At 40.1% G+C, this 72,089-nt stretch overlaps 1 long non-coding RNA gene across 2 annotated transcripts; it reads right to left on the bottom strand.

Moving 5' to 3' along the window:
- Positions 1-21,819: 21,819 nt before the first annotated feature.
- LOC128315874 (uncharacterized) lies at positions 21,820-66,333 on the bottom strand. 2 transcript variants are annotated; one of them, XR_008298990.1, is made up of 7 exons: positions 65,829-66,333; positions 64,104-64,238; positions 56,471-56,591; positions 32,483-32,615; positions 30,589-30,773; positions 26,199-26,362; positions 21,820-25,622 (listed from the first exon to the last, which is right to left on the bottom strand). It is a non-coding gene; the product is annotated as an uncharacterized LOC128315874 (long non-coding RNA). The 2 variants fall into 2 exon arrangements; XR_008298989.1 differs by lacking the exons at positions 21,820-25,622; positions 26,199-26,362; positions 30,589-30,773; positions 32,483-32,615 and having other exon boundaries at positions 55,900-56,591.
- Between the last annotated feature and the right edge of the window lie 5,756 nt (positions 66,334-72,089).

Below are 72,089 nucleotides of genomic sequence, written 5' to 3'. Positions count from 1 at the left end.
ATTTGTAAACATGTCTAATGCTCACAGAATCTCTCAAGGTAAGTATCTAATTTTATATCTGAGGATATTAAAGCCTAGAGAGCTTGTAAAACTTACTGGAAGAGACATGGCCACATATTCATAAAGTGTGGTCATGGTATATTGGTATAAACATGCAACTGTATCTACAGGGTCCGTAATATACAACATTGGAGTGAGGGACAAGTGGGGAGATGTTAATGAAGGAAGGCACCGTTGGGAGATTTGTTGGAAACCAGCTCAGTGAACAGTTTCTATGCTGCTCATAGGAAACCAGAGTGTATCTAATAGGTACTGAGAAGACCGGGAAGTTTTTAGCAGAGGAGTCATATGATTAGACATATCCGTGGAAGGTAACTGATCAGAGAAGAACTAAGAATTCAGACAAGGCCTCATAGAAAAGTTATGGCAATAGCATGAGCATAATGTGGGCCACATAACCCCTAGAAACAAACATGGCAACTCGTTTGGTCCCAACATGGAGTGCTACCACCCTGAGTAGCAACCCCACTTCATGGCAAAGAGGGTTGGGAACCATCTTCCCATGACAGCAACATTAACCATGGCAGAGCTGGGACTGAAACCCAGGTTCAGAACCTGGTCTTGTATTGACCACACCACATTTTCAAGAACGATGATAAGTGGAGAAATGGCAGGCAAAACGATAGCCAGGTTCTAAAAGCGTTAGTGAATCAGGGCCAGTTGAAGACATGTGTAGATAAAGGAGAAAAAGGGGGAGAGTTGGGGCCCGAGTGATTGTAGCAGCATGGGGTGGGGCACCTAGGTGGCTTAGTCAGTTGAGCCTCCGACCCTTGATTTCAGCTCAGGTCATGGGCTCGTGGTTTATGAGTTTGAGCCCCATATCTGGCTCGACATTGACAGTGCAGAACCTGCTTGGGATTCTCTCTCTCCTTTTCTCTCTGTCCCGCTATCTATCTTCCTCTTTCAAAATAAATAAATGAACTTTCAAAAAAAATACGGGGAAATTGTGGTCAAAGAGATATGAAACATCAAGAATAGCGACCACAATCTGGACCCTGAAGAATTTGGAAATAAGTAAACATCATCCTGTACTTTTGGGGGCTACAGAAGGGGCAGTGTCTTACAGATCCAACTCCATTCTACACAAGTTGATTCAATTGGACTGATGCGTCCTACAGGCATCTGCTTTTTGTTGTTCTTTGTTTGTTTTTACAAGCTCTCCTTAGGAGTCTAATGCAAACCCTCTGTTGAGAACCACTGAATAAAGTCAAAAGAAGGAGAAAATGTTCTGACAAGTAGAAGATAGGTAGCCCTTTGCTGCTCACAGAGTGGGAATTCTAGCCAGATGAGTAGAAGTGTTTGGAAGAGAAGAGAAAGCAGCTATTCATGATATGAATGCCATTGTACATGTATCTTTGAGTAGCTTCCCTCTGTATCGCTTGATTTCATATTTATTCCATGAGCACTGTTGCATTATTCTTTGGTGTGAGCATCTAAAGTATTTTGGATAAGAGAGAAGTGGGATGTCAATACTAAAGAATAATAACGATAGTAAGATGTAGGTATGTGTGACTGACTGTTGGCTTGCTAATACTTAGATGCTACAATTCATTACCTGCTGCCAGGAGGGCGAGTTTTTAGCCATTCATGCAGTGGGGTGATGACTTGGGTTCAATCATCTCTAACACCATGTGAGAGCACCTCCTCTGCATTTTCTTCTCTCATATATTTATTGCCCCATATAACAACAAAACAACAACACCTGTGACTTCATTTAAATGAAGATTTTTAATCAAAACAGAGAAAGAAGAAGAAAGGAAGGAAGGAAGGAAGGAAGGAAGGAAGGAAGGAAGGAAAGGAGGAAGACAGGGAGGGAGGGAGGAAAGGAAGGAAAGGAAGGAAGGAAGGAAGGGAGGAAAGAAGGAAGAGAGGGAGGGAGGAAGGAAGGAAGGGAGGCAGGGAAGGAGGTATAGGAAGGAAGGAAAGAAGGAAGAGAGGGAGGGAGGAAGGGAGGGAGGGAAGGAGGTATAGGAAGGAAGGAAAGAAGGAAGGAAGGAAGGAAGGAAGGGACTAAGGAAGGAAGGAACGAAGGAAGGAAGAGGGAGGGAGGTCATCAGAAAAAAAGTAGCAGAAGAAGAAATCAAGCAACATTTTACACACGATGTAACATTTTACATGGAATAAGGTTGATGGCAAGCGTAAGACTAGAAGAAATGTCTGCAGGACAGGTTCATGACTAGTTATGGGGCTAATGGGAGGAAATGAGAAATGCAATCGAACGGTTCCCGGAACCATGGCACGTGTGGACACAGTCCCAGAATGTTGCAGTTTCATCTGTGGTTTGTGCCCAGCTGATGCTCCTAAAGAAGCAGGTGGGATTAACTAGAACACTTTTTTAAAAGGTTCTTAAGGAATAATTTCCCGGTTCTTTTTATTATTGTTATCGTTAAGTGTCAGTTCAAAAAGTTCATTTGGATTATATTCGAGAAATAAATTATAATGTAAGAATAAGGAAGCCATAAAATCTTGGGACCGGCCACTCCACTCCAGGTACTTGAGTTTGTCAGCCAAATACAGACTCTACATTTGGGTCCCAAACCTCAGCTGCGTAAGGACAGTACGATTTGACGTACAAGTGGCGTCTGTCTCAGTCGTACAGTAGGGCAGGCATCACCCCCACTGAAGAGGGTTCTGTTCAGAACTTTACGAGGGACACCGAGAAACTTAGGCACAGAGAAGACGACCACCATATTTTTGTTTTCCTTGGCGAGAAGACAACGCACAGGGACGTAACAATAATCTTCAACAAAGTCGCTGGTCTTTGTATGCCATCCTAGAAAGTCTTGTTAACAACGATTTTGCAAAAGGCAATTGTCAGCTGACTATTCAAGGAAAACATTCTCATAACTAGCATGTTTCAAAGACAGAATGGATCTCTCTATAGGAGGTGGTAAATTCACTTTTGCAAGAGGGTTTCATCTCAATATTAAGGAGTCACTTGTGGGACCTGTTGCCAAAGGGATTGGGGCATCAGGTGGGCAGGAAAAGTGATAATAATAGTAATAATAATAATGGATTATGCTTATCGAGTGCTTACTCTATGCCAAACACTGCTTTCTATGGATCCTCATATGTATCCCAAGGACTCTTCTGTAAGATTAATGATACCCTCCCTATCATACGGATAAGAAAAATGAAGTCCTGAAAATTACTCCTAAAAGGCACAGCCAGAATTCAGCTCCACACTTTTAACATCCACTCTCTCCTACCCCTGAAGGTAGTTGCAGTAAGAGAGCTTCAAGGTCAGTTGAGACTCTAATGATCATTGATTTTGGAAGTTACACTTCAGGAGTTTAGATTAGTGGTTTGGAGTCACACGAGGGTTCAAATTTGGATTCTTTCCTGTTATTAATGTGTAACCTTGGGTGATGTACTTAAACCCTTTGAAGCTCATTTTCTTCATCTGTGAAATATAGATTACAATTTTAATTCACAGGATTGAGAGCATTACAAAAGACGATGTATAAGTTGTTCAGCACAGTGCCTAGGATTAGTTAGAACCTTAGCAAAACTAGTGGCTGTTATGAAAATAATATGCAATAATAACTAATATGTTCTAAGACCTGAGACCTTGTCAGAATGATGTCTCGTACCACCTGTGGCGCTCCTAAGTTTTCATAACATAATATATTTTTTAAAAAGAATACAGAGTCTAGGCCAGGTTTGAATCCTTTCAGAGAATAAGCATTTGGTTTCATCCTTGAACCTTTTCTGTAGTAAGATACCAATTTAAATTCAGTTTGGGGCGGGGGAGAAGGTAAAAACAGTTTGGGGAAAGTATTTGCAATATGTATTTAAAAAGACATAGGATCTGGGGCGCCTGGGTGGCGCAGTCGGTTAAGCGTCCGACTTCAGCCAGGTCACGATCTCGCGGTCCGTGAGTTCGAGCCCCGCGTCAGGCTCTGGGCTGATGGCTCGGAGCCTGGAGCCTGTTTCAGATTCTGTGTCTCCCTCTCTCTCTGCCCCTCCCCCGTTCATGCTCTGTCTCTCTCTGTCCCCAAAAAAATAAATAAACGTTGAAAAAATAAATAAATAAAATAAAATAAATAAATAAAAAGACATAGGATCAAGAATATATGGAGACAAAGTAACGCCCCCCCCCAAAATAGGCAAAGAACAAGAACTTCACAGAAAATGGTACACATGGTGACTAAACATAGGAACACATGTTCACACAAGTTATTTTGGGCTCAACCCTGGAAAAATAATCAACACCAGTATAACGATGACAATATCCCACTCGCTGCCTCGTTTTCCCTTCACCCACGTCTCCCTCCAATCAGCACCCCACGTCTCCACTTCCTTTATAGGAAACTCACCTTTTTTCCACTTCCTAGCTTCTCTCTTTCTTTGGAATCCACTTCAATCCAGGTTTCTCTCCCTTTCTTTCTCGTTGTAAATGAAAGGAGGTGGTGTTGAAGGTCATTTTGAAATCATGGAAGAAGCCGATTCTACATAAATCAGAGCAGAAAAGTAGGGGGAAAACAGATCCTCTGTGACATTACCGAGAATTCAAACTAACCTTAAAGCTTATTCTACGTCGGGACATTTCTCTTATCATTTAACCAGCTTGAATGGGGTTTCTGTTTTCTAGAATAAACCCCTCTGGGCGAGTCTATGGTTAAAGATGGATTCCCTGAAAGGAGGGAATATGTGGGGGAGGCAACTACTAGGAGCTTCTAAGGAGAAAATTTTTAGAGAATTTGGCTCACAAAACTGCCAGTCAGTCTTCAATCCTTGTAATTCCCGCAGATTTGTATCTAAATTGCGCAGGGAAATTCACATCTGAGCCAAGTCAAGTCAGCGAAAGGTTCAACCAAGGTCTGAAAGCGTTTGTACAAGGATGAGTCATAGGCTTTGAAAAAGAAAAAAGTTGAGAAATGCTTTGAATTAAAATATATGACTTTTTGCTCTAGGATTCAGACTAAAGCAACTTTAAAGTTCAAGTTGCTTATCAGTGAATTAAAGAAGCTTTACCTCACTCTTTCTTATTTATTTATTTATTTATGTATTTATTTATTTATGTATTTATTTATTTACTTAAATTTTTATTTATTTTTTAAGTTAATTTAGTCAGTATTTAGCCTTGACTTTGGTGAGGTGTTGGAGACACGATTATGAATATTCCTCCTGGCCTTAAGTAAGATTGCCCAGTATAATGAGGAAGACATAAATGAAAGACATAACTTTTGTTTCTTTTCAGTATGGTGAAGGAATTTCTTGGGTTTGTTTTTTAAAACCGTAATTAAATTTCAACTTTCCTTAGAAGTATGCTCTTTAAAGCCCAATATTTAATGAAAAAAAAAATGGCTCCTTTCCGTTCTTTGTCAGTTTCCCTTCTTTCTGTGCTTTTTGACCTTAAAGAAACAAAGAAGGAGATGTAGGAGCAGGAGAATGGTAAAGTAAGACTTTCTCCACAGGGGGCCAAACACATCCTGGGGAACTCAAGAGTATAAGGAAATGTACAAAAACTAGGGTGTGGTGAATCTTTGAAGCAGAAGGGAACTGTGAAATTACTCCATGTCAGGTGATCTATTTCAAAGTTTTAATCATGACATTGAAAGGGATCCCCAAAAGTCTGGATTTTAAATCTTGAGGGGCTCCTGGGTGGCTCAGCCAGTTGAGCTTCGGCTCAGGCCACTTCCTCCCTTCCTTCCTTTTTCCTTCCTTCCTTCCTTCCTTCCTTCCTTCCTTCCTTCCTTTCTTCCTTTTTCCTTCCTTCCTTCCTTCCTTTTTCCTTCCTTCCTTCCTTCCTTCCTTCCTCTGTTCCCTCCTTCCTTCCTCCCTTCCTTCCTTCCTTTTTCCTTCCTTCCTTCCTTCCTTCCTCTGTTCCTTCCTTCCTTCCTCCCTTCCTTCCTTCCTTTTTCCTTCCTTCCTTCCTTCCTTCCTTCCTTTTTCCTTCCTTCTATTAAGAAGGAGAGAAAAAAGGAAGGAAGGAAGGAAAGAAGGAAAGAAGGAAGGAAGGACAGAAGGAAAAAGGAAGGAAGGAAGGGAGGAAGGAAAGAAGGAAGGAAAAAGGAAGGAAAGAAGGAAAAAGGAAGGAAGGAAGGAAGGAAAAAGGAAGGAAGGGAGGAAGGAAGGAAAGAAGGAAGGAAAAAGGAAGGAAAGAAGGAAAAAGGAAGGAAGGAAGGAAGGAAGGAAAAAGGAAGGAAGGAAGGGAGGAAGGAAGGAAGGAAAAAGGAAGGAAGGAAGGAAGGAAGGAAGGAAGGAAAAAGGAAGGAAAAAGGAAGGAAGGAAGGAAGGAAGGAAGGAAGGAAAAAGGAAGGAAGGAAGGAAGGAAGGAAGGAAGGAAGGAAGGAAGGAAAAAGGAAGGAAAAAGGAAGGAAGGAAGGAAGGAAGGAAGGAAGAAGGAAGGAAGGAAGTCATTCTAGAGGCTTCCACTTTTATTTTGATTGGGATATAGAAAGAATTGAAACATTTTACATCCCAAGGAGATAACAAGAAATCATTATCTAAACAATAATAGAAATAATTTTAAAAACTTTTCTTTAATATCATCAAAAAGCTGTGGACACAAAGAAATTTTAAAAAATTAAAAAAAAAAGGACACCAAACCCAAAACCAAATGAACAACAAAAACCCCTGAACTCCAGGAAGACAAACCCTTTCTTTTTATTACATTTTTTTAAATGTTTATTTATTTTTGACAGAGAGAGAGAGAGAGACAGAGTGTGAGCACCGGAGGGGCAGAGAGAGAGGGAGACACAGAATCTGAAACAGGCTCCAGGCTCTGAGCTGTCAGCACAGAGCCCAACACGGGGTTTGAACCCACAGACCATGAGATCATGACCTAAGCTGAAGTTGGACACTCAACCGACTGAGCCACCCAGGCTCCCCAACAAACCCTTTCTAAGTAAGTGAACAATATAGGACACATTGAAACCTGGGATCAATTGCTGAGGTTTGAGGCAGGTGGGCAGAGGAGCAAAGCTATCAGGAAGTTCAAACTTGGCTTAGAAAAGAGGAAATAAACTAGATTTGTAATGAATCTAAAGGCTGCCATTTTATATTGCAGCTGAAGGAACCCCAAATGCAAAGAGCATCCTCTCAGCCAAGTTGTTCACAAGGAAATTTAGATGACTGAGCAGAGACTGGGAGTGGAGGCAGAGAGATTTCACAGACTCACACTTGTCAGGATCTCAGTTTCCTTCCATCTCCCTGGTTTCAGCACCACACAGTCTCTCAGTCTCTGGGCCTTGGTGAAATGGTAAATATAGAGATTATTTTCTTGAATTCTTCAAAAGTCAAATATTCTTGAAAAGACTAGGTAAGGTGGTGCCTGGGTGGCTCAGTTGGTTAAGCATCTGAATCTTGATTTCACTTCAGGTCATGATCTCATGGTCCGGGGATTGAGCCCCACATCGGGCTCCATGATGGGTGTGTAGCCTGCTTGAGATTCTCTCCCTTTCCCTCTGCTCCTCCCCCACTTGCACTCATTCTTTCAGGAAGAAAGAAAGAAAAGAATTAAAGAGAAGAAAGAAAGAAGAAAAGAAGGAAAGAAAGAAAGAAAGAAAGAAAGAAAGAAAGAAAGAAGAAAAGAAAGAAAGAGAGAAAGGAAGGAAGGAAGGAAGAAATGAAAGAAAGAAGAAAAGAAAGAAAGAAAGAAAGAAAGAAAGAAAGAGAAAGAAAGGAAAGAAAAGAAAGAAAGAAGAAAAGAAAGAAAGAGAGAAAGAAAGAAAGGAAGGAAGGAAAAGAAAGAAAGAAGAAAAGAAAGAAAGAAAGAAAGAGAAAGAAAGAAAAGACAAGACTAGGTAAAGGGAAAAATTCACAACAATGTATTATGGGGTTCACAGTATGTAAAAGTATAGAGAAAGTACACAAGTTAAGATAAAGTATAAATGAAATTATGCTGTTATAAAGTTATTTCATTATGCACCGAATGATATAAAGTTAATTCAAGATTGATTGTGATGTTACGAATGCATTTGGTAATCTCTAGTGCAACCACAAAAAAAGCAATACAAAGTGATAGCAAAATGCCAATAGAAGAGATAGAAGGGAATATTGAATATTTTCATGTTAATCCAAAAAGAGGACAAGAAAGGTGCAAAAAGGAAGCAACCAAAAATGGAGAGAACAAACAAGAAACCGGAAGCAGAAGGTGACACTTGAACTCAGACATATTGATGAGCACATAAATTTCCATGGGTGAAACAAATCCCAGGTAAAACATTAGATGTTTCAGAATAGATAAAAAATAAGACCTAAGCATATGCTTTTTCTAGGAGTGCACTTTAAACATAAACTCACAGGTAAGTTGAAAGTAAAAGAATGGGTCGAAATATGCCACGGGAGCAGTAAGTAAGAGAAAGCTTGTGTAGCCTTATTATTATCAAACAGATTAGACTTGAAAATGAGTAATATTATTACCAGAAATAAATAGGGTCACTTTGTACTGAAGAAAGGATCAATTCATCCCCAAAATAAGACAATCTTTCATGTATACTCATCTCATCACAGAATTTGAAAAGAAAGATCCAAAGGGAGAGGTAGATAAATGCAGTCACAGTTGAAGATTTTTTCCTTCTTTCCTTCTCCCTCCTTCGGTTTCTCCCTTCCTCCCTTCTTTCCTTCCTTCCTTCTCTCTTCTTTCCTCTCTATCAGGAGTTAACAGAACAACTACAGAAAAAAATCATTACAAGTACAGCAGATTTGAACAACACTATCAAAAATTTGATGTAATTGACATAGATCATTATATACCAACCGTAAACACATATTCTTTTCAGTTATATAAGAGGCAGTTCAAGATACACCACATTTCAGTATATTTAAAAAGTTGAAATCTTATAAACTATTTCCTCTGACATCAGTGAAATTACATTAGAAATCAGAAACAAACAAAGAAGAAAAACAGATAAGAGAGCCTAAAACATCAAAGTTAAACAACAGACATCTAAATAACACGGGTCAAACAAAATAGCATAAGGAAAATTAGAAATTATTCTAACTGAATGATAATGAAAGTACCATATATCAAAATGTGTGGAATATAGCTAAAACTGCCCTTAGGAGAAATTTATGTATTTAGATGCTCAAAGGGGAAAAGAATAAAGGTTAAAAAGAAGTATTTAATCTAAATTTCCATTTTAATAAGCTAGAAGGAAAGAATGAAGTAAATCCCAAGAAAGGAGTAAAGAAATAAAAATATCAAAGCAGAAATCAATGACATAAAAACTAGACAAACAATTAAGAGAATCATCAAAATGATAAGTAGCTTTTAAAAATGAATGCAATTGATGAGTAGAAAAAAAAAAGAAAGAATGAAAATCACCAAAAACAAGAAAGAAAAGAGGGGCATTATTACAGATTCTATTGAAGTTAAAAGGATAATAATCAGATATTCTGAACAACTGTTTGCCAACACATTCAACAGCCTGGAAAAGCTGACAATTTATTTGAAAAAGACAGCCTTCCAAAAGGTCAACAAGAAGAAATAGAAAATTTTATAGTCCTATGTATTAGCCAACTCAGGTTGCTATAACAGAACGCCACAAACGGGGTGGCGTGAACAATAGACATTTATTTTCTCATAGTTGTGGGTGCTAGAAGTCCATGGTCAAGGTGTCAGCTAACTTGGTTTCTGGTAAGATCTTTCTCTGTGTCTTGCAGATGGTTGTCTTCCTGCTATGGCATCACAGGGTCTTTTCTTGACACTTTGGTGTCTCTTTTTTTTTTATATAAATTTTTTTAATGTTTATTTATTTTTGAGACAGAGAGAGACAGAGCATGAACAAGGGAGGGTCAGAGAGAGAGGGAGACACAGAATCCGAAGCAGGCTCCAGGCTCCGAGCTGTCAGCACAGAGCCTGACGCGGGGCTCGAACTCACGGACTGTGAGATCATGACCTGAGCCAAAGTCGGCCGCTTCACCGACTGAGCCACCCAGGCGCCCCCTTTGGTGTCTCCTAAAAGGGCACTAATACTATCAGATCAGGGACCCATCCTTTTGACCTTATTTAATCTTAAATACTTTTAAGAGTCTGCATCCCCAAACAGCCACAATGGGGGTTAGGACTTCAACATACAAATTTTAGGGAACACAAACATTTACTCTATAAAACTATATCTATTAAAATGTTAAATATAAAATTTTTAAAGTTTCTTATGCCCCCCACAAAAAAATAATACAAAGAAACAAACAAAAAGAATCTCTCCAGGCCCAGATGCCTTTAAGGGTGATGACTTTCAAACATTTAATTAGTAATTAATACCAATGTCACATAATATCTTTCATAAAATTGGAAGGAGGAAAGATATGCTGATTTGCTTTATGAGTTCAGCATAACGTTGACTCCACAACATTAAGAACTAGAATATATAGCATTATATAAAAATCTATATCCTGCCCAAACATACTTTGTTCCAAGAAGGCAAGGTTAGTTCAACATTCCAAAATTCACTTAAATTCACCACATTATTGGCATAAAGGAGAAAAATCAAGTGATTATCTCAGTAAATGCAGAAAAACATATCTGATAAAATTCATCAATCATTCATTATAAAAACTTACAGAAAATTAGGAGTATTCTCAGTCTAATTAAGGAATATCTACAAAAAATTCACTTAACCGTGATACATTCGATGTGTTCATCTAAGATTGGAATGTCAGTAAGGAAGTCCATTCTATAGCTTTTATGCCATTTTTCTTAAAAGATGAGCCAGCGTAATAAAAAGTAGAAATAGCACAAAGAATTGAAAGGAAAAGGGAAAGCTGTCATTATTCACAGAAAACAAAATTATTTCAAAGACAATCATAAAGGAATACCAAGAAAACCCTAAAACTTAGAATTAATGATAGGGAGAATATAGCATTATTGCAGGATTCTGGGTCAATATATAAAAATGAATGACATTTCTACTAAATGTTAGTACTTTACAAATAATAAAATAAAATTTAAGATGCTGCTATCTACAAAAAAATGAGAATAAACCAAAATATTTAGAAATAGATTAGACAAAAAGATGTATAAGATTTTCACACTGAAAACTAATCAATAAATTTAAAGATAAATCAATCAAGATGACCAAATAAAGAGGGCTCAGAGTTTTTAATGTGACAAATATCTCTCAACTGAAAGTATAAATTCAATGCAACATGCATCAAAGTCCCAGCAGGCTGTTTTTAATATAACTTATCAATTTGATTCTAAAATTAATATTAAAATTCAAAGCTGAGACAATTTTGAAAATAAAGCAAAATATTGGCAAATTTCCTTATTTTATTTGAAGAGTTATGAAGCTATCATAAAAATCAAGGCCACATAGGCTTGTGGAACAAAATAGAGACTGGAAAGAGAGCCACACGTCTACAATCCACCAATTTTCAACCAACGTGCTAATATAACTCAAGGTGGAAAAGGATAATAGTTAAAAATTTGTGTTTTGCAGTTTTTGAATGTTTGAGAAAACATGTTAAAACTCAGAGATCTTATTATTGGAAATTTCAGGGAAAAGTTATAATTATTGTCAAATGGGAATACATTTTGAAGGAAAGCTTTCCTCAAGATTTTTCACATATGAGCTGTCAAAATTAGATTTTTCAGGGCAAAAGTAAGATTTCAGGGCATTTCAGTTGCTCTTGAGAAGTAAAATATTCTTCCCTCACTCATTAACTTGTTTGGCTCCTGGTGAATTACCGTTTGTAGCTTTCTCAATGTGAATGTTTTATGTCAAATAACCTCACATTGATTATTTCTTTCCCCAATGTATTGATGCGATTCACTACTTTTGATTATCTTAAGAGCATATTCCTACAGCAGGATTGCTAACAATAAGTTAACTACACATAGAAGTCACAGTGAATCACGTCAGTAAGTTCTCATAGATCCAGACCAAGTGGATTCCCAACTCATCCCCTAAGGTAGGTCGCTCAAATGGCTGGAGCCACCCCAGTGCTATACCCAACACAAGGGAAAATGTGAACAAGTCAACGTCAACGAGGGGAAGAGAAATCGCAACCCATTGGGACTATGATATCTTTTGCAAATTTTACAAAACCACATGAGCCAATGCCGGGTACCTTCCTTGGCCTTTCAAAGGCTTACGCAAGTGCAAGGTCCTGAGGCTGATGCCTCCTTAGCTTGCCCATGAATCAGCCTCTGATTTTGCCTGTATCTGTTTCCATCGACATTGCCATCTATAGATGCACTAAAAAGGTATAACATATCTATATTTTCATCCATATTTATGTTCCATAAATCCTCTCCTAGCCAGCACAATGCCCTATGCCTAAAATAGTTTCTTACTTATGGTAAGCACAAGATATGAGCTTTTAGAATTAGTTGAATTGGACTGAATTTAATTGACAGAGTGTAAAAAATTTAATTGGATCAGTTCTTATTCTTTTTATGCCTTATGGCAAAATGAGAAGAATGTAAGGTTTGGAATTGCTTACTAGCTGCTGCTTCTTCTTTTTTTTTTTAGGGAAAATTATTTTTCCTCTCTTAGATTCTGTTTTCTAACCTGCAAAACGGGGGGAATAATACTCTGCCAGAAATTGCTAATTGTCTCCCGATATTCCTTCTTGCCTTCTTCTACAGGAAGACAAGTCCTGGTTTTAGCTGGGCACATGGCTGCCCAGAATAAAAGCTACAATTCCCAGACTGCCTTGCAGTTAACTTCAGATGAATAAGATGTAAATGTCATGGAACTACTTCCCTGAAACTTTCTGAAAAGAGTGCTGAGGCCGGTCTTGTTTTTCTTCTTCATCTTGACACTCCAAATGCACATGCGATGCTAGAGCTCTACCCGCCATCTTGGAACATGAGGGAGAGGACCACATCCTCAGGGGAAGAACAAAATAGTCTGAAAGGCTAGTCATTGAGGAGCTAGACATTCAGGGGTAGAGGCATACTGTCAATCCTGAGTTGCTCACCTCCACATAGTTTTGTTTCGAAGAACTATCACCCTAGCTTATTTAAATTGCTATTATTTTGAGCTCTGTTGCTTGCACTGACTTTAATACAAACAAGCGCTTTGCAGGATCTCTGAAGACTAAATATGCAAAGTGCCTAGTACAGTGCCCTGCAGACAGTTGATTTTAATATTAACAGCTGCTCAGTGTTTTCTTATCTGGATATTTTTGCCGGCCCAATGAGATGGCCCTCAAAAGTATTATTTATATTCCCGATTCTAGCTAGTAAATATCCTCATTCCTTAATTATCTAAAAATAAGACTTCTTAATGATATCTATGCATTAAAGTCTCTAGTCTGATCTATTTTATGAACTGTTAGGAGGAGAACATTCCAGGATGGGATTACTATTTTGCTACTGTGTAGACTTTTCAGAATGTGCTGGTGTATAATTTTGCCCAGCATATAATTTTCATCCTATTTTCTATTTTTTCATCTTGCTGTTGTCAGCTATAACTTAGAAAACATCTTTAAATAGATATCTGGAGGAAAAAAAGAGCCCTGCATTTTTTTTTTTTTTTAATTTACATCTCAGGCATCTGGGTACAGTTTACAAAATGACCAAATTTTATCCTTATGATGGAGGTCTCTGAAGTTGGCTTGGAGAGGGCCAATGTCAGAATCTCCATGAAATAAACGAGAACTATGGCGTTGTTCTTTTACCCCAAGATGTGAATTTAATTCGTATTATCTTTTTTAATGGAGAAGACGGCACGCACGTTCAGTCCTAATTTCTCAGATCCCCATTTTTCATGAAAGTTTTCTTCAGCTACCATGCAATGGATTCGTTCTTTCCTTTCTGGTACCTTGTGTGGCTTCTTTATCCTGCTGAGTTCTTTGGATCATGACTTGTAGCTCTTTTCCACCACACACACACACACACACACACACACACACAATGCAAATAGAGTCTAAGGCAGAAGAATGATTTTCCAGGAGCAGGGGCATGCTACAGCATGGAGTTCCTGCCTTTTGGGAGTTAGCTCCTTCTTCAATTATGGTCCTGACACCCCTCTCCTAAGGAGCCCCACGAAGTGTACTTGTTAGAGAACACACAGCATCACATCAGTTCAGGAAGGGTCCCCCCAAATTAATCTCGCCTGGTACATTAGGAAACACTTCGCTGACATTTGCTGTCCCTGTCAGCCCTAATAAAGAGATTTTTACCTGTATTTGCCTATTCAACACTTCAGTCCCTCAGCCAATTTTGGAAATTATTTCTGATTTATGGCTCTCTCACAGGCGGGTGTCACCCTGCCTGTCAATTATGCCTCAAAGCAAATGCCAAGCGAATGCTGGCTGGTAAAATTAATAAGGGAAACCTTTACTCAAAAACCTAGAAAGAAGCTTGTAAAGGGGATCATTCAACCAGGCAGTAACTCGGTGCCTGCCTGTGGTATTTATAAGCGAGACAGAGGTATATGGAGAATTCAGTCACACACAGAAGGGAGAAATGTGGTTCCTCCTCGGTCTTGGAAGCTCAGCCACTCTGGAGAACATGAAGACCATTGTGATAGAAGTTCAGTGGTTCAGTCCCTCTGATGCTTCAGGCCCTGGGTCATGCCCATGCTCTGCAAAAGGAAACTGGTTTTTCTCCAGTTGGTCGATACAAACTGTTCAGTTTCAGTGCAAATCCAAGAAATGGAAAGACACCACATCATTCTGTTCTTTTAATTATTATTTTAAAGATTACTAATATGAATAATAGATGCCCTAGTTTATATGGTTTTCAGATATTTGACATTAGAAAACTTACTGCTATTAAGTACTTTCATGACTGAGTAAAAGGAGTCCACTTAAGCACTAAGGTGACTTATTTCTGTCCACATTTACAGCAACAGGGACCACTGGCCTCATCTCTCTGTATACTCCAGTCTCCCGGTCTCTCGGATCCTCAAAGTTGTTTAGTTCCTTTACACCCAGGGCTTTTGTGCATTCTACTGTTTCCACCATTAGTAATGGTTTCTCTCCATATTTCTTCCCCTGGAGAGCTCGAACTCCTTTTCAGGCCTAGGTCTGGTGGTATTCACTCAAAGAAACTGTCTCCCCAGTCTATGTAAGTGTTCATTTTCATCTCCTACCCCATCATTTCCTTTTACTTCATGACTTGTATTAGTTAGTAATTATGCATCCATTTGTGAGACTGTTGGCTCTGTACTTGTTGCTCTCAGTAAACTTTAAGCAAGATGAAGGCAGACTCTGTGATTCTTGTTCAGTTTTGTCCAAACCTCCAGAATATAACACAGTCCTGGCTCATCAGAGACTCAGAAGATACTACTGAACTCATGGCTGATGAAAGAAGGACAACTTTTTAAATCTTGGGCTGGATCTGTATGATGCTTAGTCATTGGAGTCTGAAAGTATATACCACCATAGTCTTGTTTTGCTTTTCTGCGTAAATAATATGTCTACAAAATACATTCTAATATTACTGCCTGAAATAATCCTTGCCATCTGAATATGCTATTGTCAGTAGGTTGATTATCACATATGCCTCTAGCACGTTTTGTTCTGCTTTATAGTAAGGTTGTTAAATGATCTGTTAATGAAAACATAGTGTCCTCAAAGTTGGAGAACCACATCAGACTTACCCAAGGTTCCTCCCTGAGTGTGTTTGTATGGAGGTATTCAATATTTTCTAAAGCCCAGCATCACTTTTATTCTGCAGAGCTAAATTGTAGTGGTTTTAGTTGTTCATTTGACAAGCATCAATGAACCATGTAGTAGGTGCTAAGCATTTAGCATGACCATGGAATACCAGAGATGAAGGGCATTCTATATACCCTTGGAGAGCTCACAGTACACATGACTGCCATTAGGACACATCCCAGTATGTCACTGATTGCATTTATATTTATGTCGAAGGTATAGATATCACTGTGGAAACAGATCCCGGTACATCATAGGAATACAAAGTAAGCTCCAATCTCACAGTCCCACTGTCTCCTAAACTTGGAGATGACCCTATGGGGACAAACGTCCATGGCCAGGAATGCTTATCATCTGGGAAGCGTTGCACACATATCTATTGAATGATGGAATGAGTGATTTGAGCACATCACTGAATTACCAAACTCTACTCCAAACAACCTGAAGAATTTTAGAGGTTCATGGCCTTAGTGCTTTCTCTAAAAGAAAGAAAACATCATGTTGATGCTTATTTCCAGAATTATACTGAATTCACTTTGGTTGACTCCTGCAGAATGGTTTTTTAGCATTGTACAGTTGTTCAGTGCCAGCTTTCTAACACATCTCTTCAGTATTTTCATGGGAAGGCTCTGTCAAGTTTCCTCCCTTTAGAGAGGCAGAGGAATGCAGCGGAAGATGGTATTGTATTTGAAGCTGTGCTCCAAATCTGCTGCTGCCTAACTAGATCAAGCACCTTGCCTGCTCCGTCTTAATTTTCCCATCTTTAAAATCAGGGGTGACTATGAAAATCCAATGAGTCTTTAAAACGCATAATGTGCTGTGGCAATATAAAGTATAAAGGTCATTGTTGCTATTCATAAAGTCTAGTGATGTCGGGTATTATATCCCTCACTCTAAGCAAAGTACACAGTGCTCTCCCTGACTTTAATCCTTCCTCTCTTTCTCTCATACCCGACAGCACTTTCAATGGATTGTTTTCATCATGCCCTAGGAGTCAAGGAAGAAAAAAAAAACAAACTAAAGAAGAGAAATTCTACTAGATGGGTTAAACCAGAAAGGAGAAGGAGGGGGGGGGGGAATAATACTTTATTAATTCATTCAACACATTCTTATTTTAGTCATTGATCACCCAGTATGTACAAAGGGTTGTTGTAGATACTGAGGATACTAAGGAAAGTAAAATGGCATCTGTCTTCGTACCCATGAAGGTTATTAGTAGGTGCTACAGAATGCAAATTCTGAATTAATTTGTTTCCTCGCACACTTTGATTTCCTTCTGGTCCAGCTAATCACATTGATAGGTTAAAGATGCATCCCTTACAACTGAGAAAAGTAGTACTATTGGCCAGGCCAGGATGAAACTAAGACAATGATAGTCATGTCAACTAATGAGATGAGTTTTTAAAGGTAACCCAAAGGTCATTTTATTCCAACTCCTCATAGTAGAATTGAGGCCTTTGTACCCTAATGGTGTTTCATCCACATGTACAGTTAGGGAGCTTCTATTTATTGGTGGCTACTAGTACTCAGCACTTTGGCACTTCTTATAATGTCTTAAGGAATCTTAAAGAATATAAAATGTTGTATTTATTTTTCCCACAAACTCAAATTATTATAATTATAATCTCTCAGAGTTAATAAGTAGAATTGTAATATATATGAATATCTATGGAAGGATTCCCAAACATGTGGTTTTTATTGGTTGTGATCAAAAGAATTTTACTATTTTTTATACAGTGGATTGTTACACAGCCATAAAAAAAGAATGAAACCTTTCCATTTGCAATGACATGGATGGAGCTAGAAAGTATTATACTAAGCGAAATGTCAGTCAGAGAAAGACACAGGCCATACGATTCCACTCATATGTGGAATTTAAGAAACAAAGCAAAATAAAGGAAAATGGGGTGGGGAAGAGAGAAAAACCAAGAAACAGACTCTCAACTCTAAAGAACAAATTGATGGTTACCAGAGGGGAGGCAGGCAGGGGGATGGTGAAGTAGGTGATGGAGATTGAGAAGGGCACTTGTTGTGATGAGCACTGGGTGTTGTATGTAAGTGAGGAATCACTAAATTCTACATCTGAAACTAATATTACACCAAATGTTAACTAACTAGAATTTAAATAAAAACTTGGAAGGAAAAAAAGTCAGATTTATGATCCAGTGTGTGAGTGCTGTTATATGACCACACCCCCGCCACCCCCAATACACACACACCGGAAGACCAAGAACTCCTTTGTTGTCTTTTGCTTTAGAAAACCTCATGAGATATGCTGGTGGACAATTCTGCCACCAAATCCACAGTCCACCATTTTGTATTCCATGACTCTGAGAGATCATCCAGTTGGCACTGCTGTGGGAGGGACACAGTACTGCTTAAGTGCACAAGTTTTGGAGTCATATAACTGGGTTCAAAGTCTTATTCTACTGCTTTCTATCTCTGTGATCATTCAAGTTACTCAATATCACTAAGGTCTAACGTCTTCATCGGATGAAGGAAGCCATCATGATGCTCTTCTTACAAAAGTTAACCGAGCTGTGTAACTACGAGTCAAGGTTCTTGATTTCAAATAGCAGAAATTTACCTTTGTTAACTCAAGCAGAAAGGAATTTACTGAAAGAATATTGGTTGCTCACAGATTTCAGGGGAATGCCGATGTACTCGAGCTCAGAAAGGAATAAAAGGAGCCAAGTCATAGTTAAGTTATTGTCATGGGAGAGCTCCCTGAGGATACGACTTCTAAATTTTTTTAATTAAAGAATGTTTTCAAAGTTTATTTATTTTTGAGAGACAGAGACAGAGTGTGAGTGGGGGAGGGGCAGGGAGAGAGGGGGACACAGAATCCAAAGCAGGCTCCAGGCTCTGAGCTGTCAGCAGAGAGCCCGACACGGGGCTCGAACCCACAAGTCACGAAATCATGACGTGAGCTGAAGTCGGACGCTTAACCGACTGAGCCACCCAGATGCCCCAGAGGGTACCACTTCTAGTGCCCATCTTTAGCAAAACCCACCAGCTGTTCCCATGGACTGTGAATGCGCTTCCTTTGAATACCCCTAAGGGATTCGGCTTGCCCGTGTCTTAAGATTTCTGGCAATTCCAGACAAAAGTTTCTTTCGGGAGAAGTCATATGACCCATGCCAGATGACAGCGACCAATAGCCGTCTTCCGTGAGTCACACCCCTCGACAGTGTTGGTATTCTCGCCCTTCTATTTGAAAGATAAGGAGACTAAGCCATAGAGAGGTGTAGTAACTTAGCTATCAAATGACAGAGCTATCAAAGATTCAAAGGCATGACTAAGACCTCCAATACCTTATTTTTTTTCAAAGCCCTGTGCCCCGAAAGTTGGGCTATAGTTCCAAACTTCATGTTCCACCTGCCTTAGTGCTTACCACTCGGCGGACTAAGTATACTCATTCAACGTAAGCAAATAAGATTAGAACCATTCCCCTTCCTCCAAGAGTCACCCTCTCACACCAAGCTGATGTAGACTTTATAGTTTGCTTGCGGCAGATGCAATTTTGAAGGGAAAGGGTTTGGGGTATGGATGTACAGATATAAATAAAGGTACATGGAAGCTATCTCATTTGTACAGGTAACAACAGGAAGTTGGTGTGCACAAGAACAGAAGTGACGGGTTTAAAATAAAAGAGGCCCTTTTGTACTTAACATCCATTTCTGAACCCCTGTATCACAACCTTCTCATACGAGGTCGGTAAGGTTCTGAAGACAGGTTTCGAACGTTGCAACGGGTTTCTTTGCCTGAACATGAATGCTAATCTCTTCCCTCTCTTGCAAAGGGTACCAAGCCCCTGTTGGGCCAACAGATCTGCGTCTGGAATGCATCTCTGTCATGTCTGTACCTTCTAATTCCAGAGCGATTATGACGGACTGTAAAAATTGTGTGATTAATAAGCAAAAGTTTTCGAATGTCAGTGAGGAATAGAATGCCTTATTTTTGTATATCTCTGGAATCCCAGATTTTATTTTACTTTAGGAAGCCTTATCTTTCTACAGAATCCAAAGCTCTGGGAACACATATCCAAGAACAACTTCCCAGCTTCCTGGCACTGTGAGGCTTTCGAGATCTGCACAGTTAGATGGATGTCAGATTCTGAGGAAAAAGGAAAAGGGAGGGCTAACATCCCCAAATTATGTAAAGTTTTAGATTGAACATCTCCTTCAACTGACATATTGCATACTATCGCCAGAGCCTTAAAATATCTTGCCTTGTTGTTGAGTTTTGATACATGTTAGTCCCTTTAAACAGATCATTTCTATGTTCACCACAAAAGCTCTGGAAAGAGCATTATTTTCACTATTCGCTCGAGGGGAAACTGGAAATCAGACACACTCAGTAGTGTTGGATTGGGAGAATTTCTAATGCTTATTATGTGTCTGGGCCTGGATTTGAACCTTTTTCTCTAATGCCAAAGTCCACGTTCCTGTGTCCTGTGGACACATGCACGTATACAAACCTGAAGCTGGAATAGGGCCATTTCAAATTTAAAAGACATACTCTCTCTTGGGGCACCAGGGTGGCTCAGCAGGTTAAGCATCCGACTGTTGGTTTCGGCTCAGGTCATGATCTCACAGTTTCGTGACTCTGAGCCCCACGTCGGACTCTGTGCTGACAGTGTGGAGTCTGCTTGGGATTCTCTCTCTCCCTCTCTCTCGGTCCCTCCCCCACTTGAGCTGCCTTTGTTTCTCTCAAAATAAATAAATAAACTTAAAAAAATATATACTCTCTCTCGACAAATTGTTAGTAGGGGAGAATCAGAGGGGATGGGGAAAGGAAAAGGGAACAGATCAGCTGTTACTGGCAAATTCGTAAGAGGTTAGGGGAAGAAGAGGTATCTGGGGGGAAACAATATTCCAGTGAATTACATGTGTGAAGTGTATCACTCAGGGACAATGTTGTCTCAACATGAACGTTTTAAACCAGTTCTACATGCCCCATGTTGCTTGTCAGCAGAGATATGAAAGGGATAAATATAACCCTTGGGGTTTCACAGCGTTGCACTTTGAAGAAATCAGCAATCTTTCCCCAGTTATCAAAACCCAGCATTTCTTGTCGTGATGGCTGTAGCCTCCTTTGGAATTACTCAAGTGGAGGCAGCGCATGCTGGAATCAATTGGGGGCTTTTGAGAAATGAAAGCCTGATTTCATGTGGATCAAAAGCTGCCAACACAGAATTTCCCTTTCTCTTCCCCCTTATCCGTCGGGCTACCTTCACCGACATTCGCCTCCAGCCACGTAGCTTATTCTGCCCTTAGGTTGGCAGCCTGCTGTCAACAGACTTGTTCTCTGTGGGAGAGGATGATTTCTAAATGCTCTTGTTGTGACTTCCTCCCAATCCGACTAGATGTGACATCCGGGCTAGACGGGGTGTGGTTCCCGCCGATCAGAACTTTCAGTGTGGGACGTTTTGCTTGCCTGTCCGCCTCTCTGAAGGGAAAAGCAGTTGGTCTTCCCCTTACAGGTTCTGTTCCCCACTCACAGACCAGTCACACCCCTGGTTCCCGGGAGTTGATGGAGCCCCAGGCCGGTGGCTGGTGTTCTGTTGGCATTGATGTGAGTAGCTCCCTGACCTTTTGTCCTCCCTCCCAAATACAGGAAAGAAAGATGAGGCGTAAGCGGAACCAATAGTACTGAGAAGCAACGAAGATTCTTAGATACCTAGTCTTCATGATTTATTCCTACCTTAGAGGTGTCGTAGTCGCTTGCTCAACTGTACTTGGAAACTTTTATCCTTAATACTTGAGTACCTCCGTCCTTCTTATCTATTTGGGTCACAGGTGAAATGTGACTTTCCCTAAAGGACCGTCCTGAATCAGCCAATTCAAAGTAGCCTTTGACTCTCTGGATCCACTCACCAGCATCGCCCTGTTTTATGTTCTTCAGGGCACATATCACGGTTGAAACTCTCACGGTTTTGTTTGCTTCTTGTCTATCGCACTACAAGGCAAGTTTCCTGAGGAAAGGAACTGTATCTTTTTTTTTTTCAGTGCTGAAATATAGTCAAATTGTTAAATAAATAATCAATGCCAGGTTCTTCGAAATAGTTCTGTGATCTTTCTTATTTTTATTTCTACTTTCTTTCACACATACGCAAAAAGATGATTATTATATAATTACAGGATATAGGGTTCCGTGATTAGGGTCACAATTTTCATGACGGCTGGTGTCGTGTTATTTTAAAAGCCCGTCATAGTAAATGGTACCGTAAGGTAACCCCTCAGCATCCATTTTCCAACAAAAGTTATGGGCCAGTTCCCTTTATTGTATGGAATTAGATCACTTTTTTTTTTTCTGTTTATCAACATAGAGATTTTATTATTCTTGACTTCCCTCTAAGAGGTAAACTCTGATATAAGAGTGATCGTGTTCACTTTTGTTCCCCACTGTATCCATACCTAGCTTGGTTCCTGGAGCAAGGAATCTCTCAACATACGTCAACATGTAAAAATGAAGGATAAGGTAAGAACGCTAACGTTTTGCCTGTGTCCCATTTTCAGCTGGGTTTCCTTTTTTTTCTTTAATTTTTTTCCTTTAATGTTTACTTTTGAGAGACAGGGAGAATGGGGGAGGGGCAGACACAGAATTTGAAGCAGGCTCCAGGCTCTGAGCCGTTGGCACAGAGCCCTAAGCGGTGCTCGAACCCACCAACTGTGAGATCATGATCTGAGCTGAAGTTCCACGCTTAACCAGCTGAGCCACCCAGGCACCCCTGGGTTTCCTTTTTTTTTTTTCCCACTTTACTTATTTACTTTGAGAAAGGGAGAGCACAAATGGGGGAGGGGCAGAGGGAAAGGAGACAGAGAGAATCCCAAGCAAGTTCCACGCTGTCAGCACAGAGCCCAATCCAGGGCTCCATCTCAGGAGCCGTGAGATCATGACCTGAGCGGAAATCAAGAGCTGGAAGCTTAGCCGACTGAGCCACCTAGGGGCCCTGGGGTTTCCATTTTTGACCAGAGCCCCGGCCTCACTATTCTGGAGCCTCATTCCTTCCAACACAGGCACTGGATTTCTAGCTTTACCTTCAAAGAAGTCCCGTTGCCTTGGTGGTTCCCCAGGATCTGCCGCCCAAGCCCCATGTTTTTCTCCTTGTCTTCAGGAGCTGAGCTCCAGACCCTGGAGATGACCAGCTTCACTCATCTTCTTGGGCATCCACATGTTGACTGTTGTTGGGTTTCCCTACAGCAGACAGTTGGCATGCCTATCAGGACGAGCCTACTGCTCACTGCCATGCTCTGTTCCATCAGTTCTGTCTTTGAAAAAATGGATCCTCACTGCAGCAGGTGTGAGCAGTGATTCTTCTAAGAAAAGGCGATCTGAGGCCCCTAGCTTTTCCCAGTCATAATGCTGTTTCTTCGCTTGACGTGGGGAGAAGAACTTCTCATTGAAAAGAGTCAGCTACAAATTAAGAGACATACTTTCCTGACATTTAGAAATATGCAACACGTACGAATTGAAGTAGGCAAATAAAACAGTCTAAAATTCATAGGTGATATTATCTAAAGATTTCTTAATGAGATCCCCCCATCCGTAAACTTTTTAAAAACATTACCCACACTATGTATTTGTCTGTATATTATGTACGTAGATATTAATGTGTATCTACATGTATATGAAACCTTACCTAAATGTATACATTTTTTTTAACATTTACTTATCTTTGAGACAGAGAGACACAGCATGAGCAGGGGAGGGTCAGAGAGAGAGGGAGACACAGAATCAGAAGCAGGCTCCAGGCTCTGAGCTGTCAGCCCAGAGCCCGACGCAGGACTCGAACTCACGGACCACGAGATCATGACCTGAGCCAAAGTCGGACGCCCAACCGACTGAGCCACCCAGGCGCCCCGAAATGTATACATTTTTAAAGGAAGAGCTGAAAATCGAAAAAATAATTTTAGTCCAACAGAAGATCATCTTACATGCTCCTTGTGAAGGCTCAGAGATGCACCAGCCATCCCCCATCGTTTTTTTTTTCTGAGGGACGATCACTCAGGAAAGTTCAAGATGCATTTCTTCTCCTGCTCCTTGAAGTCACTATTCACACTTGTGTCACACTGCAGTTTCACATGCGGTCACCTCTGCAACCCATCAATGGGCAGGGTTATCAGGCATTCAGAGAACCTGACAACTTCTGTGAACACGTATTTTTAGCAGGGTAAAGGAAGGTTAAATTTTGTGGTTGTTTCCATTTGACACACAGAGGAACCCACACAAAATCTGGCTGAGAAGAGAGATAGTTTTCCTGATCTGTAAGATAGTTATCAGAAGGACTGTGGGAAATCAAGGGAGCGATCTGGACTGTGTGTGTATGTGTATATCCGTATGTATATACACATAAATATATATAAAACACGGCTGCCTGGTCATGAGTAAGCAAGCCATGTTTCACTGGCAGCACGTGTTTAATAAAACCTTTGTGCTCGTGCCAAAATCCAGCCTGCCGGTGATGTTCATGGATTGTGTCATCCAACATTATTAGCAAAATGTGTAGTTAACCCAGTGCAAGAATTTTATCACTGCCGTGTATTTGGTACTTGTATATCAGAAAGTTTTTTATGTTCAACCCCTACAAGCTTTTTGAACAGAGAACCTGGATTTTTAAGAGTATGTGTATAGTTAACTAGAATTATTATGCCTCCGTAAATTCAGGGTGGGGAAACAGCCCATAGGCTTCATTTTTAGTTCGTTGGGACAATTGATTGGTATTTCTTTCTTCCTTTTTTTTTTTTTTCCTTCCCAGAAAGGAAAAATGAAACAAAGATCTGTGGGCTTCCCAATCTATCATCCCACTTCAGAAACGTGTCATTTTTCTCCTTGACCAAAATGCCTCCCAGCTGCCCATTTCTGTCCTAAGCCCAAACAAATCCCAAATAGTTTTGTTCAGTGATAGGAAGACATCCCCAGTCTGACAGTCTGGGTTTGGTGTTCTGCTAAATGCTCAGGATGGCATGAAATAGCCAGTGGGAAATGAAAATTCCCCAGGGACAACACAAGGGAATATTCTAGAATCTGGGGTCCCAACTGCAAAGGAATAAGATACTAGATCCACAGGACGTGTGCTTTGTCAGGCTGCATGTCTTTGCAATTGCCCTCTGTGGTACAATCACTAAGGCAAGATTTCATTTCCCCCTAAACACTGAGCATATAATAATGGCTTTCAAAAGCTCACAACATGAGTCTATGATGTTGAAAGACCAGTAAATTACCATTGATAATTCAAGAGAGATGGGATGTAGCAAGTACAACTTTAAAGGATTTTGAGTTTGAACATGGCTCCGAGGAGGCTACAATTTTGACCATGGCTTTCCTTTCTCTACCGCACCACCACCGTCCTACATGGTTGCGAGACTGAACGAGTAATATTTGTGGCCATTGGTCAATCGTAACATTTTTATCCTTCTAGGCATTCAAGGATGAGGTTAAGTAAATGTGTTAGCCTTCCTTCCTCAAAGGTGTACACTTAAAATCATTCGGAAGAGCGAAAGTCTACGTGAGCAAGGTAGGCAACATTTGAACTTGATTTTGTCTAAGAAACAAACAAACAAACAAACAAACAAAAAGATCACATCATCAAGTAAGCTTGGAACCTAGCCAGAGCAACCAATTATAAACTTACCTGAAAATATATCCTTCCTTTCAAAATCACCTAATCATGTAGCAACACTGAACATCAGAGTTGCTGAAATAAATATTTTTACCTATGTATTCATAGTCCACTGTTTGTTATTTGATTTCATAAGTTATTTAAAAGAAAATGTTTTTTTTTAATTTTTTAAACTTTATTCATTTTTGAGAGACAGAGAGAGACAGAGCATGAGCAGGATAGGGGCAGAGAGAGAGGGAGATACGGAATCCGAAGCAGGCTCCAGGCTCCGAGCTGTCAGCACAGAGCCTGACGTGGGGCTCGAACTCACCAATGGCGAGATCATGACCTGAGCCGAATCAGATGCTCAACCGACTGAGCCATCCAGGCGCCCCTAAAAGAAAATGTTTTTAAAATAGTATCATCCATTTTATCTGTATCTTATAATATATTTAAAAAAATTTTTAATGTTTTATTTATTTTTAAGAGAGAGAGATAGAGCATGAGCAGGAGTGGGACAGTGAGAGGGAAACACAGAATCCAAAGCAGGCTCCAGGCTCTGACCTGTCAGCCCAGGGCTCAACACGAGAACTGAGAGATCATGACCTTGGCCAAAGCTGGATGCTGAAATGACTGAGCCATCCAGGCGCCCCCATTCTATCTGTATTTTAGATCATTCCTTAAGAGAGACACCTACAAGTGTAATTACTTGGCCAAGGGGAATGGGGAGTTTTAAGTCTCTTGATTAATAATGCTAAATTGCTTTTGACAAAAACAAAGTAATTTCAGAAGTAAGAATAATTATTTCATATAAGAGGCTGAATACAAAATATTCAAAATATTTGAATAAATGACCTTACTCTCTAGGGCTTTGGCTAATAAATAAAGGGGCAAAAGGAGGTTTAGGATGAAAGAAGGAAGGAAAGTGGAAATGTTTGGGTTTCTGAAGCATTTACGTTAATCAACTCACCTTGCAATGAATGGCTGTGTTCATAAGGCACAATGTATCTGCTTAGCAGTTAAAATAGCCAATCATGTAGCATAGTCAAATTATTTGTCTTTGTGTTACTCGATCACGCATTTTTAGTGAAAATATTTGGGGCAAATTCTCAGCTCTCAATCAGTATTTTTGGCCTTTTAATGATGAAGAATATGAGAATTTGAAGAAAGCTATTGATTCCCCTAGAAAATGCACATACACACAAAGCGTTGCATCTATTATCAGGTACCCACATATCCCCAAGATATGCTTTGTGCAGTTCCTTTAGGTAGTAGTGGCTTTTGATTAAGAAACCATAAAAATATTATCAGCCCATCCTCAAAACCCTTCAGGAGGAAACTGATGGTGACCACATTTAAACGTTGCATCTGAGTACCTTTCCATTCACAAAATCAGCAAATGCTACCACTTGGAAAAAATGGTAGCAACATTTGGTTGAGTGGGTCTACACAGTCTGGGGACACAGATTTCTTTGAGACCTTGATGAACACAATGGAACTTTCTCCTGGGGAGAATTCCTGATACACACGATGAGCCACAACCTTAAAATAGAATTGCTGAATTCCAGTGATGAGTTCAAGGACCTTCTAAATTTTCTCCTCAGAGTCCAAAGAGTCCAGGCTCGAGGCCTTGAGTTTCATTCCCGACACCACTTCAGTTGTACAGGGGAGGAAAGGCAAGTATGGAGCGGTTAAAAGATTTATCCTTACTCCTAAAAGGAGTCGCTAGCAATGTTAGAATTACAATCTATATTTTTGATGCCCCCAGCTGATGCCATTTTAGACCAATTTTACATATCAGAAAATTGAAATTCAAAGGGGGAAAATTACTTACTTTAATCACATACTGTATGATAAACCACAAGCAAGGGAGTGATTATACCTCTAGCCTCTGGAGCTTATAGATGGCGTCCTCTCTTCGCCAAGATGATAAATTTGCGTTTGGAATATACATTTGGGAATAGATCAGTTAACCGCAGATGATCAAGTTCTTTAACTTGATCAAATAATGCATTTTTACAGAAATACATTGTGATGAACCATACGAACTCCACACTTAAGAGCTAAACAGGTGTATTTGCATACGTAGACAATTCCCTGTACAGGTGTGGATGTTAGCTTCTCTGTACGTTACCCAATTTGCATTGGCAAATATGAACAGACTTGTCATTGATAGCTTTCCCTTCTGTACTTGAAAATTTGACCCTTCCAGTTCCAAAATACACAATAATCACCTTGTTTAATTTTTGAGTGTGTAATGTCTACAACCAGCAAAGTTCTCTAAGTAAATTGAACGCCTATTTTGGTTTATCCCCTAGGACCACTAATTTGGGAAAAAAAAAAAAGCGTATAAAATGGAGACGTAAAAATATCCCAATTTGGTGGCGTCTTTTACATATCCTGGTTTCCAATTTGGTGACCCTACAATGAGATGCCACAACTCGTCTGGAAATTCACCTTCTTGAAGCCAATATGTCAATAAATATGTAGACACACAGATCCACAGACCATCCCCTGCCAGCTGTTAAATCATACCATTGCTCTCAAAATCATCAGAGGCAATTTAATCAAATGGTAGTTGGCCATTGGGCAATTCTTTTCCAGGCCTTTAGAAAAATACAGGTCAGTGCTTATTAAAGGAGTATCTTCTTGTATGGTGATTGCTCTCCTAATTTCGTATTCATAATCCCTGGTTCTGTCTTTCAAGAAAAGGCTGAATCCCAGCCTACTGAATCAGTACACGGAGGGATAAATTAAAACTTGGAACTATGTTAGGGGCCTCCAGGGTTGGGACTTCAGGAAAGTCAGGGCAGGGAGCAGAGAGGCCATCCGTAACTGAGCTAGGTTCCTTTTTCTTTCCTGCTAGCTATATTTAAGGGGCCTATTTTCTTAAATACCCACTTCCTGTCACTCATGCTATGGAAACTGTGACACTTCCTCCACTCAAGATGACTTTTGCATCCATTTCAGAACTTGAAATAGAATGGAAAAGTACTTCTCAAGACTCTATCAATCGTCCTGCTGCTGGACAAAAAAAAAAAAAAAAAAAAAAAAATGAAGAAAAGGCTTAAGTACAAGGAATGACTCTTTAGTTCAGTTTAAAATCAGCTCATGTTGCTATGAATGAACTAAACTGGCCACGAGTATGTTTCAGCGATCATATGCTTCTTTCTACAGAGCTCGTCCAAGCCTACCTCGAATTGACCCTAAATAAGTGGGCAGACAGAACAACGGACTCTGATGAGGAGGAATACGACTTTGGCGATCATGTCTTGCTTGACCAGATTGTGTGATCTTCGGTGAAGCTTTTGTTGTACATAGAAAGGAGAGAAAGAAGATACTCTTTCCTTTTGCACGTAGAGGTACATGTCACCATACATCAGACGTCTAGCTCTCTAGGCTTAGACCAATAATGGAAAGGGAAAAGTCAGGGAAGCGAAACAGCCAAGGTTTGAATCCTAGCAATGTGATGATCCTGAGTAAATAGTTTTTCCTCGATGAGCATAAGTTAACTCGTTTGTAAAATGGAGCCAGTGGGGCCCCCACACGCTAGATATTCAGTCAATGATACCCATTATCCTTGAAGATTAGGAGGCCTTTTTTTTTTCTATTTTCATATAAACTTGGGATATACTACAGCCTGGCGTTTGGCAGAACTGAGATAACAGACTTAAGTCCCAAATACAAGAGAGAACCAAAGTGCTTCCAAAAGATTTGAGAGTTGCCATTACTACGTATCCCCATCCGCATCCCCTTAATACTGTAAATGAGGTCATTGCGCAGCTCCCAAGAATTGTCTTTGAAGATGTTTGGAAAAAGCACTCCTGGGAGGTCCCTCGCCACTTGATTGTGAGACGTTCTGCAATGGACACGAAAGTTCCTTTTTGGTGCAGGGACAGTCACAGGTTTTATAACATGGGTGACAGAATTAGTTTGACACAGTGCGAAGGAGATGGTGTCTAATTTCTCTGTGACAAAAGTCAAGTATTTCATTTGCTTAATCTCCGAAGAAAAAGCCACTCATTTATTTTTTGACTTAAAAAAAAAACACCTAAAATGTAAGTTTTAGAGAGAATATTTTCCAGCAGGTAGCAGAAAACAGCATAAGCTGGTTTAAGCCAGCCTTCAAGCACAATGATTTATTTGAGCTGAGCAATTTTCCACATAATCATGCTTAATATACATTTTTTGGTTGTTGAGATACTACTGCTGGATGAACATGTATACATTTCCAAATTCAAATAGAAAAACTATAAAATATGATTCAAGCCATATGTTTTCTTTCTTTCCTTTAAAAAATTACGTACATAAAATAAATTGGGGCATAGATTCATAGAGGCCTGTATACATTTTATTCAAAAATATTTTTAAAGAGCCAGGTGACGCCTGAAACAAGGCTTTTGTAACACTCCCAAGAGATCCAGGTGACCTTAGTATTCTGCTCCACCAGCCGTGAGGCTGGAAACCTTGGGCAATCCAGCTGGTTCCAGTATGATTTCAGAGCTGGCAGACCCAATTAGGGACATTTCTCCATCTGCTGGTGAGGTTGCTGGTCTAGTTATCACGGATCATAATGTACAGGGTGCATGTGAAGTGGAGAAAACCACTGGAAACCTTGCCTGCTGCCCCACCCAGTCTTGATGCATCAGTTCAGTATGGAAAACATGTTAAAATATTGAGTCTGACCCCAATTCAGAATTCTCAAACCCCCTCCTCTACAAACACATTTATGCCATCGTTACCATTATCATCATCGTCGTCGTCGTCGTCAACTTCACGGTCAACGTCATCATCCTTACCGTCTACTGCGCGCCAGGATCTTCCAGGTCTCGCCACGTCTTACACCAATTAGGTCTCCAAGCCACACTGTGAATTAAATATCCCCAGAACAGCGAAGAAGAAACTGACATCTAGAGGAAGCCTTTTGTATTGGACGGTCTTGAATAAGATGGAGACATCATTGCTCTTTTCATGCAAATTCACTTTGTTTGATGTTTCCACTCGTTTTTTAAACAGGCACGGCAAGTGCGTTCCACACACACATACCAGTCACAGCGTGGACAGGTAGTCAGAGGTCTTCCTGTATAATCCACTGATCTGGGTTAAAATCCCAGCTCTGAGGGGCACCTGCGTGGCTCAGTTGGTTCAGCATGCGACTTCAGCTCAGGTCATGGTCTCACGGTTTGTGGGTTCAAGCCCCCCGCACTGGGCTCTGTGCTGGCAACTGGGAGCTTGGAGCATGCTTCAGATTCTGTGTCTTCTTCTCTCTGCCCTTCCCTGCTCACACTCTGTCTGTCTCTCTCCCTCTCAAAAAGAAACATTAAAAAAAAAGAAAAAAAATCCCCAGCGCTGATACTTACCTACTGACTGATTGACTTTGGGCATGTGGCTGTTAACTTCTTTGAGTTTCATATTTCCCATTTAAAGATGAGAAAACTTAGACCTTCTTAATACTAAACATAACAGTGCCTCAAACAGGATAGGTCTCAGTAAAGCAGTTTGGTTGTTATTTGACTTTCTTGTGAGTGAAGATCCACAGTTCTCTCTGAGAAGAAAGAGAGACGGTCATTGACAAGAACTTTTACAAACACAACTACTTTTTATTCACTTGCTTAAAAACAATGGACAGGCCTCCAAACGGTAACTCTGAAGGAGCTGAGGGAAAAATTATCAGTCTGGTGCCATTAGGATGTCTCCATTCAAAAGAAGCCAGAAGGCACTGCTCTGACACGTCCCCTGGGTTAGAGGGTAATTCTGCTTCTCAGTAACCCACTCATTCCCCAGAGCCCATTTACAAAACCCGAGGCCCGACGGGGCTGCTGCCCCGGGAATCTTCCCATTTCTGGAAAATGGGGATGGACATCATCAAAATTCATCTCCCCAGAGGGAAGAAGCCCAGTGGTAGGTCTTTTGCCTTTTAAAGTGAAAAAAACAAAACAAAACAAAACAAAACAAAACATATTTTTACTATTGGCGAATACGTTTTTGCCAGTTTGCACTTGGGAAGGCATACATACATAAATAGGGAGTTTCCTTTTCCCTGAATAATTAGGAGAAAAACATGTAGCTTTCGGTCAGGGCACATCTGCTTCAGTTTTCCAGTTGTGTATTTAAAGGGAAAGTTGTCGGAAGGAAGCCATTCCTTTTGTGCACCCGCTCTGTGCCAGAATCCTTATTCGCTGTGATACATAGAAACGTTTCACACGATCCTCTATAAAAGCTATTATTATTTCCATATGGTAACAACAACAATTTTATTTGGCATTCATAATCATTTTATTTGCAAATAAATGTGTTTGTGTGTATTTTTAATTCAGACCTGCACTCACAAGGCATTTGATATGGCTCATCCCTGATTTCCAAGATGGGGAGACTCGAAAATGTTAAACGCCTTGCCTTATCGGATGGTACCTGCCCAGGGACACAGAAGGTTAAGTGTTACAGCCGGGACTTTTGGGGTCCAAGATCCATTCTCCTCCCCACTGTGTACCACTTCCTTATCAGTGAACGTCTAAGCTGCTCAGATTTCTGTTTCTTTAATCCAGAAAGCACGCTGGCAGAGCTAAGGAAATTCTGTTTGATCTGTTGTAAGCGTTACTCGCACATTAATACCAGGCCTCGCAAGCAGGATTTATTTTGATCGCTGGACTCACCAGGACATTTGAGGAATGGAATGTTGGGTTGAGCGTCAGTTAAGGAGACCAGAATAGAACCTGGTGCTTCAGAGCTGGATGGGGCTTTGAGGACTGACAGGTCCAGGGCATTTAACCTTGGGTGATTTCTAATGGCCACATGACTCCTTTGCAGGTAAGCAGGCTTAACACAAACGGGGGGTTGAAATGTGTGTCATTGGGCTTGCCTGCCTGCCTGCCTTTCTGCCATGGACCATAAGAAGAGTTTCTGCCCCTTCCACCCGGGCCCCAGAAGAATTATATATGGAGCAGAACACAGCCCGAGCCATAACAAGGCAGGAAGCATAGCCCAACTGGATCCACTGCCTGAAGCAGAACAGCCCAGCTGACCCCAAACCGACCCTCAGAGTAACTGCAGACACAAAAGAAATAAATGCTTTATTGCATCCTCCACGATTTTGTGGCCATTGTTCTGCAGCGGAGGAAGACCGGCAGAGCCCCTGAATATATCTTTTGATGGCAAAGTAGTAAAGCCATAAAATGGGGAACCATAGCCGAGTCTAATGTTTGTAAATCTAAGGATTTAAAGATAAATTTAAAAAAACAAAGGTTACCAGAATACCTGCTTGGTACTGTTCTGCAGAAATTAAACCTCCTTCAAAATAAGGCTTAGAAAGTACGGACGCTACGTGAAGAGGTGGACGGAGGGCTAAGAATCGCCGTCGTCCGTTATTATGATGTCGGTCATTCGAGCACTGAAAAGACAAACAAAAAAAAAAGAGCTCTCATTTGTTCATTAATCTATTCAACAAACTGCTATTAAGCGTCCCAGGCAGCAGGTAGTGGGGTTTTTCAGGATGAGCAGCCCAGGTGCCAAAGTGAGCTCTCAGCTTAAAAGAGAGACAGGTTCACACAAACAATAGGTGTACAATGCGAGAAGAGGCTAGAAGGGACATGTGAACGGTGTAGATTGTGAAGAAGGCTTTTAAATAGCAATAGCTGAAAAGGATTGTGTATTGACGGCAAATCCAGAGCTGATCTGTGCGCTTTGTATCAACTGGCCCATTTCATCTTCAAAACCCTCTGAAATGAAATAGAAATCGCTAATACTGTTTCCATTTCACAGACAAGAAAACGGAGCTCCACACAGGTTGAATCACCCGTCCTGGGTCAGGTACCACGTAATGAGAGTGTGCATTATTTGAGCTGGCGCAGGGCGACTCCAGACCCCCCAGCCTCCTGACCAGTACACCACAACTAGAGATTAGGTTATACCTGAGCCGATTCTTAAATGACACATGGAGAGGGCCGCAGTCATTAGCCAGGCTATTGGGGTACCGCCTTGTAGACAGAGCTAGCTGGCCAGACTCCACATCCACAGGGCTATGTAACCCTGGCTCGATTCGTATGGATGTCGGTATTTATAGAAACCCAGAGCTCTCTCTTCTTGGGGATCGAGCTAAATGGAACAGCAGCCCGTCTCTCCTTCTTAGTCACAGATAACTCTGACTCACACATTTTCCGTTCCTCACCTTCTCTTTACCCTAGGAACCTGCAATGGCCACGTGAATGGGCAGCCAGCATCCTTACTCGGAGCTCTGGGTGTCAACTCCAACAGCTCTTACCTCTAGTCCATCAATACTCTAGGATGACCTTAACTTTGACTTTTTCGCTATCAGAAACCGTGCTACCCGTTAAACCTTAACTATCTCATTCTCTGACCACAAACTCTGGTTCTTATAGCTTTCTAGATCTCTCCGGCTTCCATTCAATCTGCACACAATACCATGGCCCTCCGCACCTCAATTTCTTAATTTCTTCTCTTTCCCAAATTTCGTTTCTTGCTCTCCTACGTAGCCTGACTAATGAGGTGTATTTCTTCAGTAACAAGTTCATCACCTTATCTCCCCACAATACCCGCCCAACGTATCTAAGTCAGTGAATCACTGATGGACCGTTGTGTCTGACTCCAGACTTGTGACTTTTAAACCCAACTAGATTTTGGACCATTCAAGGGGAGATAAAGGTGCACTGAGTTCTCGCTCTCTTCTTGATAGCAGTTATTCCAAAGTTTTAGGTGTGCCACATGTGTGGCCTTGTTCTTGACTGTCTTGTAGCAAATGATCTCATCTGGTACTCTTTGGGGAAAATAGGAGACTTCAGGCTTGAACTCTTTAACTGCCTGTTCTTATACCTACAAAACCCATTCCTTTCATTTTCACCCCGAAGAAAGAGGAACTTCTACCTCTGTCCAAAGCTCATCTTCCATTTTCACGTTGGAGTCTATGTTTTTGGATCTTTTTTGAAAACTCATGCCATCAATGATCTTGGCCCTGTCCTTTACCCTAAACATTTTTCTTCTCTTTGTTGGGTCTTTTCTTTCCAACGTAGACATGTACTAATGTTATGGCTATACTTTAAAACATAATGTAAATAAAACCTTATTTTACCCTATGATACCTTAAAGAAATAAGTATGCATTCTCTTCCCCTTCGTACTCGGACCTCTTAGAAAAGAAGTCAACCTTTGCTCTGTTCTTCAGTCCATGACCCACTAAATCAAGCCAAGTTATCACATCACTACCCTGAAACTGCTCTGACCAAGTCACCCAAGACTTTTGAAGGCAAATACACAGAGTACTTTTCAATTCTTTTTTGACTGCTCACTGGTTCTCAAACTGCCACCCACTTCTTCTCCTAGGCTACCATGACAGGGCACCTCTTTGTTTAGCCTCCTCTTTCCTGATTCTTCTTTCTCCTTCTGCTTCTTAGATTCCTCATCATTTTTATTCTCATTAAAAAAAAATCTGTTGATTTTGCTCACCCCCTCCTCCTCCTTCCCCTTCCCCCTCCCTTTCTCCTCCCCTTCTCTACTAATGTCTACTTTCTATTCTACCAGAGTTTCAACTCCTTGGAGTCATCATGCTGATGACGTTTTTTCCCTTTCTTTTAGCATCTATAGTGTAGTAACTAAGAATGCAGACTCAGGCGTCAAATTATTGTATTTACGTTATGGCTCAACTCCTTCAGAGCCATGCAACCATGGGGAAGTCACTTCTCTATTTTACTTTTTAATCATTTTAAACAGATGTAATTTGTTTGTTTCAAAAATTAAGTGAGTTAAAATATGTAAAGCACTTAGAAATTTCTGGAACATACTACACATCAAGTAAGTTGTAGCTATTATTAAATAACTGTCCAGAAATCCAATTCTATATTCAAAAACCACTTACTGCCCCCCAGATGTCCCGTAAGTACCTCAAAATCTTATCCAAAGCTCAACTCATCACATATTTTTACCACAAAATCTCTCCCCGTGGCTACTTGGTCTGAAAGCTTTGCATCACTGTTTTCAGATAAGAAACTGGGTCTTGTTGTTTGCTGAGATTTTTCTCTCAATCTTCCTCTCCATCTTCCAATGGTTACCAAGTCCTATTATTTGTACTATTACATTTCTCTCCAGTCTGCCTTTTACCTTGCCCCCTACCACCATTGTGTAATGCAGGTTCACACCTTCGATGTGTGTGTTGTGTATGTTGGAGGAGTAGAGGTCTGGACCATTACAACTAATATCCCTTGACCGGGTCCATTCTTCTATGCATTATTCCCTTGGCACTCAAGGTATGCTTTTATTTATTTATCTTTAATTTTTTAATTTTTTAAATGTTTTATTTATTTTTGAGAGACAGAGAGAGAGAGAGAGAGAGAGAGAGAACACATGAGCAGGGGAGGGGCAGAGAGAGGGAGACAGATGATCCAAAGCAGGCTTTGGGCTGACAGCCCCAATGTGGGCTCGAACTCACGAACTGTGTGATCACGACCTGAGCTGAAGTCGGATGTTCAACCGACTGAGCCACCCAGGCATCCATCAAGATATTCTTTTGAAACAACAAACACATTCATGTTACTCCTCTGCTTGAATTCCTTCAAGAGCTCTTCATCAACATCAATGTGATGCCCATACATTCGAAGCCCCCACCTTGATATAAACACTGGTGTCCACCTTTCCAGCTTAAACTCCTACCGAGTCCCCAATGTGCTCCACAATTCAGCAAAACCCTACCACTTGCATAGCATTATTTGGGTTATTTTTCAAATCCCTTTTTTCCCCATATACAACGTAGGCTGTAAGTGGTATAATCAGAAGCTTCTAAGACTCAGCCTCAACTACAGAGCTCTAAACATGCAAGACAAAAAAATAGATTCAGATAAAAGGAAAGCCTGGATGTATTAAAACAGTCGTGAGAGTTAAATCATCTAATTACCTAAGGCTAAAATTCTTTCTGCATTCTTGTAATCTTTTTACCCAATTTCCCCCATTTAGCAGAGAACTTTTTTTTTGAAGATGAATCCTCATTCGCCTCCCCACCTCATTTTAGAGCTTGATTCACATTCATTACTGTATTTGGCAATTCCTTCCCCAAAGCTCTGCTTAAAATACATTGAGTGTGGACATTGCAATAGTTATCTTCATTTTTTTTTAAGTCACAAACAGACTGATTAAAAAAAAAAAAACAATGAACGATATTATCAGTGCAATCCTCTAATTTTCCTGTGTGTGTGTGTGTGTGTGTGTGTGTGTGTGTGAGTTTGCCTTTACTAACTTTTAAAGCTATATACATTTATCACATTTGTAATAAGAAAAAAAACAATGTCTAAAAATGAAACAATTACCAAGCAGTCGACAACTTATAATATGTAATGGAATCTACACGCACGTTCTCTGAGCATAAAACACTTGGAGTTAAGTGCTAACTGAATGTAAATGTGGAGACACCTGCTAGTTAAATGGGTACCTTAATACAGACCTCCTGGGGATTTGCTATATTCTTGCCAGATGTAACTTTCAGATTTTCCCTCCAGCCTAGATAGCACCACCATTGATGAAACACATAGAAGAATCAGCCATATGACTCTGGAGCTCTCTCAGTATCAGTGTTGATAGAATTACGTTGGAACTTCACTCTCTGTAACAAGATTTGAGGAATCTTCCCACATCTCCGTGTGCATGGTTGTTTTAAGTTTTTCATGTTTGGCTTCAAGCACGCAGGCTTTCTCCGTCTTTTCTTTTCCCAACAAGTTCCCTGGCTCTCTATTTATCTCTACAAATGCTACCGCTTTGTTTATGGTATAGGTGACAAGACACAAACCAGGGATTGGGAAGAGTAAGTGGGATGGGGGTGACTCGAAGTTGCCTTCTAGGAAATGTGCTGTAACTAACATTTGCATCGGGCATTTGGTAGCCCCCTCATCTTGTGCTATGTGTGAATTCCAGTCGGGTGATTCATCCTGACATGGGAGTTCTTTGCTGCTTCTATTCGGCAAAAATGTGAGAATGAGGGGAGAAGTTTCTCATTCCTTCTGACTTCTCTAGGCAATCTTTATTTGTTCCCATAGCCATGAAAGAGATTTTCCGATGAGAAATGTTGCAGTTATGACATAACAATTCCATGTTTCACAGCCCAACTGCTCTCCTTGTTACGCTTCCCACCCTTATTTCTCACAATTCAAAGTAAATTGTGAGATTACTAGTACAATTAAGGCTCTGGAAAGAGGGAAACTGTGTATTATGGCCTTGATAACCCTTTATGGAGAGCAAGTCACAACTCTGCCGCAAATTCCAATTTTAGAGTGGGGTTCAACAATAGTAGCGACGAGAAGAAACACAGGAAAGCAGATACGTGTTTTAAAATCATCTTGACCAGAAATGTTTATCTAGACACGTTAGGCTCCTGCAAGATGTCTATCACCTCCTCCTTCCATATATTCCAGTTCGGTCAGAATAGCCCTTATCTATTATCTAAGTACTATTACAACCTTATTTTGGAAAGGTCTCCCTGGTCACACGTACCTTAAGCTGGAGAGGAAGGCAACTGATTGCATATTTTTTTTTAACTGAAGTAGTTTCTGTAGAACAATACAAATTATATTTACACCATCGCTTGCAAAGATTAAGTTAAATGGAATTGTCACATCCACTGGGATTGAGGTCGAAAATGTCTCTGTTTAGTGGCCAGTGTGCCGATTTCACTACCCAGGTAAAGTGACGTGTAAAAGGGAAAACTCAAACTGCTAAAGCAAGGAATCCATCTCGACATTAAATATTTTGAATTAAGACACCAGTAAAACCTTGGATTGCAAGTAACTTGTTCTGCTAGTGTTCCGTGAGACAAGCAAACATTTCTAACAAATTTTAACTTGATAAACGAGTGATGTCTTGTAATACAAGTCGTTCGTGAGGCCAAAGGACACATGATCACCACTGAGCCAATGGTTCCTGACATTCGTTTTGCTATACAAGGGTTTTGGATGACAAGCAGAACGAATTATGCTTGCAAACCAAGGTGATATGTACTAGTATTTGTACACGGTCTAATTTCAAGTGAGTACATAAAAGTATTAAGAACGTGCGGTCCTTCGCTTACAGAGCTGCTGTAATAGAGAAAACACTACTAGGAATTTTTCATGTCCAACATTTCATCCCACTATTTTTACTAGGTTCTATCTCTCCAATCCATACCCCTTTTGTATTTTCATTTCCATCCTCGTTCATTTCGAATTTCATCATCTTTTCTAGTATTACCAGCTCTCTACCTTACCTACTGGCCTTGAATCAAACTTCCTCAGCTCTTTGTACAACCACCAAAACTACTCTTAATGCCTGAACTAATTCACCAGATTGACAAGAAATTTTTAGTTGAAAATGACAAAAAATCCAATTTAAAAGTATCTAAACTAAAAAGGAAATTTATTGAGCCATGCAAATAGTAACTGTAAATAGTTAATACAGATGTGGCTCTCAAGCTACTGTTTACTAAGACATAATCAGGAATGCATCACTTTCTTAATTTCATGACCTTAATTAACTATGTTTGCCTTATTGCTCAGATAGAGTCTCTTGGTGTGGTAAAAAGAAGGTCTCAAGAACCGTGGCATAGAGGTCCACTCTACTAAGCACATCATTAGAAAAATGGGAGGTTTTCCTTAATATATTTGGGGAAAAACCAACAAACAAGTTTTTGGGAAAGATTATGGTTAGTTCTGCTTAGGTTATGTTTCATCCGTGAATAATTAAGTGTAATGTCCAGGGGAAGGGGACTCTTCAAATGGATTAATCTGGGTTGAGAACCCAAACTCTATCAAATATCCAGTGTACAATGAAAAATTAGCAGACACGTAAAGAAACAATACAACATGAGGTAGCAAAAAAACCAACCAAACAAAATTGGCAATAAAAACATGTTACAAGTGTTCCAGGTATTGGCGTTATGAAGCATACAGCTTAAAATAACTATTTATTATGTTCACGGAGATAAAAGACATAACGAAAAAGTTAGGCAAAGAGCTGAACGTTATAAAAAAACCAAATAAAAAATGTAAATTAGATTAATAACTTGATTGGTTTAACAGGAGACTGGACACAGCTAAAAAGAGAATTAGGGCACTGGATATTACTTTAGAAGGACATATACAGAATTAAGCATGGAGAAACAAAAAATTGTCAAATGAGAGAGCAAGGTATTTATAGGATACAGCAACGAAGTTATAAAATGTGTGGGCTAACATCTCAAAAAGAAAAGAGAATAGGTCACAAAACTAATTGAGGAAATAATGGATGTGGATTTTCAATATTCAGGAGAGATAATATAGCATAGAATTACTATCTTATTTACTCTAATATTAGTGTAGTGGGATAATATGTACAGGATAAGTAGTATAGTAGTAACTAAGTAGTAAGTAAGTAGGATAGGTAGTCATTACGTGGCAAAAAAAAAAAAAAAAGATTGCAGATGGGTTCTCAGTAATGCAGAAAGAAACAAAAAGCAGTATCAAGATGATGAGACAGTGAGCAAATAAAGATCATTACAGTGCATATTTAACAATAATAATATCTTTTTTATTTTAAAGTATAAATTATTAAAATCTAACAAAATTTGTGTACTTATGCTGTAGGAAGGTAAAAACAACGAATAGTGTGATTTCTATGGCAACTATCAAAAAAAGTAAAAGACACAATTTCCAAGATTAGAGAAAGAAAAGTTGGATTAATAAAAAATAACTAACCAAGATAAAGACACAGAGTAGAGAAATGGAATTAGTAAAATGATACGTTTAATCTCAATATATCAGAAGTTATATTAAATGTAAATTGATTAAGTTATTTGATTAAAATAAAAAGACTATTGGACCACTCAAAAAAATCCTCAAAATCAATTTCTGTGCTGTGTACAAGAGACATCTAAATTGTCAGAACAGAATATTCAAAACCAAAGAATAGAAAAAAGATGTACAATGCAAACACTAACTACAAGAAAACTATCATGCTATGTTAATATCAGAAAAAGTACACTTTATAGGAGTATTAACAGATTGAGAAGGACAATCGATCATAATAAAAGTGCCAGTTAAATGGGATCATATAATGGTCTCAAGTTGTCAGAATCACAGTGAGAAGTAGAAAAATCCAGAATCATAGCGAGTGAATTTATGAAATCTCTCTCAGTCACTGATAACGGAAGTAGGCAACCAAAAGTACCAGTAAGAATATAAAAGTCTGACTTAACATTATTGAAAGATTTGTCAAAATTTTGACAAAAATTGTCCATATAGTGCATCGCAAAGCAAGCGTCAACAGAATTTTAAAAAAATTGAAATCATGGAATATAATCTCTGAATATAATGTTATTAAACTGGGAGTGAAGAAGAACAACAAAAATTGAGACCTCCATATGTTTGAAACCAAGAAATAGAATTCTAACTAATCCATGGGTAAAAACGAAATGGCAATTAGAAAAAATATACTGAGTAATAATTAAAATTCTATATATAACAGATGTTGTATTACATGTTTTAGTACAACAAATTGCTTCAGTTTCAGCCGTTAGGGACTCTTCCAGGTTGGCTTTTGTGTCCCTGTGACATTTCCCAGTCCCATCCTTTCGCTTATTAAGCATTTCCTTATTTTCTGGCACTACAGGAGGCTCCAAGGCTCAGCTGTGTTTTTCCTGTCCCCGTTCTAGAAACATCAATTTCACCAAGTTGCTCTGCACCTAACTTTATGTGAGACATAATTTTTATTGAGTAAAATGAACAAAGCTTCATTGTACACCTCACTGAATGTTTCACCTATACATACATTTGTAACTTCTTCCTAGTTCAAGATACAGACAGACTTCATCACTCTGGAAATGACTCTCAGACCCTTTCTCAAGCACAAACTCCCACTTTTCTAACATCTGTCACCCTGTTTCATTTTGCTGGTGCTTGAGTTTCATCTAAATGGAACCACAGGGGCAGCTGGGTGGCTCAGACGGTCCAGCGTCCGACTTCGGCTCAGGTCATGATCTCACAGTTTGTGAGTTCGAGCCCCATATCAGGCTCTCTGCTCTCAGTGTGGAGCCTGCTTCAGATCCTCTGCCCCCCCCCCCCCGTACCTCCCCTGCTCTCTCTCTCAAAAATAAATAAATATTAAAATAATAAATAAATAAATAAATGGAATCATCGAGTTTGTACACTTTTGTTTCTGGCTTCTTCCATTTAATATAATTTACTTAACATTATCAATAGTTTTTTGCCAGGTTATCTTCTCTCATGTGTGTATAGCATAATTTGTTATCCTTTCTCTTGTTGACAGTTAGGCTCCTTCCTTTGTTTTGTGTTGGTTTTTTGCCATTATGAATAAATATGACTAGGGTATCTGTTGGTAGACATTGACCCTCGCTTAATATAATGTTTTGGAGATGCAGCCGCCTTGTTAAATGTATCAGCTAGTTTATTCCTCATTAATGATTACGGACTCGTATTACGTTCTGCGCATGCACCAGAATTTGTTTATTCATTCACCCATAAATGAACTGTGTCAATTTTGAGCGATTATAATTAAAATGTTATAAACATTCACGTACGGCCATTTGTGTGGATATGTCTTAGTTTCCCCTCAGTGAAAATCTAGGCGGGGGGATTCCTGGGTCATACGGTAAGAAGTTGCCCAAGGGTCTTCCAAAGTGGCTGATTTCTTTTTTCCTTCTCACCAACAAAGCTGGCATTCCAATTGTCCCACGTTCGTGCCAGTACTTAGTGTCATCATTTTCTTAACCATTGTAAGCCACGTGAAGCAGTATCTCATTGTGGATTTAATTTGTATTTTCTTAATGACTAATGACTTTGAACAGCTTTTCTTGTGCTTATCGTTATTTCTGATTTCATAAAAGCATTTGCTTAAATCGCTGACTCATTTTTGTACTGGATTGTTTTCTTACTGTGAACCTTTTTTTTTTTTTATTTTGAGCATTCATTATAAATTTTGAATACTGGTTATGTAGCAGATTTGTGTTGTAAGTATCTTACCCTGGAATGTTACCTATCTTTCGTTTCAGTAACAGTGTCTTTGTAAAAGCGAATGCTTCTAATTTTGAAGTACAATGCATCAGTATTTTCTTGTTTGTTTCCTGATTTTTTGCTTCCCAAGAATGCTTCGCCTGACAGAAAGTCACAAAGATTATCTCCTACTTCTACGGATTACTGGTGAGGAATATGGAAGGCTTTAAGAGTAATTTTGGATTTTCCTATTTCTCCATTCAGGACTATTAGTTTTTGCTTCATGTGTTTTGAAGCTCTATTAGGATCCTACAGAGGATAAAAGGAAAAAACCAATGATATGTTGTGGCTTTTAAGGTTGACTATTATATATAATATATATATTATATATTATACAATTATATATTTAATATATATATTATATATACACATTATATACACACATATATACACATATACGTGTGTATATACATACACATATACATAGCACATAGTGTTGTCGAAAGGGTAATGTATCCCGAGGATAACGTGAGTTTTATGTTTGGGACATTACCAGATTCTGTCCTGTGCATCTCCTTCCTTGGCTGCTTTCAAGGTATCTTTTCCTGTTATCCATTGCATCTGTAGGACAATAGCTTTTAGTGAGCTTGGTGGGTCTTTTACGAATTGCCAATACAGCGGGGACATCCCTAAGCGTGTAGCTGATATCAGAAATGAAGTCAGCCATTTGTGGGCTATTTCCTCTAACTTGGTAGCCAGACCCAAACTTCCCGCAGTTGGATCGGAAATTCGGTCCAAACGTAGTAGTTTGTAGTCTCTGTCCTCAACCTCACAGCTCAACCGATTCCAGGGTCAGGGTCTTATATCATTCTCATTATCTACCTAAAGAAAGGTCAGGATTGTTTCCTGGCTTCTATGAGGAATACACCACATTTGGCGGTAAATACAAGTGATTTATGTACTTAGAAAACTTTCAGCTGCATACCACCATTACATAACTACTGAGATACTCTGTTTTCTTTTATGTTCTTGTTGCATTATTTTTATAGGTATATCCCATCAAATACAGGGCATTTTAAAGAATATTATTAAGTTCTTTTCCCAAAAAAGCTGTACCCACTTATATCACCATCAGCAATGTACGTACAAGCCTGCTGATTGCACCACATTCTGTCATGTTATATTATTTCATATTCATAACATGATAGAAATAAAGTAGGAAATTCATTTTTGATTTGGTTATCATATTAAGCACTGTTTCATGTTTATTGACTGTATGTCTTCCATAGGACATCTGTTTATGTGCCTTACCTGTTTTTCCTTTGGATACGCAGTTTATTTTCTGATTGACTTTAAAGCTCTTTAAATTCAATGTATTGCCGTTCGTCTGTCAACACTATTGTAACGAGTTTCCAAGTTATTCACTTGATTTCAGTTCCTTTACCTTGGTAAAATATAGAACTATGTAAAAAAAAGATTTATATATTTAAATATATTTTATGTTCTCATCGAGGATTTCTTTGGCACAGAAATTTCACTTTTATGAAGGTTTTCTAAATAAAACAATTAGAAAATAAATCCGTTACGTGCAAAGATGATGATCACAATGATGCTCTTTTAAATGAATGCCACCTAAATGCCCTCATCTAGGGTAATGTTTAAGTGAAGTATTCTCAAAAGTCTCAAATCAAATATTAAGTATCTTTTTTAAAAAAACGGGGTACCTGGTGGCTCAGTCGGTTGAGCGTCCAACTCTTGATATCAGCTCAGGTCCTGACCTTGTGGTCATGAGATAGAGATCTACATCAGGGTTAATAGTATACAGCTAATAGGATATTAATAGTATAATGTTGGGTGGAAAAGAAAAGCATGATTTAAAACTGTGTAAGTCTAGATCTGAAATGGAAACTATGTAAGTATATTTATATAAAAACAATTATAAATGAAAGTCCAGAAGAAAATACATCAACATTTCACTAGGTCATAAGATATGGGTAGTTTTTTGGTATGCGTTTTTTTTTTCATTTTTTTCTCCATAAAAATGCATATTACTTTAATTTTTTTAATTTTTTGAGAGACAGAGAGAGAGAGAGAGAGAGGGCAAGTAGGGGTGGGGTAGAGAGAGAAGGAGACACAGAATTCCAAACAGGCTCCAGGCTCTGAGCTGTCAGCACAGAGCTCCATGCGGGGCTCGAACTCACAAACCATGAGATGGTGACCTGAGCCGAAGTTGGATGGTTAACGGACTGAGCCACCTAGGCGCCCCTTGAAGTATCACATTTTGTTGTTTTCAGCTTCTAAATTGTGGTAATCTGTTTGGGTAGCACAAATACAAACATTTCCTAAATGTCAGGTTGAGGATTCAAATTAAAAAAAAAAGAAATGCCCTGGTCCAAAGCCTCAAGAGGAAGATGTGTGCATAAATAACCATATATGCTCTGCTAAACTGTATGTGTTACGTTTTATGAAAACACACGTGAAAAGTAAGCCCGCCTCGGAGATTTAGTAAAGGCATCAGAAGAGGTTGATAACTGCACATCACCGTCACTGCCAAACCCCAAGTGTTAGGTGTCCTATTTAAAGCATGCCTGGGGGGGGGGGGGGCGCCTGGGTGGCTCAGTGGGTGAAGCCTCTGACCTCCGCTTGGGTCGTGACCTCATGAGTCAAGATCTCATGGTTCGCGGGTTTGAGCCCCGCGTCGGGCTCTGTGCTGACAGCTCAGAGCCGGGAGCCTGCTTCGGATTCTGTGTCCCCCTCTCTCTCTGCCCCTCCACGGATCCTGCTCTGTGTCTCAAAAGTAAATAAACGTTAAAATTTTTTTTTTAAAGCACACTCAATGTTTGGTGATAATGTAATCTAAGTTCAAGGCCACCAAAAGCAGACTCCATCAAAGCTACAAACACTAGAACCTTCTCCGAGCCCCAAATTCAAAAGGTGCTTCCAATTTGATAGTCCTTGATTTTAAGCTTATGCTGCTTAAACCAAGTAGACAGGGCTTCGTTTGGACAGACGAAGGAACTGTCTCTACACCATGTTAGGAAAAGCTCCTAATTTTTTTTAATGTTTACTTATTTTTGAGACAGAGAAAGACAGAGCATGAGCATGGGAGGGGCAGAGAGAGAGGGAGCCAGAATCCAAAGCAGGATCCAGGCCCTCAGCTGTCAGCACAGAGCCCGACGCGGGGCTCGAACTCACGAACCGCGAGATCATGACCTGAGCCAAAGTCGGACGCTCAACCGACTGAGCCAACCAGGCGCCCCAGGAAGAGCTCTTATAAACAGCAGATGACATTTATTTATTATGATTTTTATTTGTTGGAAATTAATATATTACCATTTATATTATTACTGAAAAACTGATGAGACACCGCAGAGAATTGCCACAAAGCTCTTCCCCCCACCCCAGCCCACCCTGGCCCAGCTTCCTCTTTTATTTAACTCTTATATTAGTGTAATGCATTACATTAATTAATATTCATACAATAGTAACTAAAGTTCACACTTGAAGGTTTGCCCTTTGTGTCTTCCATTTCATGGCTTTGACAAATGCATAATGACACAGATCCGTATTCTTATTATCAAAGTTATTTTCACTGACCTAAAAATTCTCTCTTCTCCACCTAACCACCCACCCCCAGCTCCCCCTGAACTTCAGGCCACTGTCTCCAGTTTTGTCTATTCCATACGCACTGGAATTGTACAGCGTGCAGGCTTTCCAGATTGGCTCCCTTCACTTAGCAATATACTTGCAGTCTTAGTTCATGCCTTTTCGTGTGACTTCATAGCTCGTTTCTTTTAACAATCAAATAATACTGGATTTTATAGATATACTACAGTTCATTCGTCCATTCCCATACTGAAGAATATCTTGGTTGCTCCCAAGTTTTGTCAATTACGAATAAATCTCATTTAAGTATGCATGTGCAGAGTTTCGTGTGGACCTACATTTTCACGTCATTCGTGTGCATACCAAGGAGCACGTGTGGGATTATGTGGTAAAAGCAGGCTTCATTTTGTAAGAAACTACCATGCAGCCTTCCAAAGTGGTTGCATCGTTTTGTATCATAACCAGCAATGAATGAAGATTTTTGTTGTTCTACATCCTTACATCATTCAGTGTGGTCAGTATTTTGGATTTTATTCATTTTAATAGGAAACAACAGTATCTCATTATTTTTAATTGGGAAACCCCTTATGACATATGACACGGATCATCTTTTCTTATGTTTATTTACCATTTGTATTATCTTCTTTGATGGGTATCTGATCAGCTCTTTTGCCCAATTTTAAGATTGAGTTCCTTATTTTCTTATTGCTGAATTTTGAAGGCTCTTTGTCTATTTTGTTACCAGTCTTTTATCAGATAAGAGTTTTGCAAAGATTTTCTCTCAGTCTGTGGTTTGTCTTTCCATTTACTTAAGAGTGTCTTTCGCAGAGCCCAAGTTTTTAAATTCAATGAAGTAGAACTGAACAATTTTTCTTTCATGCCTTATTCTTTTGGTGTTGTATCCAAAAACTCATCGTCAAGTCAGAGTCAGATACAGGTTCTCTCCTGTGTTGTCCTCTAGGAGTTCTAGGAGTTCTATAGCTTTGCATTTTACATTTAGGTATGGGATCCATTATGAGTTGATTTGGGGGAAAGATGTAAGGTGTGTGTCGTGTTTCATTTTCATTTTCTTTTCTTTTCTTTCTTTTTTTTGAATGTGAATGTTGTTCCAGTTTCACTTGCTGAAACAATGATCCTTTTCTCCATTGAATTACTATTGCCTCTTTGTCAAAGATCAGTTGAGTATATTTATCTGGGTCTGTTTCTGGGCTCTCCATTCTGTTCCACTGAACTATGTTTCTATTCTTTTTTTTAATGCCATACTGTCTTAATTTATAGTAAGTCCTAAAGTCTGATAGTGTCAGTCGTCCAAATATTCTTCTCTCTATATATATGTGTGTGTGTATATGTGTGTATATGTGTGTGTATATATATATATATGTATATACACACACATATATATATATGTATATACATATAAATATATGTACATATATGTATTCTTCTCCATATATATATACACACACATATATATGGAGAATACATATATGTACATATATATGTGTGTATATATATATATATATATATATGTGCCATACTGTCTTAATTTATACTAAGTCCTAAAGTCAGATAGTGTCAGTCTTCCAAATATTCTTCTCCATATATATATATGTGTATATGTGTGTATATGTGTGTGTGTGTATATATGTATACACACACACATATATATGTATGTATATACATATAAATATATGTACATATATGTATTCTTCTCCATACATATACACACACATATATGGAGAAGAATACATATATGTACATATATGTATATATATGTATATATATATGGGAGAGAGAGAGAGAGAGAGAGAGAGAGAGAGAGAGAGGGAATCTCAAGCAGGCTCCATGCTGGGCATGGAGCCCAATCAATGCAGGGTTTGATCCCCTGACCCTGGGATCATGACCTGAGCTGAAATCAAGAGTGGGACACTCAACCAACTGAACCACCCAGGAGCCCCTTCTCCTTTAATATTGTGTCGGATATTCTGGGGGTTTTGCCTCTCTATAGAAACTTTAGAATCGCTTTGTTGGTATTTACAAAAAAGTTTCTGGGAGTTTTCTTTGGACTGCACTGAATCTACAGATTATGCTGGGAAGAACTGACATCTTAACTATATTGAGTCTTCTAGCATTCATGAACATGAAATACCTCTCCATTATTTCATCTGAGGTTCACAGTTTTCCTCATATAGGTCTTGTAAATATTTTATTACATTTGGACCTAAGCATTTGACTTTTTGGTGTTAATGTAAATAGTGTTGAATTTCATATTTCATATTCCAATTATTCATTGTTGGTGTAGAGAAAACAACTGGCTTTTTAATAAAACTTATTTATCTTTTTAAGGTTTTTATCTGTTTAAGTCATCTCTGCACCCAACTTAAGGTTCAAACTCACGACCCCAGGATCAAGAACTGTATGCTCTCCCAACTGAGCCAGCCAGGTGCCCCAATAAAATTTGTTTTTAATTTGCCTATAGGACACTCAGAGGGCTAAATGAGAAGTGGCCATTTCTATTCGTATCTCAAAAGAACGCCAGTGGAGGATGTGACCAGACGTGATTTCTGGCCGTCTTGGCTAGTGGCTGTCGTCTGGGCAGTATACAGTTAATCAGCGCATTAACACTTCAGATTCAAGACTCGATCATAAATTTTTGACAGCCATTATCAGACCCCATCAGGAAAACTATCTGCCTCATCTAACAAAATGCATTTCTTTCTAAGGAGACATCTTCTCATAGAGCAGTTTTTTCTGGGCTAAGACGAAGCCTGTGGTCTCGGGATCCCTTCCTCTGTCACTGTACGAGCCCCCATGTCTAAATCTGTAGTCTTCCACAAACCCTGGGATGAAAGTCGATAACCTGACAGCGCTTGAAGAATGCAGTCTCATCATTGGCATATGTAGCCAAAGTGAGATTTATTTCTCTAGCCCACGGGTGTCTGCATTAAGAAGTATGTTCATTCTTCTTACCAGTGTCCTTTCACTAGAGAGAGCGAAAGAGACTCCGTCGATAACAGGCTGAGGCTTCTTACTAAGTGGCAACCATTAACCATTTGGCACACAGATGCCAGGGAGTGCGATCTGTAAAGTTAGTGAACAAATCCTTTCAGCACTTGACAATGGATGCCCTCTTCATGTATCGTATGCACGTTGTGAAGTGTAGTTTTTAGGAGGAAATTAAAAAAAAAAAAAAAAACTTGCACCGTAAAATACAGTAAAAAAAAAAAAAAAAAAAAAAAAAAAACAACCAAAATTGATAGGTTATAAACATACCTTTTTACTTATGCTTCCTGTCCACAGCATAATTCCCAGAACGAATGATAAAATCTAGATATTAAAAAAAGGAGGCGATGAGGTTGTTTCCCGAGGCTTTATCATGAGCCTGAGTGTCTTCTGTTACTCTCATTCATACTAATTCTCATTGATGGAATTTCTTTGCATTTCAGAGTATCAGAGAAACCTCCCCAATTATAAGCCAAGAGTTTCTAGGGAGTGGGTTAAGGCTCTAAGATTTATTTTATTTGTATTTATTTGATTGCCTTAAGGGTGGGAATGTGAATATTGAGGTTCTGGTCTAATTTTATTTTTAGCCTATACCAAATCTCCTTGGTCGTTTCTGTTTATACCAGTACATTTAATACTGAATATGTAGTTAGAATTATGTTAAGAACTTGGAGATACAAAGGTGAATAAAATAATTTCCCTGACCTCACAGAGTACATAAGCCTAAGAAACATTCATATATAAATACAGCTAGTCAGATCACCAATACATAATTCGCCCCTTCTCCCTCTGACCAATATAATTTTAGGAGCAGAAAGAATTTCAAAAAGGCCCTAATGTTCTCTGCAAACATTCACTTATAAGAAATAATATGCTTTTACTCTGTTATCAGTGCACATTCAACTCAAGCTCAAAATGGAATTTACTAATTGACAAATCCACAATTTTTTAAAAAAATGCATTCTTCAATCCAAGACATGTTTTCTGTTAAATTTGTTTTAAAAGTCATTGAATTTGACCCAAAAACCTTTCGTACTGATTATGTGTAGGTTGCCAGTATGGTAACTTGGGTCGTGTCACTCTTTTTTTTTTTTTTTTTTTAACCAGACAGGAACTTTAAATTTCCTTTCATAATTCTATACACAGCATTTACCTGTTTCCCCAGCGGTAATTTTCCTTAGTCAAAAAAATGAAACTTGTCATATATATGCTTTGACCTGATCTGTGGCCCAAATGTACATTTTTATTATCTAGTAAATACATTCACAACATGGACCGAAAAGGAATTGCCCACATCCCTCGGTTTTGTTTAATACTGATTTAGCTGCATCCAGAGTTTAACCCAAATATCTCATGCCTGACTACACTTAAGGCAAAGTTCCGTAGATCTCATGCAATCAAATATCTATATCCATCCAGTCAACTCTAATCAGGATGGAATCATGCTATTAAGATGTGGTTGCCAGAGACCCATCTTTGTAACAAAGGAACAGACAGAAGGAGTGTGGGAAATATACAACTAGAAAGTCATCAAAGTCCTTTCCCAGTGTGGAAGGTGAGCGAATCTTCCATTTTTCCCAGGAGATTCCAGTCTTAAGCAAATTTTTTCTCATGCAATTAATCAGCAGTGTCCTCTTTTACTCTTAAAGACAACGTGTTGGCTTGCACAAAGAATTATTTGATATGCTTAGACTTTACTTTTTAAACTCACACATCATTTTGGCTATGATTATGGTGTCTGGCCATAAACTGAGATTGCTTCTAAGATTTAGTTTATCAAGTGCATAAGGAATGCTTATAAATGTGGACAAGCAGGTTAAACTTTAGATGATTGGCAAAAGCAGGAACGCACGTCATCCCAAAATATCTACATGTGAGTTGAAATATATGATTTATCCAGTTCTTTACAACATTTAGAACTTATGGTCAGCTAGATAAAGCACTGTAATCTAACACAGTCCTTGTCACAGATTTTTTTGGTTTTTGTGTGTGTGTTTTGTTTTTTTTTTTTTTTTTTTTTTTTTTTTTTAGATCTCAGGGGGGCCCCTGGGTGGCTTAGTCAGTTAAGCGATCGACTTCAGCTCAGGTCACGATCTCACAGTTCGTGAGTTCGAGCCCCACATCGGGCTCTGTGCTGACAGCTTAGAGCCTGGAGCCTGCTTTGAATTCTGTGGCTCCCTCTCTCTCTCTCTGTTCCTCCCCCCGCTCATACTCTCTCTCTCTCCTTCAAAAATAAAGAAAATAAAAATAAAAACATTAGATTTCAGGGGGCTATGTTGACTTCCTAAGATATATTTTCAAGACTTTTTCTTTTTTTTCTTTTTTTTTCTTTCTTTTTTTTTTTTTTATCACGGCTGTGGCTAATTTTAAAACAGCTTTCCTCTGAATGCAGAGACTGACCATGATATTCAGAGAAATGGAGACTGGAGGTGAAGCTTTCCAGGGAAGGATCAGTCAGTTTTAGGAATAAATAGAATTTTATCCTGTTCGTTACTGTTGTTTAAGTCTAGCACACCCTGATAAAACAGTGGATAAAACAACGGAAGTATTAGTTATGCATATGAAATAATCAGTTTGGGTATTCACATGTTAGGCACAAGGAAAAGGAGGAAAGAATCTGGACCTGATGTCTTCTAAGCAGGTACTTGCTAGGAAATTGTTTTGCCAACTTTGAAAGAGGTGTTGGCAGCTTTTTAATGGGTGCTAAGTATAGAAGTCTGAGTTCTGAATGTTATTATTGGTAAAGACTTGGACCACGAAGATTATGAAACTCACAGACAAAAATGTGTCTCCCTGACCACAGAAGTGTATACATTCCACTGTGGTTTCCTTTCCCTCCCACCCTCTATCTCCAGAGAGAACCAGATATGCAAATCGGAACCAAAATATAAACAAAGATAATGAAGATGCTCAGAAGAAAAGAAGTTTATGAACTCCATACTCAGTGGCAGCAGGCTACAAAAGAGTGTAGCTGTCCTTCTAGAAAACAAAAATTAATTTGCTTTGGCCAAATTAAAATTAATTAAAATTATGCAATGTTGCCCTTGTGTTAATTTTAACAGTGAGGTTGTTGTGATTTAAGGCTACAATTAGTTCTAGTGTTTGAAAGAGAAGCTCTGTAATCGAGACAGGACATTTTAATAATCCCGGTTATAAACATTTAATACATCATCTTTAGGGACTCACAAACACATTGTAATTAACTTTTACAACTGAAATAAATCAGATTGCATTAGCATATTGCAAAGGAAAAAATCATTTGCATGATTGAAAACAGCTTCAGAAAATTATGTATAACAGGCTTCATGCAAACACCAGCACAACTTTTACCAGGTTTCTTGAATGGGGATTATTTTTAACAAGTACAGTTTAGGAGTCCTCAGCTAATTATAGCTCTTGCCATACAAGGAAATATCCAGGTTCTCAAGAAGTAGCGAAAGTCATTCTGTGGTCAGTAGGACCACGTCCAGGCTTACTGTAAACTCATTGGGCAACATTCACATGAAAACATAGTGTGTAGTTCCTCTGTGGCTACTTCTACGCTCTGGGCATGTATTTTGGTCAGGAGAAAATGATTTCTATTTATGTGTTATCCACGTTTCTAGTGCTAAAACCATTAGTGGGAAGTGTTCCTCTGTTCAGCACCTGGCCGGCATCATACAATGTCAACCCCTTCTTAATGGAGATTTCATTGAGAATATGGCGGTCTGCATGTTCACTGCAGGATGAATAAAATGAATTAAGGTCTTACTAAATATGAGCTATCATTCTTGCCAAAAAGTTTTCAGGTCAAGTGGACCAGTTGTTTTTTTCTTTTTAATTTAAGTTTATTTATTTATTTTGAGAGAGGGAGAGAGTGTGAGAGAGGGCACGAGTAGGGTAGGGGGAGACAGAGAGGGAGAAAGAATCCCAAGCAGGCTGGATGCTGTCAGTGCAGAGCACAACGTGGGGCTCAAACTCAAGAACTGTGAGGTCATGACCGAAGCCAAGATCAAGAGTTGGCCACTTAACTGACTGAGCCACCCAGGCGCCCAAGAGGACCGGTTTGATACACTATTGATCCTTTGGTTCTGGTCACTCATTTTGCCTATGAGTGATCACTGGTAAGTTGAACGGGGTAGGTGTTAAAAGCACAGAATCTGTAGTCATATTTCCTGAGTTTAAAACCTCATTCCAACACTTACTCTGTGACATCGGGTTCTATGCCTCATGTTCTCTTTCTGTAAAATGAAGATAATAAAGTGGGTATTCAAAGTGTTCTTTGAGGATTAAATGACATAATGGATGCCATTTATCTTAGAATGATGTCTGAAACATAGTAAGCACTCAATAAATATTCATGACTATCACTGTAATTTTTAATTTTGTGGACTATCCTTAGGTCAATGCATAAAAGAAGAAAAGAATCAGTTCATTGCTGTCTGGAAGCTAGAGACTCTCCAGAACTGAATTTACCCAGGGTTTTTCACAAATACACAATGTGGCCCCCACCCTTCCATTCATTTACTGGATTAATATTGTGCCTCTACTATGTGCAAAACATTAGATTTACAAGAGACGACATGTGTGAGACTTTGGCACTGAGGTCAGGGTAGGAAAAGCAAAACCTGGAGTCAATCAAAGGGTCAGAAGCCTTATCAAGTTATGAAATCAGAGTGAGAGGGATAGCCAAGTTCAGATTCCAGGTGTGAGGCAAAGCAGCTACAGCCCCCACCTTCCACCCCTCAGCCCACCCCTCACATACCCAAAAAGAGAAGAGAAAACAGCTAGTCAACTCCCAAGTAGAACAGAAAAAACAAGTCGTTTATGGATCACTCTTTGGTCCAAAGTAAAGAATAGGACAAGGCATGTTGGTGAGGACATGAGTTGCATTTAGGCTCTGATCCCAGGACAATCCTAAAAATAGTCTTTTCTCCCGGCTAGATCATGTGAATGATCAACACTGAAATGAGGATAACATGATTTCGGAAGGAGTTGAACCTTGGGTGGAGACTGTGTAAAGGTAGGTTAGAGCTGGTCTCTGTAAAACCAAATCAGACAGAGAGAGTTTAATTTCTGTTAGGTAGAATCTAACAAAAGACAGGGTAGTGGCTTCCCTTCAAGTTCAGTATTTCTTTTCGGATTTCTATCTAATCTGGATTCTAGAAATAGACAATGAATGAACTGGAAATACAATTTACTCTTAAAAGTTCGTCCCCATATGGGTCTTTGTGTTGAAGGAAAAGGAAGGGTTCCATATTCTTCCCCACTTGGGGGGTAGTGCCTGGACTCTTCAAATGGGAAACTTCTCATTTCTCCTGAGGCTACAGTTTATTGACTTAAAAGAGCAGGAGTTTAATTAACAGAAGAAATGAAGCCTATTGCATAATTAATTAGACATTTACCTGAAATCAATAATCTAATTGCCACACCTACATAGGGGATAATTTTCATTCTATTGAAAGCGATTTATTTATATCTATGTGTTAACAAGGTGATTGGTGGTTTGTTTAAGAGACTAACCCCATCTGCAAAGTGATAATTTATTGAACAATCAATTAATCTTTTTACTATCGCAAATGTAAACAAGCAATGAAGAGCCACACCGTGTCTGCCTTTGAAAGGTCAGATTTGGGAGACTTCATCTTGCGTTCTCCCTCTCACTCACCATTAAGATATGAGCGATGAGTAAGGTTTTACTTTAACTATCCCTTTGGACTTGTTACTTTCATGGGGAGTCAATAACATGCACAACATTTGTAAATACATAAATCACCAATTTAAACCTGTATCCTGTCAGGGTGCCTGGGTGGCTCAGTCGGTTGAGTGTCCGACTTCGGCTCAGGTCATGATCTCACAGTTCGTGAGTTCAAGCCCCGCATCGGGCTCTGTGCTGATGGCTCAGAGCCTGGAGCCTGCTTCGGATTCTGTGTCCCCCCCCCCCTCTCTGCCCACCCCTGTTTGTGCTCTGTCTCTTTCTTTCAAAAATGAATAAACATAAAAAAAAATTAAACCTGTATCCTGTCTTTACAATAGGTTCCTAATCTAAATTGTGTTTCCCTTTTTAGAGATACACATCACTCTGTCCCAATATACCCAGCTCTATATATACCCTCTGGGCTTTTAATTCAACATGTGAAGAATTGTTTCATATCCAGGAGAATGAATTATAACCTTTATCTAGGAATATGGGTCCATGTCAAAAAGCTGTAAAGCTGAGGTTGAATTACTATCCTGCAGTCTACATGCTTGTCCAAAGTCTATTCTGCTCGTTTCCCTCTGCACAACTGAGTCTGAAGTTTCCCAAGTCTTCAGGCACTTCCTGTTTTATGACTGTTCTCAAAGCATTTCATTTCTTAAAATATTGTCATAGCTTAGTTTGAATTCTCTTGCATCTATCTTCAATCTTGACTTTCAGAAATCATAACATTTATACCAAGATACTCCAAGTCACTAGAAACAGAACCATAATAATTATGGTATCAGCCTGTGTAGGTGGGAGGAACAATTCAACCTGTCCACAAAAATTTCTAAGACTTGATCTCTGAAGGCCCTTACAAACGTCATTTGACGGAAGAGCATGTGCTGGGGGGCGACCAGGGAGGTGGTCTTGGAGAAACACGGTATATACCAAGCTGATTACGTGAAAAGAAGTTTCTAGGTCTCAGGCCAGGGTTTTAAGTTGGGATTCTAGCACAGTGATTCATCGTCTAGGGCTCCAGGGCAAGGGGTCCATGAAAATGGATGGACAAAATTGGATGGATGCATCTTTATTTTCACCAATTTCTAACTGAAATGCAGCATTCCCTTTCATTATGAATGTGGATAAAACATGGTAACAGTATTAAGAATACGTATGATTTTGCACCAAGGGATGGATACAATTCTATTACATTAAATATGCCACAGATCCATCACAGTGTCATGTTTGTTCAATACATCTTTAACAGGATGATAGGTATGAGACCTGTCGCTGGATCTTGTTATTTACTATGTTAATAAAGAAGCACATATGATATTATGATACTATGAGTTGGTCTTATCAGCATTTTAATGATTGTATTTTATTTTTTTTAATTTTTTATTATGTTTTATTTCTTTTTGAGAGAGAGAGAGAGAGAGAGAGAGCGGGGAAGGGGCAGAGAGAGAGACACACACACAGAATCCGAAGCAGGCGCCAGGCTCTGAGCTGTCAGCACAGAGCCCGATGTGGGGCTCAAACTCACGAACTGTGAGATCGTGACCCGAGCCGAAGTCAGATGCTTCACCAACTGAGCCACCCAGGCACCCCTTTAATGGCTGCCTTTTAAAGTGCATTTTACATTATTGACTTAAAATCATTTCTTCTAAGACAGGTTCAGAGGCTTCATCAGATCTCCGAGAGAATCCAGGGGGCTTGGAATCTTTGGAAAGATCCTTGCCGTCTATGTGGATAAAGCATAGGACAGTGCTGACCCTTCCTGGACAGGGCACGAGGCACACTTGCTTCCAGATGACAGACCCATTCCCCCGAGTGTGGGCTCCGACTCAGAACCCTTCCAATCAAAGCACTATTACCAACGACGAGTGCAACTATTACCAAATGATGTTTGCTTGAAGTCTTTTATGCCTATGGGAACCCTCTGAGGTGAATTTTTCTGCAAACGAGGATTGTAACAATAGTTATAATTTACGGAGTACTGGGTATTTTACATATTTTATCTCACCAAAACGTGTCCCAATCCCATGAGTTGGGTGTTACTTGATATGAAGAGTAGTTTAGAAGGTGACAGAGACAATTTTCCCAAATCTTGGCTCCTTCCAGGATTCGCACACCAACAACGGCATCTTTTTCTTGAGAAAGAGAGAGAGAGAGAGAGTAAGGGTACCAACGTTCATGGAACCTGTTGTAGCCCACAGATACTAACGTAAAGTCAACATTTTATCAGTATTGTAATACATGGCACTTAACACTCAAGCTTCCAAGTGGTCTTGTCTGGTAGTTATTGGCTGCTCTGTTGCGGCTGTTGAAAACAGAAGATTAAGAGGGAAAACCCAAGAACTAAGTGGAGAGGGAAAGACGGGTTCTAAGCAGGATCGTTTCAATGACTGTTACCCCCATGCAGTGTAGAAAATGTCAGCATGTCTCGAGTCCCTCTTTTGAGGTAGGGCTTTTGTGCTAGGCACAGAGGTACCAGGGAGCTGAAGAAGCCAGCCCCTGTCTCCAACGGGCTTCACAAGTTGGGGAGAGACTGCTATAAAAGCTGTACCCAAAATAAAAGGTAAAATGGTAACTCTAGCTGATGTTTATCAAGGACTGCCATATGTCAAATACTTTTCGAAGTGATTTACAGGCACTAAGTCATTTAATCCTCGAAGTAACTCCAAGAGCTGAGGGCTACCATTATTTCCTTCATCGTACAAACGAGGAGACGAAGCCAAAGAGAGATTAAGCCAGTTGCCCAAAGACACACAGCATGTAGTGAGAGAACTGGGATTTTGACCAGAGGACCTGCGCTAAACCCCTGTTGCTCAGAATAAACCAAACGTTGCGAGTGCAGCGGCATCAGTGATGAAAGAAAGATGGATTCTGATTGAAAACCACAGGTCACCTTACCAAGCTGTGTGTGATATGCATTTGAACACTTATTTGACTTATTTGACTCAATAGATATTCCCTGAGTCCCTACTATGATAGTATTAGCTTCTTCTAAGCGATGCATCAGCTCTGCTGTTCCGGAGATGTTTATAACCATTTCTCACCTGAGCAGTGGAAGCAAAGTGATGATGGGGAGAACCAGGGGGGCATTGAAATGTTATGTAAATAGTAACAATTTCGCGTACACTTTCTATCAAAAAAGTGGCTTTACAGGCCAAAGCAATTTTTTTTCAGGCCAAAGCCATTTTAAAAAAGGAGAGTATCGCCCAGGAGGAAAAATCCCAAAGAGTTTGGAAGGTATTTAAATGTGTTCACTGTGGGATTTGTTCCCACATTCGTATACATGAACCGTTATACGTATTTTTAAAACTTTAGAGATGCATTTTGCATGAAGAGAGATCACTGCACGATTTTTTTTTTTCACATTTTCAGGACTCCTACTTTATGTTGTACTTGGAGGTGAGAGAACGCTTGTGTCCAATATAATGCTCTGTCTTTTCATTTATTTCCAATAAAAGATTTATTTTCTTGAGAAGTCGTTTCTCTCCTCAACCAGGGAGGGTTTCCTTCTTATTATTTAATTTTTTTCACTTACTTTATATTTGTTTTGAACATAGTGTAAAGCATTCAAATAATTTCGGCCATGGAAATGCCTGTTCAAGATGAATGTCCTTCGTTTCTCCGTTGGGTTTCTGAAATGATCTATTTGGACTCTGTTGTTGTTATTATCCAACTTACGATTTTTTCTTCTCCTAAGAGTACACTCGATAGGATGCCGTACTACTGGGAAAAGGCTACTTTTCTCTTTTGAAGTTTTTATCTTGATTCAAATTAGTTAACATACAGTGTTATGTTCGTTTCAGCTGTATAACAGAGTGATTCAATAATTGCAGGCATCGCCCAGCGCTCATCGTGACTAGTGTCCTCCTGAACCCAAACCCGTTTCACCCATCTCCCTACCACCTCCCCTTGGGTAACCATCAGTTTGTTCTCCATTATTAGGAGTCTGATTCTTGATTTGTCTCTCTCTCATTTTTTTCCCTTTGCTTGCTTGTTTTGTTTCTTATAAAAGGCAATTTTTTCTCTTTTTTTGGTGAAAGATTGTACTTTGAAAAAAATCATGAAAAGATCTCGATTTAAATAGGGAACATATTCATGTTCACAATTTAGGAGGTACGAAATGACGAACAAATTCTCTTAACCCACCTTGTCCGCTATGCACCTAGTTACCTTCTCAGAGGCAAACATGTAACTAGCTTAGATAGTATTCCAGAGATATTCCAGTAAAGTAAAACTATATACATGTAAAAGGTGAATTTTCTGACTCAGAGTTGGTTAAGAGCTCAGATGAGCCCTTTAGGAGTCTATGTCTAGGGTATGCATCAGACTAAGAACTATCACAATCAATTTTAATTTTCAGGATATAACAGAGTTTACCCCTAACTGAATCAAAACCTTTTTCTGGACTGTGGTGGAAGGGAACACTCCAAGTTCTCAGGGTTGAGGTCGTAACAGCGAGTCAGGCATAGGCCAGGTAAGGGTTGGAGCCATCACCGGGAGATGCCAAGTCAGGCCAGAACAAATACCAGATTGGCAGTGACTCTGAAATTCGAGTTCAGAAAAACTGATGAGATAAAAGCAAGATGAGGGCAACTGTAATTCATACATCAGAGGCCCAAACAAACCAGGATTTTGGAAGAATGAAGCCTCTTTTCAAAAGCCACAGACCAGCCCAAGAATGTCTCTCTGGAAGGATACCGAGATCTTTGTATTAAAGACTCCCACCATGCCTACTTACTTTTACAATCAAACCTTGGTTTAAGAGTGTAATTCTTTCCAGAAACATGCTTGCAATCCAAAGCACTTGTATATCAAAGCGAATTTCAAGAACTGTTGGTTCAGTTGTGATCATGTGATGTTTGGTGTCAGGTACCCCGCTGCCATCGCAAGCCAACGCTCGTTTATCAAGTTAAAATTTATCACAAATGTCTGATCCTCTTGTGGAACCCTCGCAGAACAAGTTACTCGCAATCCAAGGTCTTACTCTCCTTTGAACATTCCATAACCGATCAGGGCTTGCCACATCCTTCCAAGAAATAAACCCTGCAGTTTTCTTTGACTCCACGAAAGTGGACAAAAGCTGGGCTCCTGATGTCAGAGGGGCTGGGGTGGGAAGGTTCAAGGCGAGGGGGAGCCCACGGCGGGTGGACCTTACTGCGTTTTATTATTAGAAAGAGACCGGTTCCGTGGTTGTTTCTCTTAAAACAGAATTTTCTCTTCACCCCGCAAACTGCCCCTGATAGTTGTTTCTAATAGTTTGCCCATGATCAATTCTATCTGCCCCCCCCCCCCCCCCCCGCCCCGGTTGTCTTCAGGTCTTTAACCCTTTGCTGGTTTTGCTTCCTTTTCTCTGTGCTTTCCTTTTATTTCATTGGACTTTAACCAGCCATACACAAACATCCCAGCTAATCTTTCCAAATTAGCACAGCACCAGCTCTGGAGGTTCTCATTAGATGTGCAGCTGAGATGTATCAGATCTCATTTGCCTAATATGGAGCCTAACTTTGGGCACCTGGCCCTTGCAGTAGGGGGTAAGGAAAAATAGGAACGGGTCCTTTGTCACTGCTATGCAGACTCACTAATTTGCTCCGCCTAATAAAATTACAAATGAATACAGCTTTATTCACATTGCCTTTATAGGTTATAATAACCTTGGTACCCCATAACCTCCTGCTAGCTGAATTAATCAGATCATATTAATATTTCTTCTTACTTTCTTTTAACTGGTTCTTCTCTTAATTAAAGGGGCCAAAGACGTAAACAGGGTAGGTGACTAGAAACATGGCGTCAGGTTATAAACAAGGCTCATTAAAAAGATGGATGTGCAGGCCGACTGCAAAAATTGCTTACTTTGCAAGTGTACATTTTGTAATTTCCTGACGACTAAAAGAACTAATGCCAGATCCCACCCCCCTCCCTTTCGCACATGTATAAAAGATGATAATTTTTGAATACCGGGGTGGGAATGGCAAAACCGAGGAACCTATTCATCAACCAGAATAAGGTCTTTCACATTATAAGACTCTGAGCTCCTTCCCCACAAGCCTACAAATGTGAAATATATTCAGAAGTGGAGAAGGAAAAGGAAAAAAAAAAACAACACAGGAAATGATTTAAAAAGGAAAAAAGAAAGATGAGGAACTTTTAAGAGAGAACGTTACACGTATTACACCGCAGTTAAATTTGAAAGAGAAAACGAGGGTCTTCTTAAAAGAGGAGTAAATCTTTTGAACTTGCCCCTGTTCAAGAAGGTGGGGGCGACTCACACACGTGTTTGCCTGCACACGCAGGGCAACAGAGAGCTTCATCTTTATGCATGAGAGCAAGAATCATTAAAGCGGACAGTCTACACTAGCAAGCTCACGGAAGTTGTAACTACAAAACAGAGCTGGAAATGGGAAATTTAATTCGGGCGTGTTTTCCATTGTTGTAAATGCTTTGCGTCCACTCCTACGTTGACACGATGGTGTGCCTACGCCACGATGATGAATAGGTTTAGAGGCGTGGAATCGCTAGGCGTCTTACAGGTGGATTCTAGAAGCCACGTGTTCACATTTGATGCATTCGTAATAGCTACATATTTATGTTTATAATTCGTGCTTTTATTTGTACGCTCCCACACATACAGATGCTCCTCCGGTCCCAGTTCTGGTGTTTTGAAACTTTTGCCCCCATTCGCATCCCCAGGCAAGAAGACGCCTGCATTTTTATCCTGGCGGCAATTACTAGCAAAACCCAAGCTCTGATTTCCTGTCCTTCCATCTCCCTTCTCAACGAGAGAGAAAGTCGTTCTGACAGGATGATGCACAGCGAGCCCAGGCAAGACCTCACTTCTTCATGAATAAATTAGAGATGAAAGTTTAACTGATCCCCTTGCATTTTTATGGAAGGACCTCATCCTAATTTACCTAAATGCTTTGAGTAAAAGGAAAGAAAACGCAAGAGGCCAAGGTGGAAAGGTTAAAATCTGCGTTTAAAGGGAGGGTTTTTTTTTTTCAACACACCACAACACACGGATGCCGGATGCCAGCAACTGTTCTAATGATTCCTTACTCAAACATGTAAGGGAAAAACCAAAGAAAGGAAGAATTTTCTTCCTCTGCCAGTATTGCTTCTTAGAATGAAATGCTGCAGGTGTGACCAATGATTCTTGGTTCAAGGAATTCCTCACAGATAGATTTTCTATACATATACACGTGTGTGTGTGTGTGTGTGTGTGTGTGTGTGGATTATATATATAGCAAACACAGGAGTGGAGACTGAACAATCTGTATTTAAGGTATTATTTTCCTCAATGGAGCTCAAACTCTGTGGAAATGGCATTTGTTTTTCATAAAACACTTCTAGGACATGCTTCAGCGAGTGACCTATTTCAGCATTTTCTCCACTGATGCATTTTTAGTACTAGGCAGGCAGGCCAGGAGATGGGGTGCGGGGCCCAAGTATCGGGTTTTCCCATACAGGATCAGCCCAGTTGGGCTAATGGTTTTGGAATCCCGCCTCTGGCATTGGCCATTACCTGATGCTTCAGAAGCCAGGAATGAATTTGCATGACCCCAGCCCTTGAGATGTCCCCTGTGGAAAAATAGGAAATTGGCGAGTAGGATCATTTCACGGATGTGCTGAAGTTGTCATTCTTAGAAATCTGTGGCTTTAGCTCTGTGCCTGGGAAGTTCACCTGCAAATGCATTTTGAGCGGTTCCCATCTGCACATTGCTGGTTTTATAGGGAGAGGAGGAAGCCTGAGAGTCCATTCTTAGTCTCCCTTGCCTTTGGCTATTGAAAAGGTTGCTAAATACCATGTCCCGATAATATTGGGGTTGGATGTGCAAACTCATCAGGCATGACTGAAACAGCGAGAAATAATACGGTTTCGAAAGGGTCCGAGAAGAAAATTAAATCATTCCGATCCACTGGTTTTTGTTTTGTTTTGTTTTGTTTTAATGGCAGTTTAGCATGCAGTTATTAAATGGTAGAGAATAAAGAACAAGAAAAGAGAAAATGGAAGCAAATCTATCCATGTCACGATTCCACTATGCCCTTAAAACTTTAAGGATGCTTGAGGTTGCATATGTGTGCTTTAGGTTTTAAATTACGTCTCCCTGGCACACAATCATTGTGACGTCTCATCGCGCTTCGTCCTAATAAGGTAGACTTTCAAATCTTGTCCGTGGCCCGTCACAGACACATTTTGAATGGAGCCTTTTTAATTGTAAGTTTTTCGTAACTGTTACATGCGTTTCAAAAATAAATAAACCTCAGGGATAAGACAGACTGCTTTCATCCCCGTTCCACAGGGTCCCATATTTTAATAAGCATTCTAAGCTAGTAATAACCAAAAGCTGTGTGACTGAAGATCCTTATTTTATATCCTGGTGGGGTTGTTTTCTTTTTTTTTTTTTTTGTTTTTTGTGGGTTTTTTTTTTTTTTTTTGCTAAAATGACTAAATCTTCTGCAATATTCACCGTGATCGCCATTAAAAATGTTGACATCTTAATTAGCGTGGGGGGGGGGGGGTGTTGGAGACCATTTCTACCAAACAGAAGCACAGCCTTTTCACAGAGTCCCACAGACTGGCTATGTATATTTTTCGAACGTTAAAAGTCTTTTTTTTTTCCCTCTCCCCCCCCCCCCCCCCGCCCCGTCCTCTTTTGATTATTTTTCTGGAATGAATGTCTGTTTCCCTTTCACCATTTGCCATTACAGGAGTATAATTTCATGATCCCTTTCTTCTCCATGCAACTTCCTCTAAACAAAAGGACACAATAAATAAACACAGGAGATAAGACAGTTCCCCCCCCCACCCCCACCTCCCAACCCCCTTCCCTTGAATGTCTTGAGCAGCCGGAACCACTTTAGTCCTTCAAATATTGTCCTGAATTAGTATGCACGCTGATGCAGTGAGGCTAGAGTGTATGATAATAATGCACACCAAATGGGGTCCCAACTGTAATATGTGTATTGATATATATTTTTTCTAGTTCTTTTGGCAAACCTATCTTGCTGACTATACTGATGAAGGTTGCAAGTAATTGTGTACGCGTTTCTGTGAAAGATAAATGACCTTCCTTCCCAAGGACGCTTGGCCAGGCCTTAATCCTGAGCGTGTGTGTGCGCGCGCGCGTGTGTAACTGTTTTTTGAAGGCCTGACAAGGCATTTTGATCATTTCCTCATTTTGAGGCCTACCCACGGCCTCCTCCGTGGCCCCCCTCTCTGAAACGTTATTATTCTGTCGTGAGCCCTTCTCTGGCCAGGATGTTACTTCATTTCCACCTTTTGTCTCAGCCTGAATGTGAATGATGTTCTTTCGGCAATATACGGCCGTTTAAACTCCCCGTTGCTGCCTTACATAAATATACAACACCCGTCTCGCCCTATAACTCACTTTAGGCCTGGAAAAATAGTGACTTCCTTTATTGGTCAGATTCTCCCGCAATTCCCAACAGCTGTATGTTCTCACCTTTGAGGATCCACACCGTCCAATTTGTATTTGTCTCAGCACTACGGCTGTGGATTGCCAATAAAAACGAGTCCCATTTTTATAACCCCTGAGAACACAGGGGCCGGCTTTCCAGAGACACGGATACCCCTGCCCACCCCCTCACCCCCAAAAAATAAACAAACCAAACCTCCCCACAACTTACCAAAAAAGTGGTCTTTTTGTCTCAAGGACAGATGGCCTTCGAAGCGAGTGAGTCGGGGGTTCAGTAAGGCATGAAACGTGGTCTCTGGGGCCCATTCGTTTTCCTCAAGAAAATCCGTGTTTATTTGCTTCCTTAAGAGAACAAATGGGGTGACAGGGCATATCATCATTAAAGTGACGCATGCTCCTCGGTATATGCGATATCCATATATGCAAGAGACTGTCTAAAAGGAATACCAAAATTCACATTCCATCAGTTCCTCCACCTCTGCTAAGAAATTCAGTTACATCCCTGTGCCTTTGAATTGAGAAGAATTTTTAAATGGGTGGATTATATCGGATTTATGTATTTAGTTATTTGTTTGTTTTTAAAGCTTATTTATTTTAATTAGAGTTTTTCTCTTTCTTCTTTCTTTCTTTCTTTCTTTCTTTCTTTCTTTCTTTCATGAGAGAGAGAGAAAGAGAGAGAGAGAATACAAGCAGGGGAGGGGCACAGAGAGGGAGGGAGACACAGAATCTGAAGCAGGGTAGGTTCGGAGCTCCAAAGTGGAGCTTGAACTCACAAACCATGAGATCATGACCTGAGCTGAAGTCCAACTCTTAACTGACTGAGCCACCCGGGTGTCCTTTGAATTTATTTATTAAAGGAGATGATGTAGGAAAAAAAGTTGCTTTCAGAATGGAAATCGCTCCACAGTCAAAAGGTGGTAGTGTAATGGCTAAAAGCACTTTATTTAGTTATGGATCCTCATGGGTTGTGGAATTGAGCTCCGTTTCTGCTTAAGAACTGGAGAATTTGGAACACCTTCCTACATATATCTGAGCCTCAGTTGCTACATCTGTCAAATGGGGGCTCACTACCTCTCTGTCCTGTTTTGTGCATTTAAAAAAAAAAACTGCATTAGTGAGTAAAGTCCAAAGTGCTCTACAAATGGAAGATCACATTTTTTTTTTTTTGTCCTCTGTAATAAAGTTGTGGCTAATATATACAAATTTTATTTTGTTAATTAATTCATTCATTTATTTACTTTTGAGAGAGAGACAGACAGAACACAAGCAGGGGAGGGGCAGAGAGAGAGGGAGACCCAGAATCGGAAGCAGGTTCCAGGCTCCGAGCTGTCAGCACAGAGCCCAACTCGGGGCTCGAACTGATGAACCTCGAGATCATGACCTGAACTAAGTCAGACGAGTAACTGACTGAGCCATCCGGGGGCCCCGTACTATATGCAACTTTGAAACAGCAATGTTCTGGAAAAGCAGGGGCATGAGATGGAGAAAATGAATACCTTGGGCATCCTGGATTCGTGCCACAAAACCACACACTGAAGGGAAAGGGCAAGAATATTAAATACTAACGCGTCAAAGCTGCACTTAAAAAGGACGTAAACTCGAGGAACAGGGAAATTTGCCAGATTAAAGTCAGTGACACCCCTCTATTTTATGACCTCGCAGCTCTCCACAGGAGGAAGAAGGCTGACTGCTGACATACAGCATGTGTTAGCAGAAGGGACTGCCTGCCAGCTCTTTGCCAAGTGCACACCGACAATTGTTTCTGTCGTACGCAAAACTCTGGCTTTGGGAGGTGTTTCCTTCCGTGCTCCCAGCATCACCCCCGAAGCACGGCTGATGATTTTGGAAAGGCACCTACCTGTGCTCAACACATTAAACCTGCCCCCCCAAGGCGGCTCCCAAACGGACTCACATGATCTTTTCAGTATTTACCCCGAACGCGGCCGAGGAACACTCAGTCTCTTCATGTCTACACCCTCTCCTCGGATGGGTGCGCAGAAGGAGCTTCTTGTAAATTCTCTTCTACGTTCCCACGTCGGACCCAAATCTCCAAAACTGTCCCTCGGAGGAACTGAACATTGTCTTCGGGTCAAACTGGTCCCTTGTCAGTGGGGAAATTTTTCTGCTCTAGGTGAAATGTTACCAAGTACGTTTCCCCCCACCAAGCCCTGGACTCGAGCTGTTTTATTTATCTGACCGATCCGAGGACTGTACAACGTGCTGTTGCACATTGTAACATAAGCCTTTTTTTTTTTTCCCCCTAAAGTGTGCCCTGAGTATTTGCAATTGTTATCAGGCCCAGATGTATCCGAGTGTCAGCGAGGAGCTCTGCTAGCTGGCTCAGATATACAGAATGTAATTAATTAGCTCAAAGGCCTCTGCTCCAAGTTTGTAGTAGAGGGAGCGCCTGAGAATAACCATTTGCTCCTCTCCCCTCCTCCCCTCCCTCACCCCTCCTCCCCTCCCTCACCCCTCCTCCCCTCCCTCACCCCTCCTCCCCTCCAACATGGTGGCAAAAGGTGAGAATCTATTGCCCGTGATGCCGAAGGTCTGAGAAAGAGCAGATTCATGTTTCGATGGAGATTCCCGCCCCCCCCCCCGCCCCTCCGTGGCAAAAGTTAGCTGGGGGGGAAAAGAAAGATTAATAAAAGCTGGGAGCGGAAGTGGACGGGTTGAGAGGGTCTCAAAGGGGACAAAGTGGTCCTCCCTGCATTTTAAGCCGGTGTGCTGAAAATCCCAAATCACACTATTTTTGCTTTCTTCTCCGTCCAGATTCTCCCTTCTAGACCTTCAACTTTTAGAAACGTGTCCAAGAAGGAACGTTTACATTTTATAGGCAACGCTTCCCAACCTGTGCCCCGTCCAGTGCGCTGTGCTAGAGAAAAGGTTCTTAGGTACCAGAAAGCAAGCAAAAAAGGTATGATGCAACCAAGGATGGGCGTATGGTAAGCTGAGCTGCATTCTTAAGAGCACTGATCAGTATATTAGTTTCGGGGCAGGGGGGAAGGCACACCAAACAAAAATAGGGGAGTCATTTACCCAATGCAGTACACATTGGTGAAGGCAGCGTAATTCCTTCCTGACCCTTGCAGGAAATCAGTTTATGCCCTGAAGCATGAAATTTGATTGTAATTATTTTAGCTTGCTCGGCTACATATGTTATTGATGTTCTTTCCTAAAAATCACCAGCCTTTTAGAAACCCTGCCACAGTACTTGACTCCATGACCTGTAAGGTATACATAATAGAAAATAAGCCATGCAGGATTTCTCTATTGATTGTTCCACAGAAACTCTCTCTTCCTAAAGAGCAAAGCCCCAGTGTTCTTATAATAGTTGTATATAAAAACAAGACTCTATTTACAAACGTCTATATGCTTCTAAAAGGTGCAAAGTCCGTATGAGTTAACCAACTGCCTAGAAATCTCATGTATTCTGAGAAAACCCAAAGTTCCATAGAGACTTTGCCCTTAGCTTAGAAAACATTGTGTCTTATTGGGGGCGGGGGGGGGGTGTTTGTTTTGTTTTTACAATTACAGTGAAGTGACAAGTTGGGACAATTATCCAGATGACAGAGGTCTCTGAGTGTGTTACTGAAAATACACACTGAGGTGAAGATCCCATGAAGTTACATGTATTTATCAAAGTTTTTTTTTTTTAATGTTTTAATGTTTATTTTTGAGAGAGAGAGCGAGCACGAGTGAGGGAGGGGCTGAGAACAGAGGGAGACACAGCATCTGAAGCAGGCTCCAGGCCCTGAGCTGTCAGCCCAGAGCTGGACATGGGGCTCGAACCCACAAAATCATGACCCCAGCCAAAGTCGGACGCTGAACTGACTGTATTTATCAAAGTTTTCAAATAACTTTCCAATTCCTCACTTTGCCTTCCTGCTGAATAAATGAGTGAAGATGCTAGTGTTGTAAATAAATAATAAATCAGTCAGATAAGCCAGGTAAAATCAGATTACAACTTCCTGAATCCCAAACTAGAGACTTGTGGTATTTATGGGTTTGGTTGCAGACCTACTCTCCTTCCCCAGCTGATTCTCTTATCTTAGGAAAATCAAAGACTTTGCCTGGAAAGCAGAGAAAGCTCGTCTTCATAATCCAGAAGTAGATGCCAATATCTGTACATTTTCTGTTAGTTTGCTCTTTGGAGAAGGCTGCCTTCCAGCCTGAGCACAAAAACCTAACTGAAATAGAATTAATTTTTTTTAATGTTTATTTATTTTTGAGAGAGAGAGAGAGAGAGAGAGAGAGAGAGAGAGAGAGAGAAAGAGAGAGAGAGAGAGAGAAAGAGAGATAGCACAGGCAGGGGAGGGGCAGAGAGAGAGGGAGAGAGAGAATCCCAAGCAGGCTCCGCACTGTCAGCACAGAGCCTGACACGAGGCTCGAACTCTCAAACCGTGAGATCACGACCTGAGCCGAAACCAAGAGTCAGGAGATCAATGAACTGAGTACCCAGGCGACCCTCTGCTTCCAAATCCTTAATGCCAAAATACTCTGTGGCATGTGCCTGACCACAACTGTGTGATCAGACATGACCAGCTAGCCCCCTGGAATTTCCATCTTACCAAGTAAGAGCAGTATTACAGAAACGAATCACGCAATTAATTCTTAATTATCCCGGCAATAGGGACAGAGGGGGGACAGCAAAGAGTGTGAATACCCAGAGAAACAGGGCTGCAGAGGCGGCTGGGAAGGATGGGAGGGTTTTCTGAGGAGGGATGTCTGAAACGAGATTGGAAACTCCAGTAGGAACTAAGCAGTCAGGTGGGAGGCGAACCACGTTTCACACCGAAGAAACATCTCTCTTTCGCAGTGGGATGAATGTGCTTGGCTTTGCTTGGCCATCTGACCTCTTCATTTAGAGCGAAAGTCAGTCTCAGCACATTCGGGACAAGGCATGTGCGTGAAACCCATTCTGCCGGTTGCCAGAGGGGCTGTTGTAATCTCAGGACATCCCTGTGACTCTCTGTGATGCCACTGTGATTTTTCTTCAGACTTTGCTCCCATGGCCCCTGATTTGGCTCTGGCGAGGCATCAGGAAGCCTCCTGCGGAAAGGCTGTGCTACCCCAGAGGTGAAACTCAAACCACACCTAATTTCAGGGGCGAAGAGCTTATGATATAAAGAGATAGAGGACTTCACAAGATATCAGAATATTCAAAGAGAGGATGAAAGGGAAATGGCAGATAATGAAGGGACAAGAAGAAAGGAAACCTCTTCCTTTCTAAAGAGGATTCCTATATTGGTCATAAAATAAAGAGGCACCTAAATGCTTCAAGGAGCAGCAGCAGGTAAATAACGGAGTGGAAATGGGAGAACACACGTGTTTCTATGCGAATATGCTCAACTTTCTGCCGCCCCCCCCCCCCCACACCATCCCCACCTGGTTAGATCGTGCAGGCTCTCACACCTCCTCTTATGAGATAATTTTCCCCTGAAGCCTTCGTCCTGCCAAATCAACATGGCTTATGAAAATCAAGTTGTATTCTGTATATTTAATACATCATCTCTAAGGATAATCATTCTGGAATCTGAACTTGTTTCTGTTATCTAGCTCTGCTTGACAATGATTTATGAACCAGAAAACAAGACAGCTTCATTTTCATAAAGCAAACGGAACCTTCTGGACCAGGAGGAGCTGTGAAACTCGTTTTGACTGGTAAACTGAAACAAACATGACATAAAAGTCAATACAATCGCACCGCTGGGTTCTCATCTCACAGTGTAACTTTTTCCCCCAATCCAGCAGGATGACAGTTGAAATGTTGCATGATCCAACAGCAATTTTTATCTTACTAATTACCAGCCTGGTGTGATCAGGAAGGGCGCTGAGAAATGGAAATAAACACATGACAATCATCTCCTAGAAATGTCAGGCTCACTCAGGAAAAGCGAGCTGGGGAAAAAAAAATGTTTTGGAAGGAAATATTTTACAGTTTCTATTAAAAACTCTTTGATGTCTTTCACTTAAAAAGATGGCAATATTATATGCCTGATGTGGACATCATTTACCAATAGTAAATGCTACTCATGATGGGAATTTGCAAAATAATTTAATGATGTACGTGAACTACACTGAACATTGCAAAGATAGTCTTTTGCCCGTATACATACATGACATGTGCATAATTACGGTAATAAACTCTTTGCTGATTCACATGGGAGGGAGGGAGGTTTTTCAGAGTAGTAGAGAGAACAAAGCACCGTAGTTCATACCTGAGTGTCGTCACTTATTTGGGGCAAGTATTTTTCTTTTATTATAGAGAGAGACACAGAGCGCAAGCAGGGGACAGGGGCAGAGGGACAGGGAGAGAGAGAATCTTAAGCAGGCTCCACACTCAGCACGGAGGCCAATGCAGGGGCTGCAACCCAGGACCCTAGGATCATAACCTGAGCAGAAATCAAGAGTCTGAGGCTCAACCGAGTCACCCAGGTGCCCCTGGGCAAGTCCTTCTATTCACTAGGCATCATTGTTCTCCTCTATTAGAAGGGGACAATTAATAATAATATGAAGTCTACTGGGTTGTTGAGAGAGGATAAAATGACATTTCGCTCTGTGTGCCTTCTTTCGTTGTTCTTGTTGAGTTGTTTGGCAAGCATTATGGAATATCTGCCCCCTTCTTCCACTTGCTTTTGGAAAATAAGACAAAGGTAAAAACTATTCAAATGGTATCCACTACTTTGAAATGTAAGAAGAGAATTTATCAAAATCTTCTAAAACTACGCCACAGTGGTGAAGTCACATCATGAACACATCTGGGCAAAATGGAATGATAGTGCCTTAAATGCCTGATTTAGTCTTTGAAAATGGTCTTAAAAGGAGACAGGAACATAAAACAACAGGCATTTTAATGGACTGCATTTGGCTAACTTCAGCGTCTGAATAATTGATTTGAAATCATAATCCTCGTACATACTGTTAACTATCAGAGGTATATAAAAAGTATTAGATGGAACACATGAGATCTCACCTAATTCCCATGTATGTTAAATGATCTTTGTCTACATTTGATTTAAATCTGATAGACTAAAGAAACACACTTCCATTGGTGAAGCAAAATGCACCATTTGCAGGGGGGGGGGGGCGCTATTTTTGTCTACACCAAAGGCTACTCCATGATTGTGTCAGAAGTATTTTTTTTTAATGTTTATTTGAGAGAGAAAGAGAGAGTGGGACCTAAGGATGGGCAGACAGAGAGACAGAGAGAGAGAGAGAATCTCAAGCAGGCAGATTTCACCCCATTAGCACGGAGCCCAATGCGGAGCTCAATCCCATGAACCATGAGATCATGACCTGAGCCAAGATCAAGAGTCGGACACTTAACCAACTGAGCCATCCAGGCGCCCCAACGTCAGACAGATTTTTTTTTTAATTTTTTTTTTAAATTTTTTTTCAACGTTTACTTTTTTTGGGACAGAGAGAGACAGAGCATGAATGGGGGAGGGGCAGAGAGAGAGGGAGACACAGAATCGGAAACAAGCTCCAGGCTCTGAGCCATCAGCCCAGAGCCCGACGCGGGGCTCGAACTCACGGACCGCGAGATTGTGACCTGGCTGAAGTCGGACGCTCAACCGACTGCGCCACCCAGGCGCCCCCAGACAGATTTTTAAAAGTGAAAACGAGATAAAGGAGCAGAGGTGGGTCTTTGGACTCATCTCTACTGCTTCTCTATTCATCTATTGTTACTTTTTAAATCTATTGTTATTTTTTTTTTTGAATTTCGAAATGTATATTCCAAAGATGAATAAATTATGTACGTACACCTTAAATTCTTGGTGTTTTAAAAAAAAACGCAAACCCTTATAACCTACCACCCACTCATCATACTACTCTCTGGGATTTTGTGTTAACAATTCCATCCTTTTTTTTTTTTTGACTTTTTTTCACATTCATATGGATCTCCAATCAGTATGAGATTTGGATTTACTTTTTTAAAACTTTTACGGGAATGGGAGTCATATGTGTGTCTCTTTCACTGTCTTCTTTTGTTCAACCTTAGGTTTTTGTGATCATTGTTGGTCATACATGTAGCTATTCCCTTTTGCCAGCCTATAGTTTCCATTGTATGAATATGCCACACACACACACACACACACACACACACACACACACACATATATTCATTCTACTGTTGATGGACATCTGGGTTTAGTTTTAGACTATTTTGAACAGTGCTGGGCACTTTTA

This window comes from Acinonyx jubatus, chromosome B3, assembly GCF_027475565.1.
Source record: "Acinonyx jubatus isolate Ajub_Pintada_27869175 chromosome B3, VMU_Ajub_asm_v1.0, whole genome shotgun sequence".
In the NCBI taxonomy this organism is placed as follows: Eukaryota; Metazoa; Chordata; class Mammalia; order Carnivora; family Felidae; genus Acinonyx; species Acinonyx jubatus.
The sequence above is the reverse complement of the archived record's forward strand: the minus strand, read 5'-3'. Positions and strand labels throughout refer to the sequence as shown.